This window comes from Hyla sarda, chromosome 6 (assembly GCF_029499605.1).
Source record: "Hyla sarda isolate aHylSar1 chromosome 6, aHylSar1.hap1, whole genome shotgun sequence".
Taxonomy (NCBI): domain Eukaryota; kingdom Metazoa; phylum Chordata; class Amphibia; order Anura; family Hylidae; genus Hyla; species Hyla sarda.
The window spans coordinates 113063798-113124745 of record NC_079194.1 but is presented as its reverse complement, the minus strand read 5'-3'; the positions used below and the strand labels follow the sequence as shown (position 1 = coordinate 113124745).

Below are 60948 nucleotides of genomic sequence, written 5' to 3'. Positions count from 1 at the left end.
GCTGGGAGTTGTAGTTTTGCAACAGCTGGAAACACCATGTTAGGAAAAGACTGCCTTTGGATGTCTGGGCACGCTATAAGTTGTAGTTTTGCAACAGCTGGAGACACACTGTTTGGAAAATATTACTCTACTGGGTGTGTAAGCAAGGAGGATTGTGCAACAGCAGGGTCACAGTTCAGAGAGGAACCAGGAAGTGATGAGATCCATGGACGAAAAGACACAGACATTGCTTCAGGGATGTAGGCCTGGTTTCTGTTGGTTTAGGTTAAAGCGCAACTGTCATGAAATTTTGGTGCAATAACCTGCACACAGCCTTTGAACTGTGTGCAGGTGGTGGATATAGCAATTTTTTACCTAATATTTGCAGGCTTTCATGACTGCAAAAAATGCTTTTATTCAAAGCCACTGATGGTTGGATAGGCGTGGCGCGAGGTACGTGATGCCCCACCGCCGCCACGCCCACCCCGTATGTGAGCGCTGGGACCCCTGTGTGATTGACACACAGGTCCCAGGGCATGTGCCCTTCAGCTAATCTAACCTGCGCGCCGCTGTGTGTCATCCAGCAAGCGCTCCTCCTCGTCTTCCTCCGTAGTGCGCCTGCGCAGAGCAGTGTGCAATCAGGTTAGTTCTCAATACTAGGTGCAGAGAGGAAGCACCTAGCACTGCGCAGGCTGAATGACACACAGCGACGCGCAGGTGAGATTAGTTGATGAACGCATGCGCTGGGACTGTGTGCCAATCACACAGCGGTCCCAGCACTGACATACAGGGTAGGCGTGGGGGTGGGCGTGGTGGCGGCAGGGCATCGCGTACCTTGCGCCACGCCTATCCAACCGTCAGTGGCTTTGAATAAAAGCATATTTTGCAGTCATGAAAGCCTACAAATTTCAGGTAAAAATATTGCTATACCCACCACCTGCACACAGTACAAAGGCTGTGTGCAGGTTATTGCCCCAAAATTTCATGACAGTTGCGCTTTAAGGATACCTTTAAATCCCTTCTGTATATATAATTACCATTGTAGAACTGTAGCCCCCAAGGAAATCAAACATATCCTGGATTACCTTATATAGAAACATTGTATTTAACATAATATTTTAACAATCACAAAATAAAAATGATTTAAAGGAGTAATGCAGTGAAAAATAACTTATCCCCTATCCAAAAGATAGGGGATAAGTTATAGATCGCGGGGGGTCCGACCACTGGGATCCTCCGCAATCTCCTGAAAGAGGCCCCGGCAGTCTGCCGGGAGCGGCCGTTCCAGCCCCCACAGGAAGCCGCGGCCGACACGCCCTCTCTATGTATCTCTATGGGATACATGGAGGGGGTGTGTCAACCTCCGCTTCCCTCAGTGGTCGGTACGCCCCCTTCCAGCAGACTGCCGGGGCCTCATTCAGGAGATCGCGGAGGATCCCAGTGGTCGGGCCCCACTCGATCTATAACTTATCCCCTATCTTTTGGATAGGGGATAAGTTATCTTTCACTACAGAACTCCGTTAACATGTACATAATTTGTCCATTGTATTTTTTTTTTTTTAAACCTACAAGCTTTACTTCATACATTCAACAAACAACATTTTAGGCCTTTAGGCTAAACTTCAAATGGTTGCTAAGGGAAAAATCTGACAATTTTTGTCTCAGACACTTTTAGTAAATCTGGTTATAAGTTTCCTTGTTGCCTGTGGCAGCCAATCCAAATTGAGTCATTTTTCTATGACGAAACCAGAATATTAAAGCTTGTCTACAATTGGTTGCTATCAACGAGGAGCTCTATGGGTATTGGTGAAAAGGACTAATGACATGCAAGTCTTAAAGGAGAACTCCTGTTTTTAACAGAACATGTAGTTTAAAGGAAACCTGTCATCAGTTTTTGCTGTCCAAGACCTTAGGCAGCACAATATTTTGCATCTCAGAGAAATAATAGTTTAGAAATGCCACTGGGACCTAGGTAACTAGTCAGAGGGGCGGGTCCTGACAGCTGTTCTCCACCCTGCAGGCTGTAGGTACCTCATCCATGACTAGTTATTTAGGTCCCATTTTTAAACTATGGTTTTTAAACACCTCAACATATCAGAGTAAGGCTATATTTAGACTTTCCGAAAATTTCAGCTCAGAAATTACATTGCAGCAGAGTCTCATTGTTTTCAACGGGATTCTGCTGCACCATGCACACGGCAGAATTTATGTACCAGAAACATCTGGCCGGGAAATTCAAATTCCAAGCAGATTCCACAGATAGAATTGACACGTCAATGTCAATTCTTTCTGCGGTATCCATTTGGGAATGCATTTCCATCTATGGAGATGGTGCATTTCCAAGTGGTCCTAGCAATGGCTCTGTTCTCCTTGTGCCCGCTGTCTGCGAAAGGTTTGCCTGGACATTCCGCTGTGGTAACATAGCCTAAATAATAGTGGGTTATGAATGCGCTGCCTGCACTAGTTTTATTCTGTTGCCTGCACTAGTTTTAATCTGTCAGCATAAAACCGATGACAGGTTCCCTTTGAAAACACATTATTGATTTTGTAAATAGTTCCTTTTGCTTATCTTGCACTGATTTGGCCCTATAAGTTATTTTCGACTCCATTCACAGCTAAAGTGAAACTAAAACTTCTGCTGGTTCCATTCCGGAATCTGTATGTTGTTAATTGCGCTCTACAGAACAGTCGTGCCAACTAACAGTTGATCTTTGTGTCCTGAGCTCCCATGATGCACTGTTGTCTAGTAACAGGAGACCAGCAGAAGTTTGTGTTCTGTTTAAACAGAGAATAAAATATTATAAAATTCAAAAGCCGTACAAGATAAATAAACAAATGTGGTTGCACAGACATTAAACATTTGGGGGAATTTATCAACTGGAGTGGACTAGCAAAATTGCGCACACAGTGTGCTTTTATTTTGTGCAGTTATCTAATTGTGCGCTATTATTATGCTGTCTGCGCTGGTTTAATTTATCTTGTTGTGCGATTCCACAAGGCATAGATAGCAGATGCCCTGGTGGGTGCACAGAATGTATTACACAAACTTTTGCGCATATGTACTCCAGTGACCAAATGGTGTAGGAATGTGCGTAAGCCTTTTTAACCTTTTTTGAACCATTCAGGGCTTCTTGTCATTTGAAGTGACGTGCACATATAATATATATAATAAATTGTGTGCAGCAACAGGGTAAACCACACACTTGCGCAGCAGATTTCACATTGCACAAAAAAATCTGCCCTATAATAAATTCCCCCTTAGAGTCAATGCACACGTACAGTATTCTGCGCAGATTTGATGCAGGATTTCAAGCCGTGTTCAGTCAATCAGTTTACATTGAAATCTGCAGCAGAAAATCCTGCGCATCAAATCTGCACAGAATACTGTACGTGTGAATAGACCCTTAAAGAGTATATTTCAAGTGATGAATGTTGCTGCTAATTGTAAAATCCAAGTACAAATCCAACCAGCCCAATCAGTCTTACATGGAGGGAGATTCAGGGGCACTCAGGCTACCATGTTAGCAGGAGACTTTTGGAGGATGCCATAAAAAAAAAATTTTTTTAAATAAAACAATCGGAATATAAAAAAGGTTGTTGCAAATTGACATCTTCTCAGTTTTAAAGGGCCGCTACATCAGAATAGTCAGCACCACCCTATACAAAGCTCAGTCTCAGGACAGTTCTGGTTTCGGTAAACAATCTAGTAGTGGATTTCTCCAGTTTTCCAACCTTTCCACTGGCTCAGTTAGTCCTCGACCATTATCAGCTGCCAACTTCATCAAGTTTCTTTTTACAAACCTCTATGTGGTACTGAAGACCCCGTCTTTTTTCAGAGCTTATAAGCTTTTTCATGAGGTATTTGGCACCTGCCTTTATCAAGCAAGGAGGAGATAGACAAGTAGTGTCTTGTAGATGGCTGACCAGTCTATACAGATCCTTCAACAAGCGGTACCTGGACATCTTCCTGAAGCATTTGGGGATATCCTTCTTCTCACACAGTCCTTCAAAGTACACCATTGTGTAGTGCTCCAGGTTTTCATGTTCCTGTTGCACCTGAAGGTCTTTCTCCAGGCAGGACATTGCTGCCCCAAACAGATTTGTTGAGTCTTTCCATCCAATGATGTTATTTTGATGGTTTTTCCATTGGTCGTACATTGTCTTGCTTTGTCTTGTCCATAGGATCATAACTTTGCCTTTTCTTTGACTCACTAGATCCCGCTTTTGGTAAAACCAAGGCAACATTCCAATCTGGCTGACTGTGTTAATGTCCCATAAGTCCAAGATGACCTCACATCCCAGGATGTTGTGCAGAAAGTCAGCAAAGGCACAGATGAGGGCTTTGTATTCTGCTGAATCGGGAGAGTACACAAGTAGAATGGTCCTTCTCCAAAGTGAAGCTGTGTAGTAAGAGAGAAATCAATGATAAGGTGTTAAGAGAACAGCTCGCCTCCCCTTATACAACCTAAGAAAATCCCAAATTATACGAAGGGACCATTCCCACTATGCATTTTCTTAGCGGAATTCCACTGCAGCAGCCCCCCATTGTTTTCAGTGGGATTCTGCTGCACCATACACACCACAGAATTTCCACAGTGGACATCTCTGCTGTGGACATTTCTGAACCAGAATCTGCCGAAAGAATAAACATGAACAGCAGAATCCTTTCAGAAATGAAATGGCGCATTTCTAAACAGTCCTAGCACCAGCTTGTTCTGTCTGCGCCAGCTACAGATGGAATCTCTGCCCAGAATATCTCTGAGCGGAGATTCTGTATTGTGAATGAGCCCTTAGTTTATGTGGGCCAACTGTCTTCATGAGACCTGACAATGACCTGTCTTTACCTCTTACAATTACACCCCTTACAGTGCCAACCAAAATGCCTCCAAACTACAAAATATCCAGGCTGGGCACCCTTTAAAAGCAGTGAGCCCCATTATCTAGCCTGTTCTGATGGGTACCGACAGTGATCTTTTGAGGATTTTCATTATTTCCTCTACTTGGATTTTCCAGAAGAGAATTAAAATCATTTATGGTTCCTGGCAACCAAGTCTATTAAAATATATTAAACCATCTTAGATGGGACATAACCAAAAGGTCTCTCGGTAAAACAAATGTGGGAGCTATTATTTTAATACTGTCAAAAGGTGACTGCATAATACTGCCAACCTAATACTACCTTATTGTGAAATGCAAAAATTGACATCCTTAATAATAATACTATTATACAATACCAAATAGAACCAATTGCCTACTTAATACTGTCTTCAAAATAAGTACCATACAAAAGTGCATAGAGCCAAAATAATACCACACAACTATTATTGTGTACAGTGGCCTTCAGCTTAGTGACAAATAGTCCTAGATTGATGGAAACAGTTTTCTCACCTGTAAATATCTTCCAGATCCTCTTACAAATTATGTAGACAATGGAAATCACTGTGATAATCACCAGCGTTGTGCTGAGAGCAAGAAGGCCTAGATGTCTGTGAGAAACTGAATATGAGAGAAATAGATGAATGAGTGAAGGAGAAATTACCCAGAAATATAATGCAGCCATCTAGTAATAATTATCTTGATGACCCATCACTTAAAGGAGTATTCCGGTGAAAATCTGCTTATCCCTTATCCACAGATCGTCTAGCGGCGTAACGTCTACCAGTAGATGGTACGTGCTCGATTCGTTTCTATGGGAGTGCCGAGGATGCCCGAGTGCTGTACTCAGGTCCTTTTGGCGCTCCCATAGAAATGAATGGAGCACATGCTGGCTGCAGCAGAATGCACTCCTCACTGAGCGCTGGGTCCCATTCTGGTGATCGCAGGGGGCCCCAGTGCCCAGACCCCCAGCGATCAGCTTTTTTTTAAACAACACTTTCTTTGGGTTTTCAATAAAAAGAAATAAAAAACAATAGAGCTGGGCAATCCCGACATGGCAGAAGTGAAACAGTAACATGGGCATACATTGCACTAATATTTTCGTTTTTATCGCCGGAGATATGCAGTAGAAATTGCTTAAATAGCACAATGAGATATGTTTAATATGGGAAAGACCCCTTTACATGTGAAACTAATATCAGATTACTTCATTTATTAGTGTAAAATCATCTCAGAGATTGAACTACACATTCATCTTTTTGAAGGGGTGCCAGAAAGTTAACAGATTTGAAAATTACTTCTATATAAAAATCTTAAGCCTTCTAGTACTTATCAGCTGCTGTAGAAAGTTGTGTAGTTCTTTCCAGACTAACCACATTGCTCTCTGCTGACCTCCGAGCAGTTCTGACAAGCACAGAGGTGGCAGCAGAGAGCACTGTAGTAAGTCTGGAAGGAACTACACAACTTCCTGTGAAGCATACAGCAGCTGATAAATACTGGAAGGATTAGGATTTTTACATAGAAGTAATTTAGAAATCTGTATAACTTTCTGTCACTAGTTGATTTGAAAACATTTTTTTTTCACTGGAGTACCCCTTTAAGTCCAAAAGGGTGGACATGCAGTCTTTGCATCTGCATAGTGGCCCACAGGGGGGAGCAGGCTTTCCTATTATTATAATAGATTGTACAAGGGCTCTAACCAGAACAAAAGGGGGCAGTAAAAACCTACAAGTGTACAGCGCCATTTGTATGGATGCATGCCTTAGCATTGTTAGTAGGTGAAGCTTTGTATTTGGTAACTTTACTAACAAATGTTTTAGTGAAATGTTTATGGTGTGATCATATTGTGCAGTACAGCGTGCGTAGGATATGTGTGAAATATGTGCTGTGCTAGTCTACTGTATGTAATGTATATGTCTAATGTGTATGCTGCAATTGGCTGTTGTGTGTGTTGCGCATCTCTGATCTATGTGTCCGGTTCACGAGCTGTGCAGTGCTCTACATGTCACTTAAGGGGGCACTCCGGTGGCAATTTTTTTTTATTTTTTTTTTATCAACTGGTGCCAGAAAGTTTAACAGATTTGTAAATTACTTCTATTAAAAAATCTTTATCGTTCCAGTACTTTTTAGCAGCTGTATGCTACAGAGGAAATTCTTTTATTTTTTTATTGCTTTTTTGTCTTGTCCACAATGCTCTCTGCTGACACCTGATGCCCGTATCAGGAACTGTCCAGAGCAGGAGAAGATCCCGAAAGCAAACCTATGCTACTCTGGACAGTTCCTGACACAGACAGAGGTGTCAGCAGAGAACACTGTGGACAAGACAAAAAAGAAATTCAAAAAGCAAAGAATTTGCCTGAGATCCAGGCAGGAGCAGTCAAGCGCCGATAACACTGATCACAGGCATGTTAATACACGCCTGTGATCTGTGTAAAAGATCAGTGTGTGCAGTGTTATAGGTCCCTATGGGACCTATAACACTGCAAAAAAAAAGTTAAAAAAAGTGTTAATAAAGGTCATTTAACCCCTTCCCTAATAAAAGTTTGAATCACCCCCCTTTTCCCATAAAAAAAATAAAACAGTGTAAAAAAAATAAAATAAACATATGTGGTATCGCCGCGTGCGTAAATGTCCGAACTATAAAAATATATCATTAATTAAACCTCACGGTCAATGGCGTACGTGCAAAAAAAGTCCAAAGTCAAAAAAAGCGCATTTTTGGTCACTTTTTATACCATTAAAAAATGAATAAAAAGTGATCAAAAATTCAGATCAAAACAAAAATCATACTGATAAAAACTTCAGATCCCGGCGCAAAAAATGAGTCCTTATACCTCCCTGTATGTGGAAAAATAAAAAAGTTATAGGGGTCAGAAAATGACATTTTTAAACGTATAAATTTTCCTGCATGTAGTTATGATTTTTTCCAGAAGTACGACAAAATCAAACCTATATAAGTAGGGTATCATTTTAATCGTATGGACCTACAGAATAATGATAAGGTGTCATTTTTACTGAAATATTCACTGCGTAGAAACGGAAGCCCCCAAAAGTTACAAAATGGCATTTTTTCTTCGATTTTGTCGCACAATGATTTTTTTTTTCGTTTCGCCGTGCATTTTTGGGTAAATTGACTAATGTCACTACAAAGTAGAATTGGCGACGCAAAAAATAAGCCATAATATGGATTTTTAGGTGGAAAATTGAAAGGGTTATGATTTTTAAAAGGTAAGGAGGAAAACACGAAAGTGCAAAAACTGAAAAACCCTGAGTCCTTAAGGGGTTAAGAGAGGAGGCCCAAACACAATTCTTGCACAAGGGTATTCCAATGTATTCCATCATTGTGACTCTTTATTAAAAATGTTGCTGAACCTTATTAATTCTCTGCCCTTAGGGTATGTTCACACGTGCATAAAAAAAAAAAAAAACTTCAGAAATTTTCCGATTTTTCACAATATTTTGTAACAAAACACGCTGTATCAATCAACAAAGATTTACCACTAATATAGAGTACCATACGTCACGAAAAACAATCTCAGAATCGCTTCACTCTGTGAAAGCATTTCAGAGTTATCACAACTTAAAGGGGTACTCCAAAGGATAGGGGATAAGATGTCTGATCATGGGGGTCCCGCCGCTGGGGACCCCTGCGATCTTGGCTGCGGCACCCCAGACATCCGGTGTACGGAGCAAACTTTGCTCCATGCCAGATGACTGCAGATGCGCTGGCGGAGGCTTGTGATGTCCCGGCCACGCCCCGCTCGTGACGTCAACGTCGTGCCCCCTCAATGCAAGTCTATGGGAGGGGGCGTGACAGCCGTCACAACCCCTCCCATAGACTTTAATTGAGGGGGCATGGTCATGACATCACGAGCGGGGCGTGGCCGTGATGTCACGAGCATCCAGCGCTGCACCCTACGCTCTAAACAAACGCTGGGTGCAGCAGGGAGATCGTGGGGGTCCCCAGCGGCGGGACCCCCACGATCAGACATCTTGTTCCCTATGGATAGAGGATAAGATGCCTAGGGATGGAGTACTCCTTTAAAGAGATACATGCCAGATTTTTTTTAAATTGGGCTTGGTCATTTAGGTAAAACCAGGGGGCATCCTTGAGGGGCTAAATTATATCGTTAAAAATTAGAACCTTCAATTATTGCAAAACTACAATTCTCAGCAAAGGCAAAAACTACAACAATGGAAATACTTACAGTCAAAGGAGCAGAAGAGATACTGATGGGAAAAAGGGACATCCGAACGCCACAGCTGTAAGAAGAGAGTCTGATGGTTACAACAGAAAATCAGTGCACAAAGACAATACTGTAACCATAAGTATTTTGAGTCACCTTAATGGGGTATTTCTTATGTACACAGTGGATAGGTGATGAATATTAGATCAGTGGGGGTGCAACAGCTGACACCATCACTTCTATTGACTTTGCATGGAGTTGCAGCAAGGATGCTAAACTGGCCCTCCATTAAAATCCCATTCTCCTTTCCTGACAGTTTTTGAACCAGACTCCAAATCACAGCAGACCAGGGTTTTCAGTCTGATTCAAAAACAGGATACGGTTGGGAAATAAACCAACCAGAGTCACTAGCTCATTGCAATGGATGGGGCATGTCATGGGTTCGGCAGGTATACGGAAGAAGATAGTTTTGAAATTCGGATCCGACTGCCGGAGAATGAAACTATGATGTGAATGCAGGCTTATCCAAACTAATATGTAGTGTCACCTTGGAATGGTAACTAAAAAGCAATAGGCTTAGGAAAATACGATTGAAATAATTGTATTATTTGTAACACTGGTGCCATGTGGATACATAAAGCTGAAGCCAGCCAGCACTTACTACATATGTACAGGTTCTGTCGGTGCTCATATCACTGTCTTTATAAAATCATTCATTACATTTTACAGCAACATTTAGGCAATATTTATGACCAGTATTTGTCAACCATTCATCTTAGTCTTATAATATGAGGAAGTCCCTGTTTGCATACATATTACTGTTTAGATACTCAGCATCTAGGAAGAACAAGAAAGGGTAAATGTGCCAATTAAAGGGGAACTCCACTCAAACCATTTTTGAGATTGCAAATTATGGAAATCTCTTAATATACCTGAAAAAGTTGAAAGACTATAGAGCTGTGGTCTCCAACCTTTTGCATGCTTCAGGTCTCTTAAATATATAACAGGTGTAGATGAGACGCACAGACATTTCCTTCCCACTTTTGGGGGAGAGAAAGTGCGTCTTATGGAGCGGAAAATACGGTAACTATTAAACTGAAGAAAGAAAAAATGTATACCTTGATACAATCTCCAATGCCAGGCCGAGGGAGTGATAGCTGCAGATCTCGAGATCCCAAGTGATTTTCCTGTGAAAGAAACATTTAGAAAGAAACAATATTTTCCACTGAATATGACATATATGTATATGAGCCACATATCATTAGTTTTATCAGTATTCACAGATGCACAGTACAAACACCTTTGCATCAGTATTACAGACACTTGTCCCAACCACTGGTCAGTGGACCAAAACTGAAGACCTCACAGTGATCTATGATGATTTCAGTTTGGGTTATTAGATCTGCAGTTGGACCTGGACTTGTGTCCATAATGTGAGGCCATATTACATAGTCATGGTTCCTGTGTAGTAGGCTGGTCATGGGTCCCCTTTAGTAAGCTGGTCATGGGTCCTGTGTAGTAGCTGGTTATGGGCCCGTATAGTAAGATGGTCATGGGTCCCGTGTGGTAGGTTTGTCATGGGTCCTGTGTAGTATGGTGTTCATGGGTTCTGTGCAGTATGGTAGTCATGGGTCCTGTGTAGTATGGTGGTCATGTGTCCTGTGTAGTATGGTGGTCATGGGTCCTGTGTAGTATGGTGGTCATGGGTCCTATGTAGTATGGTGGTCATGGGTCCTGAGTAGTAGGTTTGTCATGGGTCCTGTGTAGTATGGTGATCATGGGTCCTGTGTAGTAGGTTTGTCATGGGTCCTGTGTAGTATGGTGATCATGGGTCCTGTGTAGTATGGTGATCATGGTTCCTGTGTAGTAGTTGGTTAGGAGTCCCGTGTAGTATGGTGGTCATGAGCCCCGTATAGTAAACTGGTCATGGGTTTCGTGTAGTAAGCTGGTCATGGGTCCTGTGTAGAAGGTTTACCATGGGTCCTGTGTAGTATGGTGGTCATGGGTCCCTTGTAGGATGGTGGTCACGAGTCCTGTGTAGTATGGTGGTCATGGGTCCTGTGTCGTATGGTAGTCCTGGGTCCTGTGTCGTATGGTAGTCATGGGTCCTCTGTAGTAGGTTTGTCGTGGGTCCTGTGTAGTATGGTGGTCATGGGCCCTGTGAAGTAGGCTTTTCATGGGTCCTGTGTAGTATTGTAGTCATGGGTCCTGTGTAGTATGGCGATTATGGCTCCTGTGTAGTAGGCTGATGATGGGTCCTGTGTAGTATGGTGGTCATGGGTCCTGTGTAGCGTGGCGATTATGGGTTCTATGTAGTATGGTGATCAGGGGTCCTGTGTTGTTGGCTGGTCATGGGTCCTGTGTAGTATGGTTGTCTTGGGTCCTGTGTAGCATGGTAATCATCGGTCTCTTGTAGTATGGTGGTCATGGGTCCTGTCTAGAAGGTTTTTCATGGGTCCTGTTTAGTATGATGGTCAGGGGTCCTGTGTAGTATGGTGGTCATGAGTCCTGTGTAGCATGGTGGTCATGGTTCCCTTGTAGTATGGTGGTCATGGGTCCTGTATTATGCTTGTCATGGGTCCTGTGTAGTGGACCATTCATGGGTCCTGTGTAGTATAGTGGTCATGGGTCCTGTCTAGTAGGTTTGTCAAGGATCCTGTCTAGTAGATTTGTCATGGGTCCTGTCTAGTAGGTTTGTCATGGGTCCTGTGTAGTATGGCGGTCATGGGTCCCATGTAGTATGGTGGTCATGGATCCTGTGCAGTATGGTGGTCATGGGTCCTGTGTAGTAGGGTGATCATGGGTCCTGTCTACTAGATTTGTCATGGGTCCTGTGTAGTATGGTGTTAATGGGTCCAGTGTAGTATGGTGGTAATGGGTCCTGTGTAGTATGGTGGTCATGGGTCCTGTCTAGTAGATTTGTCATGGATCCTGTGTAGTATGGTGATCATGGGTCCTGTGTAGTATGGTGGTCATGAATCCTGTGTAGTATGGTGGTCATGGGTCCTGTGTAGTAGGGTTATCATGGGTCCTGTCTACTAGATTTGTCATGGGTCCTGTGTAGTATGGTGGTCATGGTTCCCTTGTAGTATTGTGATCATGGGTCCTGTCTAGTAGATTTGTCATGGGTCCTGTCTAGTAGATTTGTCATGGGTCATGTCTAGTAGATTTGTCATGGGTCCTGTGTAGTAGACCATTCTTGGGTCCTATGTAATAGGCTGGTCATGGATCCTTATGAGTAGGACGGTCAGATGATCAGCAACACACATCTAAACTATGTATCCACCATTAACTCTTAAGTTCATGTTTGCTACTTACTGTGGATACATTATAGATGATGGACTTAAGGTCACAGTCTCCAGTTTGCTGGCTTTGGTTACACACTGCTGCACTAAAAGTTGCTGGAATTTTGGAAGATATAATAAACAGCACATAAGAAAGCTGAGTCTTCATATCCAGGCCCCAGAGCTGATCTGAAACCAAGCAGAAGACAAAACAATGAAAGTTATCCTTTTAATAGCAGCATTGACGTTCAATGGCAAAAACACCACCTGGTCCATCTAGTCTGCCTCTGTTATATTCTGTTATCTCAGGATAGATGTATGTTTATCCCAGTCATGTTTATATTCACTTACTCATCTTTTAATCCTTATCAGTGCCAAACTAGTTAATATGTGTCCAATTCATGATAGAAGCCATTTTGGCAGGGCACATACCTGTACACACCCCATCTATACCCTTAGAGGAAAAATTCCCATATTGCTACATAGGTACAGTATGTCTAATATTACAACAATTATATACATTACATCTCTACAATTTGATTCCCCAGTTTACTTTACAAACACTTTTACTTACCATTTCTATCAGGGCATTTTATATAGGTGCGATTCAGTAAAGAGAACTGTGGATAGACAGGATAAAACAAGGAGGGATTAGTAAGGTGTATGTATCCCCAAAAGTACCATAACATGAAGCTCCTGGGCCCCATTACAAAATCTGAAAGAGGACCTGTCCCAATTATCAGATGCCATGTATAAGACTGGCATCTTTTGTGGTAAAGGGATCAGGTGCAACTGCTACCTCCATATCCCTATAGTTTAACCCTTGATTCCCACAGCACTTGTCAAATCCATAGGAAAATGAAAATAAATAAATAAAATTATACCAATCATTTGCCATCTAAGTGTACTGTACAGCTATCATAATAAAAACCCTCTGCTGATATCTGCTGGATAGATTATTTTGATGCACATAATGAAAATGGGCATTACAGAAAAAAGGAAGTTATTTAGTTGACGAAAGTTTTATTCCTTTCATATAGAGATACAACATAGCCATTATGTACTAATTAGAGCTTGAGTACTAACAAAAAAACTACCGTAAAAAAAAAAAAAAAAAAAAAGCAAACTTCAGAGACAAATTCAGGCTTGTCAAAGACAGCAACAATAAAATCTTCTGCACTGCCATCTGGTGGCCAAGTTATTTTAAAGCACTTAATAAATGTAAAGCATAGAAATAGAATGCTCTGTACTGCAATCTGTTGGTAACATTTATTTTCAGCATAAATATTTTTTTTCTATCCAGTCTTAGGGCACATTTGCACTGGCATTAGCTGCATGTTTTTTGACACAGAAATCTATCTGATTTCCATATCAAAAACCAAGCGGTTTCACTTAAAAAAAAATAAAAATATATAAAATTCCCATTAAAGGGGTTGTCCAGTGAAAATTATTTTTCTTGAAATGTGCACAGGTAGCCTCCTTAAAGGGGTACTCCGGCGCTAAGACATCTTATCCCCTATCCAAAGCATAGGGGATAAGATGCCTGATCGCGGGGGTCCCGCCGCTGGAGACCCCCGGGATCTTCCACGCCGCACCCCGTTAGAATCAGCCCCCGGAGCGAGCACGCTGCTAATTACTGGCGATCATGGAGACGGAGCATAGTGACATCACGGCTCCGCCCCCGTGTGACATCACGCTCCACCCCCTCAATGTAAGCCTATGGAGGGGGCGAGACAGCTGTTCTTCGGTATCACTGCTCCTGGTCTACATTGCTCTCCACTTCCTGGAGTTAAGGCCCTTTATGTAAGAGTGATGCTTAGCCAATCACTGGCTGAGGTGGGACACTGTGATTGGACGAGTGGCAATTATCTCATGTGGACCTGGTCTGCGTTGAACTTCACTTCCTAGTGCTGGGACCCAATATGTCACAATGCCAATCAGCCAATCACTGCCCACAGTAGCCTCCCGCCTAGGCCAGTGAGTGGCACTCTGACGTATTGGGCGCCAGCATCGGGAAGTGGAGCATGGCGTAGACAGGGAGCAGCAATACCAAAGGCAACAGGGACTGAGAGAGGGGAAAGGATAGGTTTTTTTATGTTTAAGTAACCAGCCTTGGCATGTTTTTAGAAAAATCCTTTTTGCCGAACAACCCCGTTATTGCCAATGGGAGCCGTGTAAAAAGGTCACATCACTCCTTTCTGGGCAGTTTCACTCTAAAGTTCTCACTGAATACAATGGAAGCATCCAGACAACCCCCCATGCTTGTCACCACTTAAATAAAATAACAGAACAGCATTATGCATGAGCTAGGTCTCTGCCGGGAGCGCTAGAACTTAAAGGGGTACTCCACTTGAAAACATTTTTTTTTTTTTTAATCAACTGGTGCCAGAAAGTTAAACAGATTTGTAAATTACTTCTATTAAAAAATCTCAGTCTTTTATCATTCTGTCTGAGAAGCTCAATGCTATGAGAGACAATGTGGTTGCTCATTTTGATTGTTTGTGGTCCCCCTGGATGTCTTCGTCCTATTGTCCTGATGTTAGGAATACCTTGACTTTGTATTAGTTCTCTACACGCTGACAATTTTGTTCTCTTGAATATATGCTGCTATATATGTAAGATGACATTGCACGCCCACTGTTTGTTACCCTGCTTTATTACTTTGTATTTTATTCTGGTTGCGTCCTGAACTGTTTCCTTTTTATGCAATCTTTTGATTTCATAATAAAATTTATACGTTTGTTACTAAAAAAATCTCAATCCTTCCAGTACTTATCAGCTGCTGTATGATCCACAGGAAGTTATTTTCTTTTTGAATTTCCTTTCTGCCTGACCACAGTGCTCTCTGCTGACACCACTATACATTTTAGGAACTGTCCAGAGCAGGAGCAAATCCCCATAGCAAACCTCTCCTGCTCTGGAGAGCACTGTGATCAGACTGAAAGGAAAAAAAAGAACTTCCTCTGTCGTATACAGCAGCTGATAAGTACTGGAAGGATTAAGATTTTTTTAATAGAAGTAATTTACAAATCTGTTTAACTTTCTGGCACCAGTGGATTAAAAAAAAAATGTTTTCCAGTGAATTACCCATTTAAACGCCCACACCATGGGGTTTAGTTTTGGGTATCATATTTATAGGTCCATAATATTCGGTGCTGCTTAACCTTTTAATATATGTTTATAGAAAATGGAGCCATACATTGCCCTAGAGCTCCATATCCCTTAGGGTATGTTCACAATGAATAGTCTGAGGCAAATTTCACACAGATTTCGACGCGGATTGCATCTTAAAATTCTGGTATCTAAGCTCCATTAATTTAAAATCAGAAATTGAATGATTTTTCTATATTAGCTTTTGCACTTAATCTGCTTTGACAAGGAATTAACAATGATTTTTGGTGAGAAACTGAAGAGAATTTTTCTTCGTCAGTTCCTTAGGAAATTTTTCTCATCTATTTGTACACCCTTACAGCGACATAGGGGAAGATTTATTAATCTTATAGTAAAATGTCTCAAATTCCCATTCAGGATTGCACCTTCAAATAATCCTAATCTGAGCCAATGTTTGTGGTTTTAAATTCACTATTTTTGATTTCTCACTAAATTCACAATTTTAATTGAGACCAATAAAAGTAAAATTTTATATTGTAGGTTTCCCGAGCTTTGGGAATTTAGTCCCAGGAAGGCACAAACCTGAATGGGAATTTAAAAAAGTGTCATATATCCCTGGGAGATACTATATGCGTAATTTGGATCTATAGTAAACATTCACAGCTCAGCTTTCATTGCTTATATTGGTATGGTAAAATAAAAGCTGGGTATATTGGTTGCTATAGGCAACAAAGGAAATCTTATTATAAGACAGCTTTATAAATTTCTCCCATAGATGATACAATTTCTTCTTCAGCCACCACTAGGGGGAGCTTACTGCATACATTGTTATTATTGTGGTAAATGTATGACTAGAATATAGTTAGCTCCTAGGCGCCATCTAGTGGTGGAACTTTATCACTAAACTCTGGGGGAGATTTATCAAAACCTATGTAAAGGAAAAGTTGATCAGTCGCCCCCAGAGCAACCAATCAGATTGCTTCTTAAATTTTTTTTAAAAGGCCTCTGGAAAATGAAAGAAGCGATTTGATTGGTTGCTAGGGGCAAATGGACAGCTTTTCCTCTGCGCGGGTTTTGATAAATCTCCCCCTCTATCTTTGTATGGGACTTGGGCATATGGGTAAGAACTTATACAGTCTGTATCAGTTCACACAAATGTAAAATAACGAGGCCCACATTAACAATAAAAATACTCCAGAATTCTAGCACAGTTTAAGGAACAAAAAACTGACTTAGATGCCAAGCACCACATTTATTACATGTTTAAGTGCTTTTCCTGACACATCTGACAAAGGGGGTGTGGGGGGATGTGATTTGATGCAGTACCATATGTCAAAAATGCACCATGATTCTGGCAGAAGATTAATATTTGGTCTAAACATAGACTAGACAGCCAAATAATGCACCGGCATATTTATCAATTTGCCACTTTTAATAAATCTGGGCCTTTAAGAAATGAATCAGCCAAGAATTGTAATGAGACACAAAACACAAACATACATACACATGTATACACTCTTTTAACCCCTTAAGGACCAGGCCATTTTATACCTTAAGGACCGGAGCGTTTTTTGCAATTCTGACCACTGTCACTTTAAACATTAATAACTCTGGAATGCTTTTAGTTATCATTCTGATTCCGAGATTGTTTTTTCGTGACATATTCTACTTTAACTTAGTGGTAAAATTTTATGGTAACTTGCATCCTTTCTTGGTGAAAAATCCCAAAATTTGATGAAAAAAATGAAAATTTTGCATTTTTCTAACTTTGAAGCTCTCTGCTTGTAAGGAAAATGGATATTCAAAATATATTTTTTTTGGGTTCACATATACAATATGTCTACTTTATGTTTGCATCATAAAATTTATGAGTTTTTACTTTTGGAAGACACCATAGGGCTTCAAAGTTCAGTAGCAATTTTGAAATTTTTCACAAAATTTTCAAACTCACTATTTTTCAGGGACCAGTTCAGTTTTGAAGTGGATTTGAAGGGTCTTCATATTAGAAATACCCCATAAAACACCCCATTATGAAAACTACACCCCCTAAAGTATTCAAAAAAACATTCAGTAAGTGTATTAACCCTTTAGGTGTTTCACAGGAATAGCAGCAAAGTGAAGGAGAAAATTCAAAATCTTCATTTTTTACACTCGCATGTTCTTGTAGACCCAATTTTTGAATTTTTGCAAGGGATAAAAAGGAAAAAATTTTTACTTGTATTTGAAACCCAATTTCTCTCGAGTAAGCACATACCTCATATGTCTATGTTAATTGTTCGGCGGGCGCAGTAGAGGGCTCAGAAGGGAAGGAGCGACAAATGGTTTTTGGGGGGCATGCCGCATTTAGGAAGCCCCTATGGTGCCAGGACAGCAAAAAAAAAACACATGGCATACCATTTTGGAAACTAGACCCCTCAGGGAACGTAACAAGGGGTAAAGTGAACCTTAATACCCTACAGGTGATTCACGACTTTTGCATATGTAAAAAAAATATATATTTTTTTTACCTAAAATGCTTGGTTTCCCAAAAATTTTACATTTTTAAAAAGGGTAATAGCAGAAAATACCCCCCAAAATTTGAAGCCCAATTTCTCCCGATACAGAAAACACCCCATATGGGGGTGAAAAGTGCTCTGCTGGCGCACTACAGGTCTCAGAAGAGAAGGAGTCACATTTGGCTTTTTGAAAGCAAATTTTGCTCTGGGGGCATGCCGCATTTAGGAAGCCCCTATGGTGCCAGAACAGCAAAAAAAAAACACATGGCATACCATTTTGGAAACTAGACCCCTCGGGGAACGTAACAAGGGGTAACGTGAACCTTAATGCCCTACAGGTGTTTCACGACTTTTGCATATGTAAAAAAAAAAAATTATTTTTTACCTAAAATGCTTGTTTTCCCAAAATGTTTACATTTTTAAAAAGGGTAATAGCGGAAAATACCCCCCAAAATTTGAAGCCCAATTTCTCCCGATTCAGAAAACACCCCATATGGGGATGAAAAGTGCTCTGCTGGCGCACTACAGGTCTCAGAAGAGAAGGAGTAACATTTGGCTTTTTGAAAGCAAATTTTGCTCTGGGGGCATGCCGCATTTAGGAAGCCCCTATGGTGCCAGAACAGCAAAAAAAAAACACATGGCATACCATTTTGGAAACTAGACCCCTCGGGGAACGTAACAAGGGGTAATGTGAACCTTAATACCCTACAGGTGTTTCACGACTTTTGCATATGTAAAAAAATATATATTTTTTTTACCTAAAATGCTTGGTTTCCCAAAATTTTTACAATTTTAAAAAGGGTAATAGCAGAAAATACCCCCCAAAATTTGAAGCCCAATTTCTCCCGATTCAGAAAACACCCCATATGGGTGTGAAAAGTGCTCTGCTGGCGCACTACAGGTCTCAGAAGAGAAGGAGTCACATTTGGCTTTTTGAAAGCGAATTTTGCTCTGGGGGCATGCCGCATTTAGGAAGCCCCTATGGTGCCAGGACAGCAAAAAAAAAACACATGGCATACCATTTTGGAAACTAGACCCCTCGGGGAACGTAACAAGGGGTAATTTGAACCTTAATACCCTACAGGTGTTTCACGACTTTTGCATATGTAAAAAAATATATATTTTTTTTACCTAAAATGCTTGTTTTCCCAAAAATTTTACATTTTTTAAAAGGGTAATAGCAGAAAATACCCCCCAAAATTTGAAGCCCAATTTCTCCCGAGTACGGCGATACCCCATATGTGGCCCTAAACTGTTGCCTTGAAATACGACAGGGCTCCAAAGTGAGAGCGCCATGCGCATTTGAGGCCTAAATTAGGGACTTGCATAGGGGTGGACATAGGGGTATTCTACGCCAGTGATTCCCAAACAGGGGGCCTCCAGCTGTTGTAAAACTCCCAGCATGCCTGGACAGTCAACGGCTATCTGGCAATACTGGGAGTAGTTGTTTTGCAACAGCTGGAGGCTCTGTTTTGGAAACAGTGGCGTACCAGACGTTTTTCATTTTTATTGGGGAGGGGGGTTGTATAGGGGTATGTGTAGTGTTTTTTACTTTTTATTTTATTTTGTGTTAGTGTAGTGTAGTGTTTTTAGGGTACAGTCGCACGGGCGGGGGTTCACAGTAGTTTCTCGCTGGCAGTTTGAGCTACGGCAGAAAATTTGACGCAGCTCAAACTTGCAGCCGGATACTTACTGTAATCCTCCGCCCATGTGAGTGTACCCTGTACGTTCACATTGGGGGGGGGGGGGGAACATCCAGCTGTTGCAAAACTACAACTCCCAGCATGTACAGTCTATCAGTGCATGCTGGGAGTTGTAGTTTTGCAACCGCTGGAGGCTCCGTTCTGGAAACAGTGGCGTACCAGACGTTTTTTATTTTTATTGGGGAGGGGGGCTGTGTAGGGGTATGTGTATATGTAGTGTTTTTTACTTTTTATTTTATTTTGTGGTAGTGTAGTGTAGTGTTTTTAGGGTACAGTCACACGGGCGGGGGGTTCACAGTAGTTTCTCGCTGGCAGTATGAGCTGCGGCAGAAATTTTGCCGCACCTCAAACTTGCAGCCGGATACTAACTGTAATCCTCCGCCCATGTGAGTGTACCCTGTACGTTCACATTGGGGGGGGGAACATCCAGCTGTTGCAAAACTACAACTCCCAGCATGTACGGTCTATCAGTGCATGCTGGGAGTTGTAGTTTTGCAACAGCTGGAGGCACACTGGTTGTGAAACACCGAGTTTGGTAACAAACTCAGTGTTTTGCAACCAGTGTGCCTTCAGCTGTTGCAAAAGCTACAACCCCCAGCATGTACGGACAGCGGAAGGGCATGCTGGGTGTTGTAGTTATGCAACAGCTGGAGGCATACTACTTTGGCTGGGGATGCTGGGGATTGTAGTTATGCAACAGCTGGAGATACACTGGTTTACTACTTAACTCAGTGTGCCTTCAGCTGTTGCAAAACTACAACTCTCAGCAGTCACCGACAGCCAACGGGCATGCTGGGAGTTGTAGTTATGCAACCACCAGATGCACCACTACAACTCCCAGCATGCACTTTAGCTGATTGTGCAAGCTGGGAGTTGTAGTTACACAACAGCTGAAGGTACACTTTTCCATAGAAAGAATGTGTCTCCAGCTGTTGCAAAACTACAAGTCCCAGCATGCCCATAAGGGCATGCTGGGAGTTGTGGTGGTCTGCCTCCTGCTGTTGCATAACTACAGCTCCCAGCATGCCCTTTTTGCATGCTGGGAGCTGTTGCTAAGCAACAGCAGGAGGCTGTCACTCACCTCCAACGATCCTCACCGCACAGGTCAGTCCCTCGTCGTCTCCGCCGCGGCCGTCGCTCCTGGGGCCCCGATCCCAACAGGGGCGCCGGGGATCGGGGTCCCCAGCACCCGGGGTGCACGTCCCGCACCCGCTCACGTCCTCCGGAAGAGGGGCGGAGCGGGTTGCGGGAGTGACACCCGCAGCAGGCGCCCTGATTGGTCGGCCGGTAATCCGGCCGACGAATCAGGGCGATCGTGAGGTGGCACCAGTGCCACCTCACCCCTGCTGGCTCTGGCTGATCGGGGCCGTCTCTGACGGCCCCGATCAGCCAGTAATTCCGGGTCATCGGGTCACTGGAGACCCGATTGACCCGGAATCCGCCGCAGATCGCTGGACTGAATTGTCCAGCGATCTGCGGCCATCGCCGACATGGGGGGTCATAATGACCCCCCTGGGCGATATGCCCCGATGCCTGCTGAACGATTTCAGCAGGCATCGGGGACCGGCTCCGCTCCAGATGGTTGCGGGGGGCCGGTAAAACACATGACGTTCTCATACGTCATGTGTCCTTAAGGACTCGGAAATGGAGACGTATGAGAACGTCATGTGTCCTTAAGGGGTTAAAGAAATGTATATAGGCCAAGGTTTACCTTAAAACACAGGTGATGATCTCTGTCAGCATTCTTAATATAATATTCCTACAAGACACAGAAAGTCACAGATTATTACTCCTTTATTACTAATGTAAGCAAAACGTCATAGTCTTGGGCTTTACAGCAACATATAATTATAATTGAGGAAATAACAATAATAATAATAATCTTAAGAATTCAGGAAAAACCTTAATGATGTCAGTTTTTGTGTAAATCACAAGGTCATAGGAAATGAATGTGGTCATAGAATTGTATGTGACTCATGCACATATTTTGTTGCACATTTTGGATGCAGGCTAATTCACGTCTTGGCTTCTCGAAGCATGACCTATCACTTATCCACATGGGAAAAAAAATGCACACAGCTCTATGAACAACAGATCGACTTTTAACACTGTTGGCATGGCCACGCTCATTGTGCAGCAAACTGGTAGCTCTCCCTATCCATTGGCCTGATTGTGCAGCGATGCATACAGTATAGTATGCACTGCTGCTCACTGCACATTTGCAGGGTCAAGTGCAAGAACACCCTGCTCGGTGAATATACAGTACATGATAAGTGGCAATGCATTCTATACTTCATTGTCGTCGTCCCCCCCCTTACATCCACCAGCCCATTGTGGGTAGCACAGCAAGCATGTGTATAATCACTCCGATGCCAGTCATTTAACTGTTCTGTTTGATGGCGCAATTAATAGTGAACTTGGCATTGAAACCATTCTGTAGCTTATAGTTGGCGGTACAGTGGCCTAATCGGCACCCTCGCAATGTACTTACTGGGTGCTGATTGGTTTTCAAGGCAGCATAAGGCCTTTACTAGACCTCTTGATCAGACATACTATCCCCTATACTTTGGATGGGGATAACATGTCTAGGGGCAGAGAACCCCTTTAAAGAGAAACTGACAGGCTGTTCACCCGCACTAAACCCAATATACTGGTTTATAGTGGGAAGGGTTATAAAGCTGCAGAACATTTCATTATACAGGTTTACAGATAACAGTTGGCTGTTCTGGGCTTTTTTGGAATTGATATTGCCCGCTGGCTGTCCGGTTACCCTGTGAGGTGTAATTTTGCAATAGATGGAGGTAGACAGGTTGGAGACCACTTCGTAGGTCACATAAGGGCATATATAAATATTACCTTTCCATGTTTTTGGACGATGGCCTTGTTTTCCGTGATGCAGATTCCATTTTGCTTTCTACAAACAGTCACCGCTGGCTCCAGCGTCGGCAGAAGACAAGGACTGGAGTATTTTACAGTCATCGTGTTTGAGTGGTGAATGATTTCTTGCACGGACACCTTTAGTAATTCTTCAATGTCTTTTGATAAGAAAATGAATCTGTTACATGCATATAGTTCAGACTATATACAAAGGATAGACACATGTATAAGCAACGTATAGAGGGTCTACCGCCAACAATGTTTATACATCTTTTATGCCCAAGGGACGTTACTGATCTCTGATACAGATTGTCTCTCAGCAGTCGTCATCAGAGCAATTTATATGCATATGCATTCATACATTTACTTCAATAGGGGCTGCATAAATCTGTATGCAGGAATCTCCCTTTCCACAGTGGCATTTCCGCAGAGGAATATGTAGATGTGAATGGACCTAGTTTTTGTGTGTCATGTGACCAGTTTTGCGAGTTGTACTTGCTTCTTATTAGGTTCTTAGCAACAGACTACAGATTGCCACTTTGACGTTTTTAAAGTAATGTCATTTGCCTTATGGCAAAATGAATATTCTAACAAGTTGAATGTTTGTTGTCTGTCGCTGAGGAGCAACCTAGATCATTTATGATTTTACACTTTAAAAAAATGGTTGTGTAATCTGTTGCTAAGGAGAAACGAAAATACATTTTATATAATACAATATGGGCCAATTTTCAATGAAAGTGTAGGTAAGTGATGACCATACAATGACTATATTAGTATAATTCTTACAGGGTTCCGGATGCTCCTGGAAAGGGCATTTCTTCCCCCGTTTGCTGTCACGATAGGTGTAAAATGCCTGTTGAAGAAGAAACATATTTTAGTGTATATATATATATATATATATATATATATATATATATATATTATATATAAAGGGGCAAGTATTCTCCTTAGGGAAGAGCACCGCTTCCGGTGTAGAATGGAGATTCAAAAAGGCCATTAGCACTCTCAGGGCTTTCTGGGTAAGGAATATGCAAAGCAGTTAATCACACCACCTCAGGTAGCATGCCCTAAGATCAGCTTTGGCTCCAATTACAAAGTCTCAGATACTGATTGGGATTTATGCCAAGCCAGAATTCTCCCCAGAAGGCAGACCCATCTGCAGATAGCTGTTTCGGGGTGCTTGCCCCTCGTCAGTACAGAGCAGGGTTTTCTGGCTTGGCTGTGGGAAGAGGCCTGTGACTAGCTAAAAGGGGCAAGTATTCTCCTTAGAGAGGAGCACCGCTTCCAGTGTAGAATGAATCTAGCAGCTGATCCAGTGAGAGGGGCAGTATCACCCCTCAACCACCAGTACCAAGACCCTCCGAATACCCCCGCCCGCCAGCCAGCCACTGGAGAAGAATGCACTGGTAATTGCGCCTCTCTCGGCCCTAATAAGTGGTGAGTGAAAAAGAAGTTAAAATAAACTTTACTATGTGGGAGCTTAATTTTGGCACAGCAGCAGAACCACAGGCTGGTTCAGGGCATGCTGGGTGTTGTAGTTTCTAACTGTAATGCCCAGCATGCCCTAAACCAGCCTATGGTTCTGCAGCTGACTACAACTCCCAGCATGTTGCACTATATAAAAGTATAGCATAGATTATGGTGCTACATGCTGGGAGTTGTAGTTTTGGGTCAGCTGCAGATATATAGGCTGGATCAAGGAATGCTTAGAGTTGCAGTTACTAACTAGTACTACAACTCCCAGCATGCCCTGATACAGCCTATGGTTCTGCAGCTGACCAAAACTACAACTCCAAGCATCTTGCACTATATAGAAGTACAATTTAGATTATGGTGCAATATGCTGGGAGTTGTAGTTTTGGGTCAGCTGCAGAGCCATAGGCTCTATCAGGGCATGCTGAGCGTTGTAGTTAGTAACTGCAACTCCCAGCATTCCTGGCCACAGCCTATGGCTCTGCAGCTGCCCCAAACCAATACTACAACTCACAGCATGTTGCTGGGAAAAAAAAAACGCGCAAACAATAACCCTGATCAATACTGTGCTGTAGCACAGCATTGTTCAGTGTTTTGCAATCCAAAGACTCCATAAATAAGTCCCTATGGAGACAAAAAAAAAGTGAAAGTTAATAAATGTGAATAAGCCCCTTTCCTAATATAAGTTCATATCACCTCCTTTTCAAATTTTTTTAAATAAAAATAACGGAAACAAAAATAAACATTAGTGGTAACGCTGCATGTGGAAATGTCTGAACTATAAAAATATTATGTTAATTAAACCATACAAGGGAAAGGAGTAAATGTAAAAAATAGTCCAGGATTGCTGATGTTTGGTCACTCCATATATGAGAAAAATAAATTCATAAAAAGCGATCAAAAGGTTCCATTTTAAAACATAAAAACTACAGATCATGGGGCAATAAATGAGCCTTCATACAGCTGTATATGGTATAAAAAGAAAGTTATTGAGGGTCAGTATTTTTTAATTTCCCCACACAAATAATATTTTTTGGGTTGTGCCATACATTTTATGGTAAAATGAAAGGTGTCATTACAAAGTACAATTGGTCGTGCAAAAAACAAGCCCTCACATGAGTCTCTAGCTGAAAAAAAATGTTAGGCCTCTTAGAACGCGAGGAGGAAAAAAAACGAAAATGCGAAAATGTCTGTGTCCTTAAAGGGGTACTCTGCTGCTCAGTGTTTGGTACAAACTGTTCTGAACACCCCCTCATGACGGCTGATGTTATGATCCCCACATAGGTCTATAAAGTAAGGCCCATAACAGTTCTTGTTCATATTGACATTACCTCTGTAATCATGTATCTGCTTTTAATTGATTTTAACATGTTGTGTCGATTCCATGTTATTTTGCATTATTAAAATATTTTGGTCCGTAAACGCATGTGTCCTCCTGCATAATTTTGATATTTTGGCTTTGTGTCTGTTCCTTTTGGGGATTTTTTCTGCGTGTGACATATGTTTCCTTAAGGGGTTAAATGTAAGTTTATTTTCATATATTTTATTGTATGTGGGCAGAGCATCTGTATGGTTGTGGCTTACACATGGGTGGGCACACGGGGGCCGTGATCATCTTTTGCCCGGGGGCCCTATGAGTTGTCAGTCCACCCCTGGCCAGGCTATAACAACAGGATATGAGGATGGGATATGAGTACGGGAAACAAGGTTGGGATTAGAGATGAGCGAGCTTACAGTAAATTCGATTCGTCACAAACTTCTCTGCTCGGCAGTTTATGACTTATCCTGCATAAATTAGTTCAGCTTTCAGGTGCTCCCGTGGGCTGGAAAAGGTGGATACAGTCCTAGGAAAGAGTCTCCTAGGACTGTATCCACCTTTTCCAGCCCATCGGAGCACCTGAAAGCTGAACTAATTTATGCAGGATAAGTCATCAACTGCCGAGCCGAGAAGTTTGTGACGAATTGAATTTACTGTAAGTCCGCTCATCTCTAGTCGGGATATGTGGACAGGATAGAAGGACGTGATATGAGGATGAGATATGAGGTCGGGATAGAAGCCAGGATATAAGAATGGGATATGAGGAAGAGATATGAGGACAGGATACAAGGTCAAGGTATGAGGATGGGATATGTGGTCGGGATATTGTTACATATTTAGTATGGTTGAAGAAAAACACAAACGCCATCAAGTTGAACCAAGGAAGTGAAGGGAAGGGGTAATGGAAATTTTAAAAATAACATTTTATAAGTGGCACTTACCTCAATACATAAACAAGGTAGTAAACTATCATAGGACAGAGAAGCATTCGGGGAATCATTCTGAGAAGCATTGATCTGCAGGGGAAATGGTAAGATAGTAAATGTACAGTTTCCCATATACTAAACTTGTGTTACATGTTCTCTTAGATTCTGTAGCATAAAGAAACTTCAACCTGTCCTGCAGCCCCTGCTGGTTCAGCGTCTGTACTCCACATAACCTGCTAGATTCCTGTTCTTTATTTAGCGCCATCACTATCCACAGCTCTGTACAGACCAGTGGCAGATCCAGAGTCTAATCTCGGGAGGGGCAGTATCAGGCTATATTTGTATGGGGGAATGTCCACACGGAAAATCAAAGCACTTGGAATAGTCGCAGGGAGGTCCCCCGGGGGGAATTGCCCCGTTGTCTACACTCCCCCCCCCCCCCCGGATCCGTCATTGGTACAGAGCTTGACATTACTCATGTAAGTCCCTGTCCCCATGGGGGGGGGGTCTCACAATCTAAACAGCAAATGAATCTGTAAGTATGTGTTAGGAGTGTGGGAGGAAACTAGAGATGAGCGAGCTTACAGTAAATTCGATTCGTCACGAACTTCTCGGCTCGGCAGTTGATGACTTTTCCTGCATAAATTAGTTCAGCTTTCAGGTGCTCCGGTGGGCTGGAAAAGGTGGATACATTCCTAGGAAAGAGTCTCCTAGGACTGTATCCACCTTTTCCAGCCCACCGGAGCACCTGAAAGCTGAACTAATTTATGCAGGAAAAGTCATCAACTGCCGAGCCGAGAAGTTTGTGACGAATTGAATTTACTGTAAGTCCGCTCATCTCTAGAGGAAACCAAAGTACATGGAGGAAACCCACACCCTGGAACCCCGGGCTTCAAAATAATTGCCCCCATTATAATCTATGTTTCTTACCATCTTCTTGCTGCCGTTGGTCTCCAGGTCCTTGCACACATAGGCCTGATTACACAGCCGCACGTCCACATCTGGGCCTTTGGGTACAAAGATCTCAAATCGTTTCTCTTCTGCTATGTGCTGATAATGGAAATCTGGTTCTTTTATGGGACAGAGAAAAACTGTGTTATTCTGCAGGGTAAAATGATATTTACAATATATGTAACTTTTCAGATACACAATGGGGGAGATTTATCAAAACCTGTGCAAAGGAAAAGTTCCCCAGTTGCCCATAGCAACCAATCAGCTCGCTTCTGTCATTTTTAACAAGGCCTCTGCAAAATGAAAGAAGTCACCTGATTGGTTGCTATGGGCAACTGGGCAACTTTTCCTTTGCACAGGTTTTGATAAATCTCCCCCAATGGGGGAGATTTATCAAAACCTGTGCAGAGAAAAGTTGCCCAGTTGCCCATAGCAACCAATCAGATCGCTTCTTTCATTTTTAACAAGGCCTCTGCAAAATGAAAGGAGCGATCTGATTGGTTGCTATGGGCAACTGGGCAACTTTTCCTCTGGACAGGTTTTGATAAATTTCCCCCAGTATGTTACTCCTGATATGTTAAATCAGCGGTCTTCAAACTGTGGCCCTCCAGATGCTGTAAAACTACAACTCCCAGCATGCCCGGACAGCCAACGGCTGTCCGGGCATGCTGGGAATTGTAGTTTTGCAACATCTGGAGGGCCACAGTTTGAAGACCACTGTGTTAAATCATTCAAAAGCGTCCCCTATATAACATGGTGGATATGTGTGATATGTGCCATATCTCTTATACGTATAGTCCACTTGTACTGTTTTTTGCATTAAGAATCTGAAAAACAAATAAATAAAAGCAAACTGAAACGTGATGCAAAATCGTGAGATTCTACCCAATTGGGAACTATATTGAATTTGAGCTAATTGGTTTAATGACTTTGCTTTAACCCTAATTGTTGTTTTTTCTTCTATGCTGTGCAATATACCCCCTCCTCCCCCAATAAAAGTAAATATACAGTGGTCCCTCAAGTTACAATATTAATTGGTTCCAGGACGACCATTGTATGTTGAAACCATCATATGTTGAGGCCATAACTCTATGGAAATCTGGTAATTGGTTATGAAGCCACCAAAATGTCATCCAAAAAATAGGAAAAAGTGAGAATTTAAGTACCGTAGATAAAATAATATTAAAATAAGAAAATAAAAATATATAAAATAAAATAAAAATAAGCAGATAACTAATATAGATAAAGCAAATCCTTACATATAAAAGTAAGAAAGATCTGCTGGAAGCTGTAAATCACTCTCTATGTCAGTGTTTCCCAAGCAGGGAGCCTCCAGCTGTTGCAAAACTACAACTCCCAGCATGCCCGGACAGCCAAAGGCTGCCCGGGCATGCTGGGAGTTGTAGTTTTGCAACAGCTGGGGGCACCCTGCTTGGGAAACACTGGTCTATGTAGTGGACAGAAGCTTCTTCAGGGTCCTGTACAGTACACGCAATGTCCTAAAAAAGTAACATGGAGTCGCCCTTACCTGGTGTCCAAAGGAGCAGGTAACCCTGGTACAGGTAAAGAGTACAGAACATGTAATACCTCCCTGTACTGTAGGGGGTGCTACCAGACATCAGTCAGTGCATACGCTTCAGTAATACAGGTGTTTTACCAGTAAAGTGCCCATTCTGATTGGTCGGTTCTTCCTGCCAATGACACGTTGCACAGATCTGGATTGTCCGTAGTATTGTATGTTGAGTCTGGTTTCAACTTACAATGGTCCAGAAAAGACAAAACTATTGTATGTTGAGTGAGGCCATTGTAGGTTGAGGGATCACTGTATACAGTAAATCTTGAAGTCATCTACTATTACTGCCTGTTATTTCTTGTATTGCTTTCCCATTTAATAAACTTGAATTGTTTTTAACCTTGGCGTCATCTTTTGTCAAGTTGTAAAATTCGGCTGTTACTTAGTTTAATTTGTCTCTGGAAAAGCTGGGTGACAAACAAATAGTCCGCTGTTACAGCTCCCACAGGGGTTGTCCCTTTAGACTTCCTTTATTTCTCAATGGAAAATCTAGCTAGGTATAAAGGATTTGGAGATTTATTACCGTATCACTAGGCAGATTTGTGAGAATCTGTATGAAATGTTTGTCATACTGATACTGCTTTTTCTGTAATAAATTTAAGGGGTACTCCGGAAGACAAAGATTGTTTTCAAATCAACTGATGCCAGAAAGCTATACAGATATATGGAGCTGCTGTATGCTTCAGAGAAAGTTGTGTAGTTCTTTCCAGTCTGACCACAGTGCTCTCTGCTGCCACCTCTGTCTGTGTCAGTAACTGTCTAGAGCAGGAGAGATTCACTATGTGGATTTGCTCCTGCTCTGGACAGTTCCTGACACAGGAATTTTATTTTTTATTGGGGGAGGGGCTTACTTTTACAAAAAAACATTTTTTACTTTTTTGTTACACTATTTGATTCCCCACATGGACTATTTATTGATACCCTTAGATTGCTTATACTTATCAGTGCTATGTAGGCATAGCACTGATCAGTGTTATCTGCAGTCTACTTCTCTGGTCTGCTAATAGGCAGACCAGAGAAGAAGACTGCTGGAGCTGGCCAGGAGCTGGTAAATGGAGCTCCAATGGCCATTTTTACTGATCTGACCACCACAATTTCACTGCGGGTGGTCTGATCAGTCATCTGTACGTGCCTTGCATACTTAAGATGCCGCGATCAGTATTGATTATGGCATCTGAAGGGTTATAGGCGGGCATCAATGTGATCGCAGCTGAGACCTGCGGTCTATGATGCAAGCACAGCTCCTGCGCTCGCTTCATAGCCGAGACGGGACTCAGGACATACAAGTCCCAAGTGACCAGGGCATACCTGTACACCCTGCGTCCTCTAGGGGTTTTAAAGAAGCATTCCAGGACTTTTTATTGTTGTTGTTTTTGTGTCGCATAGGCTGTTAATAAAGAATAATGTAGAGGTTCGTGTGTATCCTTTTGTTTACCTCTTTATGCTAATGTGGCATGCATGGAATAGGCTCCATTTTGGTTTACACATGCACAATGATGTGGGTTGTGTAGCCCGCATACATTTCCCATGAATCCTCTGGCTTTGGCTGGGACATTTGATGATTTTTAGCTGGTCTCCTCAGGCTTCTAGTGCTAGAGATCACCCAGGTGAACTCTTTAGACTGATAAGTGGGTTGGTGTCAGTTCACACTGTACTATTGATTTGTTTTATTAGTCAAAATGAGTGTTTTATGCAGATTTTACATCTTTAGGGTGTGTTCACACGCTAGTAGCTAGCAGGGAGTTTCCCACTGCAAGAAACCCGCTGCGAGTTACCCTACCATTGATTTAAATGGGTCTGCGGACAGTCTGCAAATCTGACACTATTGCAGACTGTCTGTGGACCCATTCAAGTCAATGGTACAGTAACTCACAGCGGGTTTCCCGCTGCTAGTAATAGTGTGTGAACGCACCCTTAGGGTACGTTCACATGTACAGGCTTTGCTGCATATTTTTGCTAAAAATTTTGTGCAGCTGATTTTGCTGTCCATTAACTTCAATGGAAACCAAAATCAGCTGCACAAAGTATGCAGCAAAAAATATGCAGCAGATCCTGTGTTCACACATTTTATGATTTTTTTTTCATTTCAGCTGTTTTTCCTGTGATTTTCCGAAATCTTGGTTATAATTATATGTTTTACCATATATTGCACAACTGCGGTATAATCTCCATTTTTGCCCTGATTTGGGAAAAATCACAGCAAAAACAGACATGAAGCAGCAAAAAAGAAAAGAAAAATGCAATGTGTGAACACAGCCTCAGGGGAGGTGTATAACTATATATCCTGATCCCATAGAGATAGCAGATGGTGCTGGGAGCTAAAGGGAGGGGAACCGGTAGATGATGATGTCATTTTGGAGTCAACAGGAAGTCAGAGTCTGACTTCCTGTTACCATTAGGCACTAGAAGATTTGGAGACGCAGACTTGGGATCATATGACCAAATGAGAGTAATAAAACACATGGATACAGCTGCGCTGGAATAAAACAGATGGCACTGTAGGACTAGTGGTGGTGAGTGAGCATGATATAGGCAAAATAAAAATAAAAACACACACACACAAAGAAAAACACCCGGAGATCCCCTTTATAGGGGTTATCCAGGAATAGAAAAACAGAGCTAATTTCATTAAAAAACAGCTCCACGTCTGTCTCCAGGTTGGATGTGGTATTACAAGTTGGTTCCATTCACTTCAATGGAACTGAGCTGCAGAACCAAACACAACCTGGAGACAGACAGGAAGCAGTTTTTGAAAGAAATTAGCTCTATTTTTCTATTCCTGGATAACCCCTTTAAGACTATAACTTTAAAAAAAAAATCCCCAAATTACATGGAACTTACTTGCATCATGGTTGGAAATGAAGTATCTTTTATTAACAGAAAAGCCATAGTTAGGTTCAGTGAACAGTGTAACCGATATGTATTGTCCACGATCGACAGTCAGACAGTCATATTTTACTTCCCACTAGACAGGAAAAAAAATTAGCAGACATGGATTATTGATCTTCTATGAAATATTCTTTAGGAAGAAGCAGTGGTCTAGAAACATGGTATCCAACCTGCAGTTCTCTAGCTGACGCAAAACTACAACTCCCAGCATGTCCGGACAGTCAACGGCTGTTGTGGCATGCTGGGAATTATAGTTTTGCAACAGCTGGAGGGCCACAGTATAAAGATCATGGATCATGGATCTATCTATCATGGATCATGTATACAACCTGTGGCTCCCCGACCGTTGAAAACCTACAAATTCCAGCTTTCTGGGACTTGTAGGGTTGCAACGGACAAATAGCGGCGGGTTGCATACCACTAATGTATATTATCACTTACCAGATGTCTTATTTTATATATTTTTTTCTTTAAAATCTTGAATGAATGAAATGCGTTATTGCTTAATTGAAGACCCTGAACCACAAAACCCCGCAGTTTGGGAAGTCCTAAAAAAAAAAAAAAAAGAAAAAAAAAAAAAAAAGACATAATAAGAGACCTTGAATTCAAGGAACACTCCAGACCAGACTTATACACTGAAACTTATGCTGCAAAATGCAAGGATTAAAATAGTTATGTAACTTTAACATATAAAAAGTTCTGGCTATCAGGACCATCCTATGTAATTTATGCACTGACAGGACAAGGGGACAAAGAATGTCACAGTGAGACAGAAACTATACACAACTATATGTTTTTATTGAAATTAACACTAGAGGGCAGTGGTTCTCTGCTTTAATATAACCCATAATAACACAGGAATTACACTGTCATTACTATACTAAGTATACATTACTGCCAAAAAAGTGTTGATTTATTGGGAAAGAGCCTTGCTAATACCATAATATATCATATAAAAGTGGACAATGTGGAGAAGCTCAATTTCATTCATTCATTGTTTGCACAAGGTGAACGCGCTCTGTATTCAATAAAAAAAATTAAAAAAAATTGGCATCCTTCATGTAACTGGCTATGTTGTAGGGCAATACGGCTGGAGGGTACTGGAAGTAGCCGTCCGTGTTATAGAGCAGGCTATGTTATGATGGTATCTTGTTTGGTAGTGTTGAGGGCACTATAGATAGCTGTCTGTGTTAACAAAGATCATGAGGACTGTGAGGATGTTAACAACCAATACTGCCTCAGTATAGACTGTTATCCATAACCTTGCAGTCGTGTCATCATTGTCCCCTTAGACCAGGAGAAGCTATCTCAACTTTGGACCACGAAGGTTAACGGTGCCCTTGCGTCACAAACTGATCTATACACCCTTCACACAGTTAGTAGTCTGCCACAATAGGACTGGCTGTGTTAGAGGGGTAACGTGGTTGGTAGTGTTGGGGGCACTGTACATAGCTGTCTGTGTTATATGACAGGCTGTGTTATGGGGGTATTGTGGTTGGCAATGTTGTGGGCACTGTAGATAGCTGTCTGTGTTACATGACTGGCTGTGTTATGGGGGTAATGTGGTTGGTAGTGTTGGGGCACTATAGATAGCTGTCTGTGTTACACGACTGGCTGTGTTATGGGGGTATTGTGGTTGGCAATGTTGTGGGCACTGTAGATAGCTGTCTGTGTTACATGACTGGCTGTGTTATGGGGGTAATGTGGTTGGTAGTGTTGGGGCACTATAGATAGCTGTCTGTATTATATGACTGGCTGTGTTATGGGGGTATTGTGGTTGGCAATGTTGTGGGCACTGTAGATAGCTGTCTGTGTTACATGACTGGCTGTGTTATGGGGGTAATGTGGTTGGTAGTGTTGGGGCACTATAGATAGCTGTCTGTGTTATATGACTGGCTGTGTTATGGGGGTAATGTGGTTGGTATTGTTGGGGCACTATAGATAGCTGTCTGTGTTACATGACTGGCTGTGTTATGGGGGTAATGTGGTTGGTAGTGTTGGGGCACTATAGATAGCTGTCTGTGTTACACGACTGGCTGTGTTATGGGGGTATTGTGGTTGGCAATGTTGTGGGCACTGTAGATAGCTGTCTGTGTTATATGACTGGCTGTGTTATGGGGGTAATGTGGTTTGTAGTATTGGGGCACTATAGATAGCTGTCTGTGTTACATGACTGGCTGTGTTATGGGGGTAATGTGGTTTGTAGTGTTGGGGCACTATAGATAGCTGTCTGTGTTATATGACTGGCTGTGTTATGATAGCTGGTGGTGGTATCGGGCACTATCTCTGGCCATGTTGAGGGTCTTGTCAGTGCTGTGTTTGTATCTTTAAAGGATTACTTCCGGGGAAAATAAATGTTTTCAAATCAACCGATGCCAGAAAGTTATACAGATTTGTATTTCACTTCTATTTAAAAATCTGGAACTTTACAGGGGCATAACTCTGTGGCCAATAGAAGAAAAAATGTAAGTGACCCCAGTATGGACTCCTGTTCACCCACGCTATAACCCAGTGTATTGGGTTTAGTGTGGGTGACCTGGCTGACAGTTTAATAAATGGGCTTGCAGGATGTATGACTATTCGGAAGTCCACATTGTTTATTATTTGGGCAAGTAATTTGATATCTATATAATTTACACAAACCAGTAATGCTGGTCCTAATGCTGACGTCAGGAGACCTCCTTACACCACATAGAGCCAAAGCCAGCGAGATGCCAAGTTGCATGAATAATTACATTTGGATCCAGCATGGGGAAATGCAAATTTAGGAGGATATAAACTGACTGCCCTGAGGATGTTCTCTTCCCAGAAATCAAGATCTCTGCAATGTTAAATTGTTTTTTTAAGCATTTTCTCTTTTTTGTTGAGAACTGTTACATAAAATTGCACAGGGTTCTCTTCACCTACTTTACAGATTAAGGGAAGGGTCACACGTACAACAATAGCAGCGTGTTTTGCTGCGTACTCTCTGCTGCTGATTTTCTTATTCATTTAAATCAGGAGCAGAAAATACACTGCCCTAATAAATAGTTCACATGGTTTCTCTATTGTTGTATATGGCTTAGTCTTTTCCAACCAATGTGCCTCCAGCTGTCTGGACATGATGGGAGTTGTAGTTTTACAACAGCTGGAAGCACATTGGTTGGAAAACACTGATATAGCTGCTATCAAAGCACTGGTTGCCCTTGAAAACAGACAGCAGTTTAGCTCCACCTTGCTGTCAGACACATGACCTTATAGCTTGTCTCTCTCTATGAAGGTGCCCCATACACCTTTAAAGGGGTACTCCGGTGGCAAACTTTTCTGGTGCTATAAAGTTAAACAGATTTGTAAATTACTTCTATTAAAAAATCTTAATCCTTCCAGTACTTATTAGCTGCTGAATACTACAGAGGAAATTCTTTACTTTTTGGAACACAGAGCTCTCTGCTGACATCATGACCACAGTGCTCTCTGCTGACATCTCTGTCCATCTTTGGAACTGTCCAGAGCAGCATATGTTTTCTATGGGGATTTTATCCTACTCTGGACAGTTCTTAAAATGGACAGAGGTGTCAGCAGAGAGCACTGTGGTCATGATGTCAGCAGAGAGCTCTATGTTCCAAAAAGTAAAGAATTTCCTCTGCAGTATGCAGCAGCTAATAAGTACTGGAAAGATTAAGATTTTTTAATAGAAGTAATTTACAAATCTGTTTAATTTTCTGGCACCAGTTGATTAAAAAAAAAAAAAGGTTTTCCACCGGAGTACCCCTTTAACAACTGTTCATAAAATAATCGTGTTCAGCCGACAGCTATTTCACCCATAAACATGCACGCTTGGCCTAAATAGACAATTAATTGTCCTCCAGTCCCAATGAAATTGGCCAGACTTAACTGATATCTCAGCAAACACAATGCACCAATGCCTTGAACTATTGGGTTCTGGTACTGGGACCAGTATTAAACTGGGTTCCGACCACCTATAGTTTGTTATTTCCATAGGCTGATTAACTTCAGTGAAGGAAAAGATGGCCCTCCCCTCCATGAATACGCCATTGTTGATCAGAATATCATATTACTAGGGCCTCCTCATTCAGGACAATTAATTAATAAATAATAAAGCTAAAGGCAACCTGGATATAGCTGTCATATATATCTGTCATATAGCTACTTCCTGTTACAATAGGTAAAGGTGAAAAAAGAATCTAAAGTCTCCATCAGAAAACAAGTCGACCAAACCAACCAATTTGGGCAGGACTGGCTGACCATCTGTGTATAGGAGCCTCCCGACTTTCCCCTGACAGATGATTTTGGCGAACAGAAGGATCGGATATGTTGGATTTTGACTACCTGTTCATTTTCTTTTTGGAGAGATAAGTCGGCAACAAAGAAGTCTGGCAGCAGATAACTCTACAGCATTCAGAGTCCATGAATGGTCAGTCACGGTATGGTGGGACTGGGAGAGAAAACCGTCAGCCGAATAAATGTTCAGCCAATGCTTACACGTGTGTATTTTGCTGATTTTTTTCTGCTGCATATTGTATCCTTAACTATGGGTGCATTCACACTACGGAATTTCTAAGCGGAGAAATGCCGCTCGGTAATTCCAGTTTTCAATGACATTCTATTGCACCATGCACACTGCAGAATTTCCTCGGCAGAAAATCCCACTGTGGAAATTTAAATTCCTGCCCTGCGGAAACAATGAACATGTTCTTTCTTTGGTGGAACCAGCTTGGATATACATTGCCATTAAAGGGGTACTCCGCTGCTCAGCGTTTGAAACTGTTTCGGGTGCCGGCGCCGGGAGCTTGTGACGTCATAGCCCCGCCCCTAATGACGTCACGCCCCCCCCCCTCAATGCAAGTCTATGGGAGGGGCCGTGATGACTGTCACGCCCCCTCCCATAGACTTGCATTGAGGGGGGGCGGGATGTCATGAGGGGCGGGGCTATGACGTCACAAGCTCCCGGCACCCGAAACTGTTTCAAACGCTGAGCAGCGGAGTACCCCTTTAATGGTGATGGTGCACGTTGTATAGGTCCTAGTGCCAACTGAATCTGGAGATTCTTGCCGTGCACGAAATGTTCACCCAGAATTTCTCTGGGCAGTCATTATGAAGTGTGAATATGCCTTAACTATTAGAAAATCTGCAGCAGAAAATCCACAGTATAAAATCTGCTGTGGAAAACTGTGTGAACATAACCTAAAGTACAAGTAGCAGAGCTTGTAAGTTTGCTCATAAGTTTGGTAAAGGAAATAAAACAGTTTTCATCAAAATCCTCCCACACCAGTGCTGCAGGGGCCCTGCCGGTCTAGGTTTATTTTCCTGTAGTGATGCCATAAGACCACTGAGGCCAGTGACTGACTGCAGTGACCACATGGATTAGTCACAAGACTAGTGGGAACCACCAGAGCATTGATTCAGGAGCATCATTCTTACCTAGAGGTCCACTTTAAAGGGGTTATCCAGGAAAAACCTTATATATATATCAACTGGCTCCAGAAAGTTAAACAGATTTGTAAATTACTTCTATTAAAAAAATCTTAATCCTTTCAGTACTTATGAGCTGATGAAGTTGAGTTGTTCTTTTCTGATTGTGCTGAGTTGTGCTGAGTTGAGTTGTGCTCCCTGATGACACGTGTCTCGGGAACTGCCCAATTTAGAAGCAAATCCCCATAGCAAACCTCTACTACTCTGTGCAGTTCCCGAGACAAGCAGAGATGTCAGCAGAGAGCACTGTTGCCAGACAGAAAACAACAGCTCAACTTCAGCAGCTGATAATTATTGAAAGGATTAAGATTTTTTAATAGAAGTAATATACAAATCTGTTTAACTTTCTGGAGCCAGTTGATATAAAAACAAAAAAAGAAAAGTTTTTTTTTCCTGGAATACCCCTTTAAAATAAAGTCAATAAGGAGACATTTATTAGACTATGCATGCCCAGCTTTACGTATAACACTATGATATCACAGGCCATATGCAACATTGAGCTGAAGCTGTCAAAAAGGAATATGCACTTTCTGTGCCAATAAGTGGTTAAGCTGCGGCCACCCATAAAAATTACTCAGTAACAAAGGTTGTTAAAATTGACTGTTTCAGGTCTGTTCTGTCATAGTGCAAACATGCTCATACTGAATGCCAACCGCTACAAACATTACACAATAATGTGCAGCCATGATTTACTGATTGTGATACCATGTGGAGGAATTACACAACATGACATCCCTCTATAACATGCACATTAAAGGGGTTGTATGAGATTAGAAAAAATATATAACAGGGAAACAGCACCACTCTTATCCACAGGCTGTGTCTGGTATTACAGCTCAGCCCCATTCAAGTAAAGGTAGCATGTTGCCCTAATCCTTGGATGTCCTCTACAATGCAATAAAGAACAGTGTCACCTACCTGTGGCATTCACTGAAATGTTAATTCGTATGCACGGTTTACATGACGGTCCTTCATGCAGTGATACAGTGGATAGGGTGAGAGATTCTGGGGAAAGGGTCCAGTCTGTGGTCAGATTACTTAAAGTGGATATAAATATCGGTGTAGGTGATTCTGATAAGGAAAAAGAATGTTTATTAGTTGATTCATTATCTGGGCAATGCTTTTTATACGTCTTCATATACTGTAGGTTTTTGGCTCTATTATGGATTATAGTACAGATAATAGGTGCCCTACCGTTAGTACTACTCAGTCATCATTAATACTTTGTTATATAGTTCATGATTCATATAGCACAGATAATAGTTATCCTATCACATTGGACAAGTAATGGTTATACTTTCATGGAGCACATGTATTGTGTGTCCTTCTACCTGGTACAGATAATGGGTATCCTTCCATATAGTGCAGATAGTATATACCCTGTAGTACAGATAATGGGTATCCTTCCATATAGTGCAGATAGTAAGCACCCTTCTATATAGTACAGATAATGGGAATCCTTCCATATAGTGCAGATAGTAGGCACCCTTCTATATAGTACAGATAATGGGAATCCTTCCATATAGTGTAGATAGTAGGCACCCTTCTATATAGTACAGATAATGGGAATCCTTCCATATAGTGTAGATAATAGGCACCCTTCTATATAGTACAGATAATGGGTGTTCTTCCATATAGTGAAGATAGTATATACCCTGTAGTACAGATAATGGGTATCCTTCCATATAGTGCAGATAGTATATACCCTGTAGTACAGATAATGGGTATCCTTCCATATAGTGCAGATAGTATATACTCTGTAGTACAGATAATGGGAATCCTTCCATATAGTGCAGATAGTAGGTACCCTTCTATATAGTACAGATAATGAGAATCCTTCCATATAGTGTAGATAGTAGGCACCCTTCTATATAGTACAGATAATGGGTGTTCTTCCATATAGTGAAGATGGTATATACCCTGTAGTACAGATAATGGGTATCCTTCCATATAGTGCAGATAGAATATACCCTGTAGTACAGATAATGGGTATCCTTCCATATAGTGCAGATAGTATATACCCTGTAGTACAGATAATGGGTATCCTTCCATATAGTGCAGATGGTAGACACCCTTCTATATAGTACAGATGATGGGTATCTTTCCCTGTAGTACAGATGATGGGTATCTTTCCCTGTAGTACAGATGATGGGTATCTTTCCCTGTAGTACAGATGATGGGTATCTTTCCCTGTAGTACAGATGATGGGTATCTTTCCCTGTAGTACAGATGATGGGTATCTTTCGCTGTAGTACAGATGATGGGTATCTTTCCCTGTAGTACAGATGATGGGTATCTTTCCCTGTAATACAGAAGATGGGTATCTTTTCCTGTATTACAGACAATGGGTATCTTTCCCTGTAGTACAGATGATGGGTATCTTTTCCTGTAGTACAGATGATGGGTATCTTTCCCTGTAGAACAGAAGATGGGTATCTTTTCCTGTAGTACAGATAATGGGTATCTTTCCCTGTAGTACAGATGATGGGTATCTTTCCCTGTAGTACAGATGATGGGTATCTTTCCCTGTAGTACAGATGATGGGTATCTCTCCCTGTAGTACAGATGATGGGTATCTTTCCCTGTAGTACAGATGATGGGTATCTTTCCCTGTAGTACAGAAGATGGGTATCTTTTCCTGTAGTACAGACAATGGGTATCTTTCCCTGTAGTACAGATGATGGGTATCTTTCCCTGTAGTACAGATGATGGGTATCTTTCCCTGTAGTACAGAAGATGGGTATCTTTCCCTGTAGTACAGAAGATGGGCATCTTTTCCTGTAGTACAGATGATGGGTATATTTCCCTGTAGTACAGATGATGGGTATCTTTCCCTGTAGTACAGATGATGGGTATCCTTCCATATAGTGCAGATAGTATATACCCTGTAGTACAGATAATGGGTATCCTTCCACATAGTGCAGATAGTATATACCCTGTAGTACAGATAATGGGTATCCTTCCATATAGTGCAGATAGTACACACCCTTCTATATAGTACAGATGATGGGTATCTTTCCCTGTTGTACAGATGATGGGTATCTTTCCCTGTAGTACAGATGATGGGTATCTTTCCCTGTAGTACAGATGATGGGTATCTTTCCCTGTAGTACAGATGATGGGTATCTCTCCCTGTAGTACAGATGATGGGTATCTTTCCCTGTAGTACAGATAATGGGTCTCTCTCCCTGTAGTACAGATGATGGGTATCTTTTCCTGTAGTACAGATGATGGGCCTCTCTCCCTGTAGTACAGACAATGGGTATCTTTCCCTGTAGTACAGACAATGGGTATCTTTCCCTGTAGTACAGATGATGGGTATTTTTCCCTGTAGTACAGATGATGGGTATCTTTCCCTGTAGTACAGATGATGGGTATCTCTCCCTGTAGTACAGATGATGGGTCTCTCTCCCTGTAGAACAGATGATGGGTATCTTTCCCTGTAGTACAGATGATGGGTATCTCTCCCTGTAGTACAGATGATGGGTATCTTTCGCTTTAGTACAGATTATGGGTATATTTCCCTGTAGTACAGATGATGGGTATCTCTCCTTGTAGTACAGATGATGGGTATCTTTCCCTGTAGTACAGATGATGGGTATCTTTCCCTGTAGTACAGATGATGGGTATCTTTCCCTGTAGTACAGATGATGGGTCTCTCTCCCTGTAGTACAGATGATGGGTCTCTCTCCCTGTAGTACAGATGATGGGTCTCTCTCCCTGTAGTACAGATGATGGGTCTCTCTCCCTGTAGTACAGATGATGGGTCTCTCTCCCTGTAGTACAGATGATGGGTATCTCTCCCTGTAGTACAGATGATGGGTCTCTCTCCCTGTAGAACAGATGATGGGTATCTTTCCCTGTAGTACAGATGATGGGTATCTCTCCCTGTAGTACAGATGATGGGTATCTTTCCCTGTAGTACAGATGATGGGTATCTCTCCCTGTAGTACAGATGATGGGTCTCTCTCCCTGTAGTACAGATGATGGGTATCTTTCCCTGTAGTACAGATGATGGGTATCTCTCCCTGTAGTACAGATAATGGGTCTCTCTCCCTGTAGTACAGATGATGGGTCTCTCTCCCTGTAGTACAGATGATGGGTCTCTCTCCCTGTAGTACAGATAATGGGTCTCTCTCCCTGTAGTACAGATGATGGGTCTCTCTCCCTGTAGTACAGATGATGGGTCTCTCTCCCTGTAGAACAGATGATGGGTATCTTTCCCTGTAGTACAGATGATAGGTATCTCTCCCTGTAGTACAGATGATGGGTCTCTCTCCCTGTAGTACAGATGATGGGTATCTCTCCCTGTAGTACAGATAATGGGTCTCTCTCCCTGTAGTACAGATGATGGGTCTCTCTCCCTGTAGTACAGATGATGGGTCTCTCTCCCTGTAGTACAGATGATGGGTATCTTTCCCTGTAGTACAGATGATGGGTCTCTCTCCCTGTAGTACAGATGATGGGTCTCTCTCCCTGTAGTACAGATGATCGGTATCTTTCCCTGTAGTACAGATGATGGGTCTCTCTCCCTGTAGTACAGATGATGGGTATCTTTCCCTGTAGTACAGACAATGGGTATCTTTCCCTGTAGTACAGATGATTGGTATTTTTCCCTGTAGTACAGATGATGGGTATCTTTCCCTGTAGTACAGATGATGGGTATCTTTCGCTTTAGTACAGATTATGGGTATCTTTCCCTGTAGTACAGATGATGGGTATCTCTCCTTGTAGTACAGATGATGGGTATCTTTCCCTGTAGTACAGATGATGGGTATCTTTCCCTGTAGTACAGATGATGGGTATCTTTCCCTGTAGTACAGATGATGGGTATCTTTCCCTGTAGTACAGATGACGGGTCTCTCTCCCTGTAGTACAGATGATGGGTCTCTCTCCCTGTAGTACAGATGATGGGTCTCTCTCCCTGTAGTACAGATGATGGGTCTCTCTCCCTGTAGTACAGATGATGGGTCTCTCTCCCTGTAGTACAGATGATGGGTATCTCTCCCTGTAGTACAGATGATGGGTCTCTCTCCCTGTAGAACAGATGATGGGTATCTTTCCCTGTAGTACAGATGATGGGTGTCTCTCCCTGTAGTACAGATGATGGGTATCTTTCCCTGTAGTACAGATGATGGGTATCTCTCCCTGTAGTACAGATGATGGGTCTCTCTCCCTGTAGTACAGATGATGGGTATCTTTCCCTGTAGTACAGATGATGGGTATCTCTCCCTGTAGTACAGATAATGGGTCTCTCTCCCTGTAGTACAGATGATGGGTCTCTCTCCCTGTAGTACAGATGATGGGTCTCTCTCCCTGTAGTACAGATAATGGGTCTCTCTCCCTGTAGTACAGATGATGGGTCTCTCTCCCTGTAGTACAGATGATGGGTATCTTTCCCTGTAGTACAGATGATGGGTATCTTTCCCTGTAGTACAGATGATGGGTCTCTCTCCCTGTAGTACAGATGATGGGTCTCTCTCCCTGTAGTACAGATGATGGGTATCTTTCCCTGTAGTACAGATGATGGGTATCTTTCCCTGTAGTACAGATGATGGGTATCTCTCCCTGTAGTACAGATGATGGGTATCTTTCCCTGTAGTACAGATGATGGGTATCTCTCCCTGTAGTACAGATGATGGGTATCTTTCCCTGTAGTACAGATAATGGGTCTCTCTCCCTGTAGTACAGATGATGGGTATCTTTCCCTGTAGTACAGATGATGGGTCTCTCTCCCTGTAGTACAGATGATGGGTATCTTTCCCTGTAGTACAGATGATGGGTATCTTTCCCTGTAGTACAGATGATGGGTATCTTTTCCTGTAGTACAGATGATGGGTATTTTTCCCTGTAGTACAGATGATGGGTATCTTTCCCTGTAGTACAGATGATGGGTATCTTTCCCTGTAGTACAGATGATGGGTATCTTTCCCTGTAGTACAGATGATGGGTATCTTTCCCTGTAGTACAGATGACGGGTCTCTCTCCCTGTAGTACAGATGATGGGTCTCTCTCCCTGTAGTACAGATGATGGGTCTCTCTCCCTGTAGTACAGATGATGGGTCTCTCTCCCTGTAGTACAGATGATGGGTCTCTCTCCCTGTAGTACAGATGATGGGTATCTCTCCCTGTAGTACAGATGATGGGTCTCTCTCCCTGTAGAACAGATGATGGGTATCTTTCCCTGTAGTACAGATGATGGGTGTCTCTCCCTGTAGTACAGATGATGGGTATCTTTCCCTGTAGTACAGATGATGGGTATCTCTCCCTGTAGTACAGATGATGGGTCTCTCTCCCTGTAGTACAGATGATGGGTATCTTTCCCTGTAGTACAGATGATGGGTATCTCTCCCTGTAGTACAGATAATGGGTCTCTCTCCCTGTAGTACAGATGATGGGTCTCTCTCCCTGTAGTACAGATGATGGGTCTCTCTCCCTGTAGTACAGATAATGGGTCTCTCTCCCTGTAGTACAGATGATGGGTCTCTCTCCCTGTAGTACAGATGATGGGTATCTTTCCCTGTAGTACAGATGATGGGTATCTTTCCCTGTAGTACAGATGATGGGTCTCTCTCCCTGTAGTACAGATGATGGGTCTCTCTCCCTGTAGTACAGATGATGGGTATCTTTCCCTGTAGTACAGATGATGGGTATCTTTCCCTGTAGTACAGATGATGGGTATCTCTCCCTGTAGTACAGATGATGGGTATCTTTCCCTGTAGTACAGATGATGGGTATCTCTCCCTGTAGTACAGATGATGGGTATCTTTCCCTGTAGTACAGATAATGGGTCTCTCTCCCTGTAGTACAGATGATGGGTATCTTTCCCTGTAGTACAGATGATGGGTCTCTCTCCCTGTAGTACAGATGATGGGTATCTTTCCCTGTAGTACAGATGATGGGTATCTTTCCCTGTAGTACAGATGATGGGTATCTTTTCCTGTAGTACAGATGATGGGTATTTTTCCCTGTAGTACAGATGATGGGTATCTTTCCCTGTAGTACAGATGATGGGTCTCTCTCCTTGTAGTACAAATGATGGGTATCTTTCCCTGTAGTACAGATAATGAATATCTTTCATACAGTTCAGTCGCTATACATTCACTTTGTGCAGATAATTGATATCCTTTCCTATCACACAAGTAATGGATTCCCTTTCCTATATTACTTGTTTTCTTTCGTATTGTAAAGGGAAACTATATTCTTTTATGTTCCACAGTGACGTTGTCATATGTAGTACTATGCTTTCTTATACAGTAGATAATGGCTATGCTTTCTTATGCTGTAGATAAAGGCTATGCTTTCTTATGCTGTAGATAAAGGCTATGCTTTCTTATACTGTAGATAAAGGCTATGCTTTCCTATACTATGGATAAAGGCTTGGCTTTACTATACTGTAAAGACTATGCTTTCCTATACTATATACTGCCTATCTATTTGTATACTGTAGATAATAGCTATGCTTTCCTATACTATACTGTAGATAATAGATATGCTTTCCTATACTATACTGTAGATAATAGCTATGCTTTCCTATACTATACTGTAGATAATAGCTATGCTTTCCTATACTATACTGTAGATAATAGCTATGCTTCCCTATACTGTAGATAATAGCTATGCTTTCCTATACTATACTGTAGATAATAGCTATGCTTTCCTATACTATACTGTAGATAATAGCTATGCTTTCCTATACTATACTGTAGATAATAGCTATGCTTCCCTATACTGTAGATAATAGCTATGCTTTCCTATACTATACTGTAGATAATAGCTATGCTTCCCTATACTGTAGATAATAGCTATGCTTTCCTATACTATACGGTAGATAATAGCTATACTTTCCTATACTATACTGTAGATAAAAGGATACTAGCTATGCTTCCCTATACTATACTGTAGATAATAGCTATGCTTCCCTATACTATACTGTAGATAATAGCTATGCTTTCCTATACTATACTGTAGATAATAGCTCTGCTTTCCTGTACTATACTGTAGATATTAGCTATGCTTTCCTATACTATACTGTAGATAATATCTATGCTTTCCTATACTATACTGTAGATAATAGCTATGCTTCCCTATACTATACTATAGATAATAGCTATGCTTTCCTATACTATACTGTAGATAATAGCTATGCTTCCCTATACTATACTGTAGATAATAGCTATGCTTCCCTATACTATACTGTAGATAATAGCTATGCTTTCCTATACTATACTGTAGATAATAGCTATGCTTTCCTATACTATACTGTAGATAATAGCTATGCTTCCCTATACTATACTGTAGATAATAGCTATGCTTCCCTATACAATACTGTAGATAATAGCTATGCTTTCCTATACTATACTGTAGATAATAGCTATGCTTTCCTATACTATACTGTAGATAATAGCTATGCTTTCCTATACTATACTGTAGATAATAGCTATGCTTTCCTATACTATACTGTAGATAATAGCTATGCTTTCCTATACTATACTGTAGATAATAGCTATGCTTCCCTATACTATACTATAGATAATAGCTATGCTTCCCTATACTATACTGTAGATAATAGCTATGCTTCCCTATACTATACTGTAGATAATAGCTATGCTTTCCTATACTATACTGTAGATAATAGCTATGCTTACCTATACTATACTGTAGATAATAGCTATGCTTCCCTATACTATACTGTAGATAATAGCTATGCTTTCCTATACTGTAGATAATAGCTATGCTTCCCTATACTATACTGTAGATAATAGCTATGCTTCCCTATACTATACTGTAGATAATAGATATGCTTCCCTATACTATACTGTAGATAATAGCTATGCTTCCCTATACTATACTGTAGATAATAGCTATGCTTCCCTATACTATACTGTAGATAATAGCTATGCCTCCCTATACTATACTGTAGATAATAGCTATGCTTCCCTATACTATACTGTAGATAATAGCTATGCCTCCCTATACTATACTGTAGATAATAGCTATGCTTTCCTATACTATACTGTAGATAATAGCTATGCCTCCCTATACTATACTGTAGATAATAGCTATGCTTCTCTATACTATACTGTAGATAATAGCTATGCTTCCCTATACTATACTGTAGATAATAGCTATGCTTCCCTATACTATACTGTAGATAATAGCTATGCTTCCCTATACTATACTGTAGATAATAGCTATGCTTTCCTATACTATACTGTAGATAATAGCTATGCTTTCCTATACTATACTGTAGATAATAGCTATGCTTTCCTATACTATACTGTAGATAATAGCTATGCTTCCCTATACTGTAGATAATAGCTATGCTTTCCTATACTATACTGTAGATAATAGCTATGCTTCCCTATACTATACTGTAGATAATAGCTATGCTTCCCTATACTATACTGTAGATAATAGCTATGCTTTCCTATACTATACTGTAGATAATAGCTATGCTTTCCTATACTATACTGTAGATAATAGCTATGCTCCCCTATACTATACTGTAGATAATAGCTATGCTTTCCTATACTATACTGTAGATAATAGCTATGCTCCCCTATACTATACTGTAGATAATAGCTATGCTTTCCTATACTATACTGTAGATAATAGCTATGCTTTCCTATACTATACTGTAGATAATAGCTATGCTTTCCTATACTATACTGTAGATAATAGCTATGCTTTCCTATACTATACTGTAGATAATGGCTATGCTTCCCTATACTATACTGTAGATAATAGCTATGCTTCCCTATACTATACTGTAGATAATAGCTATGCTTCCCTATACTATACTGTAGATAATAGCTATGCTTCCCTATACTATTCTGTAGATAATAGCTATGCTTTCCTATACTATACTGTAGATAATAGCTATGCTTTCCTATACTATACTGTAGATAATAGCTATGCTTCCCTATACTATACTGTAGATAATAGCTATGCTTCCCTATACTATACTGTAGATAATAGCTATGCTTTCCTATACTATACTGTAGATAATAGCTATGCTTCCCTATACTATACTGTAGATAATAGCTATGCTTTCCTATACTATACTGTAGATAATAGCTATGCTTTCCTATACTATACTGTAGATAATAGCTATGCTTTCCTATACTATACTGTAGATAATAGCTATGCTTTCCTATACTATACTGTAGATAATAGCTATGATTTCCTATACTATACTGTAGATAATAGCTATGCTTTCCTATACTATACTGTAGATAATAGCTATGCTTTCCTATACTATACTGTAGATAATAGCTATGCTTCCCTATACTATACTGTGGTTAATAGCTATGCTTTCCTATACTATACTGTAGATAATAGCTATGCTTTCCTATACTATACTGTAGATAATAGCTATGCTTCCCTATACTATACTATAGATAATAGCTATGCTTCCCTATACTATACTGTAGATAATAGCTATGCTTCCCTATACTATACTGTAGATAATAGCTATGCTTTCCTATACTATACTGTAGATAATAGCTATGCTTACCTATACTATACTGTAGATAATAGCTATGCTTTCCTATACTATACTGTAGATAATAGCTATGCTTCCCTATACTATACTGTAGATAATAGCTATGCTTTCCTATACTATACTGTAGATAATAGCTATGCTTTCCTATACTATACTGTAGATAATAGCTATGCTTCCCTATACTGTAGATAATAGCTATGCTTTCCTATACTATACTGTAGATAATAGCTATGCTTCCCTATACTATACTGTAGATAATAGCTATGCTTCCCTATACTATACTGTAGATAATAGCTATGCTTTCCTATACTATACTGTAGATAATAGCTATGCTTTCCTATACTATACTGTAGATAATAGGTATGCTCCCCTATACTATACTGTAGATAATAGCTATGCTTTCCTATACTATACTGTAGATAATAGCTATGCTCCCCTATACTATACTGTAGATAATAGCTATGCTTTCCTATACTATACTGTAGATAATAGCTATGCTTTCCTATACTATACTGTAGATAATAGCTATGCTTTCCTATACTATACTGTAGATAATAGCTATGCTTTCCTATACTATACTGTAGATAATGGCTATGCTTCCCTATACTATACTGTAGATAATAGCTATGCTTCCCTATACTATACTGTAGATAATAGCTATGCTTCCCTATACTATACTGTAGATAATAGCTATGCTTCCCTATACTATTCTGTAGATAATAGCTATGCTTTCCTATACTATACTGTAGATAATAGCTATGCTTTCCTATACTATACTGTAGATAATAGCTATGCTTCCCTATACTATACTGTAGATAATAGCTATGCTTCCCTATACTATACTGTAGATAATAGCTATGCTTTCCTATACTATACTGTAGATAATAGCTATGCTTCCCTATACTATACTGTAGATAATAGCTATGCTTTCCTATACTATACTGTAGATAATAGCTATGCTTTCCTATACTATACTGTAGATAATAGCTATGCTTTCCTATACTATACTGTAGATAATAGCTATGCTTTCCTATACTATACTGTAGATAATAGCTATGATTTCCTATACTATACTGTAGATAATAGCTATGCTTTCCTATACTATACTGTAGATAATAGCTATGCTTTCCTATACTATACTGTAGATAATAGCTATGCTCCCCTATACTATACTGTAGATAATAGCTATGCTTTCCTATACTATACTGTAGATAATAGCTATGCTTCCCTATACTATACTGTGGTTAATAGCTATGCTTTCCTATACTATACTGTAGATAATAGCTATGCTTTCCTATACTATACTGTAGATAATAGCTATGCTTCCCTATACTATACTATAGATAATAGCTATGCTTCCCTATACTATACTGTAGATAATAGCTATGCTTCCCTATACTATACTGTAGATAATCGCTATGCTTTCCTATACTATACTGTAGATAATAGCTATGCTTCCCTATACTATACTATAGATAATAGCTATGCTTCCCTATACTATACTGTAGATAATAGCTATGCTTTCCTATACTATACTGTAGATAATAGCTATGCTTTCCTATACTATACTGTAGATAATAGCTATGCTTTCCTATACTATACTGTAGATAATAGCTATGCTTCCCTATACTATACTTTAGATAATAGCTATGCTTTCCTATACTATACTGTAGATAATAGCTATGCTTTCCTATACTATACTGTAGATAATAGCTATGCTTCCCTATACTATACTGTAGATAATAGCTATGCTTCCCTATACTATACTGTAGATAATAGCTATGCTTTCCTATACTATACTGTAGATAATAGCTATGCTTTCCTATACTATACTGTAGATAATAGCTATGCTTTCCTATACTATACTGTAGATAATAGCTATGCTTCCCTATACTATACTGTAGATAATAGCTATGCTTCCCTATACTATACTGTAGATAATAGCTATGCTTTCCTATACTATACTGTAGATAATAGCTCTGCTTTCCTGTACTATACTGTAGATAAGGGCTATGCTTTCATATTCATAGACATTGGTAGTGCTTTTTTATACTATAAATAATGGCTATGCTTGCCTAAATGATAAATAATGGCTATTCTTTCCAATTCTATAGATACTGGCTATGCTCTCATGAACTATAGCTAATGAATATGGGGGGGGAGATTTATCAATACCTGTGCAGTTGCCCATAGCAACTAGTCAGATTGCTTTTCTTTGTAAAGGCCTCTGAAAAATCAAAGGAGCAATCTGGTTGCTATGGGCAACTGGTTGACCTTTCTTCTGCAAATGTTCTAATAAATCTCCTTCTATACCAGTGGTCTTCAACCTGCGGACCTCCAGATGTTGCAAAACTACAACTCCCAGCATGCCCGGACAGCCAACGGCTGTCCGGGCATGCTGGGAGTTGTAGTTTTGCAACATCTGGAGGTCCGCAGGTTGAAGACCACCTTTGCATGAGTGAAATCAAATATATCCATTTCTATTCTATAGCGGATGATCATGTTTCTATACACTCTACAATATATATTGTACAAACAGTAAGGAATGTAAATAAGCACATACCTTGTAGGTCATATTTCTGAAATGTGAAGAAATAAAACAACATTAAAAATCAAAAAACATATTTTGCAAAATAAAACAAAATCAGCAAACACAAACTCATCGCATCAAAACTACATAAAACAACCATATCATCATTATAACAAAACAGTATACTAAAATATAATTAATAATAATAAAACAATAATACTATAAAAATATCGTGAAATTCCAAAGGCACTCCATATGCTGACACTGTATATTCCCCTAGAAGTGCTGCTGTCTACTATAGTTTCTGTGTCTCCATTCAATCTCTGCTTGCTGTAATTGATTGGAAAATTATTTTCGCTGCCAGCTATATGCTGAAAATCAACTTGTCGGCAGCACAATCAGGGCAGCTAATCAGTTGCTGGATTTAAAAGAAAATATTTCCGTTCAATGACAGCAAGCAAGCTTATATTTTTGTGGCACATATATTTTTCTCAGCGAAAACCAAAACTGAGAAAATGCATTGGGGTTGGAGGATACAATATTCAACATGCAAATGTGCAACCGTACCTATAATTACAGTGTTAAAGTATAATTAAATTGGTTTACAGGTAGCAATACCCTGGCATCTAATGGTATCATTAAGCCGATAGTTTCAAAACAAAGCATGATTCATGCAAAACTCAGAATAAAACAACAGTAAAGAGCATTGTATTTGATTTTGTGATGCGTTTTTTACCATCTTTGCTATTGTTCTGCAGCAATGCCTCTGCAGAGTGGAGCTCCATTTTGCAGTGAAGGAGGCTCAGCACAGGGTAGGAGGCGTTACAATGAAAATGATGGCCGGACGTCACCGTGCACCAGGTCCTCCTCTTGTGCACCAAGCTCCACATTTGCCATCAGAGTCACCGCACTATAAACCTTTACCAACAGGTTAGTGCCTGTGTTACTGATGACAGATTCCCTTTGATGGTCTATTCACACGTACAGTATTCTGTGCAGATTTGATGCGCAGGATTTTCTGCTGCAGATTTCAGTGTAAACTAAATGGCTATAAAATCATGCGCATCACATCTGTGCAGAATACTGTACGTTTGAATAAACCCTAAAAGTATATAATGGATGTCCCTGTTTAATGTTCACCTGTCTCATTAGATTTCCATATGCCCTGTACAGCCATAAATATATTAGAGAATAAGAGTTTCTTTTTTTCTTTTTTTTTTACCCAATATTGGCCAAAAATAACTAATTAAAGGGTACCTCCTATCAATAAAACTTTTGATATATTATAGATTAATGTATGCAGAATAACTTTACCTCCTATCAATAAAACTTTTGATATATTATAGATTAATGTATGCAGAATAACTTTACAATTGCATGTTATTAAAAAAATATGCTTCTTTCTATTTAATTTTCCACTTTGAAGAAATGACCACTAGGGGTCTCCCTACCAGTCCTGGCAGCAAGCATTTCAGACTCATGCTGAAGTCCTAAACACTACGAGCTGCCAGTCTGCTTTGTTCACAAAGGAGAACACTCAGAGCTGCCAGCCTGCTTTGTCCACAGCCTGTTTGGCTGTGAACAAAGCAGGCTGGCAGCTCTGAGTGTTTAGAACTCCAGCATGAGTCAGAAATGCTTGCTGACAGGACTGATCTGGAAAAATACAATAGAAAGAAGCATATTTTTCATTAACATGCTATTGGAAAGTTATTCAACATTCATTAATCTAAAATATATCATAAGTTTATTTGATGAGAGGTATCCTTTAATGCTAATTCATTCAAGTGCTGTTGAAATGATGGCCATTATTTTACTGATGTATGCAACCGCTGTTAGACTATTAACTTCAATAGAACTAAGTTAGTAAAAAGGGACATCCGATTTTACCTATTTTTTGGAGCAGTAAATCCTCAGTTTTCTAGCCCCACAACATTGCCTCTATAGATTACCAATGAAAAGCACAGATATGAATAAATGAAGGGAAACAGCTTGAATCTGACAAAAGTCACATTATACAATGTCTCATACAACACTCCTGGCACGAATATTAAAAATGTGTCCTGCTGAGTAATTTTTATATAGAATTATGCTTAGGCAGATGGTAAAAAGTAAAAACTATACTTACCTTTCTGGCTCCCCTGTTGCTGCCCTTATCACAGAGCTCTGCTCCCACTGGGCACCACTTTAGGGTTGGCATGAGGAAGTGCATACACTGCTGCGGCCAGTGATTGGCTGAGTGGGCCATTCCTCAAACCAACCCTGCAAGTGCTGTGCGGCAGGACCAATGGCTCTATGAGAACAGTGGTGGCTGGGGAGACTGGAAGGTAAGTATAGCTTGTTTTTGTTTTTACATAAAAATGACGCACTCAAGTACCCCTATTATTCAACTAATAAGGTGTGTAACTTTATTTAGCATTAGGAACAACACAATGTGGAATAAGGTGGCACACATTTTGTGTTTGTTTTCCATACCCAGATTAATGGCACAGGATCCAGGGCATAGGAAGGAACTGTTTATTTTAGAATTACATGCCAAATTGTGAATCAATTAGTTTTTGTTAGCTTTTGCACACAATGTTTCGCTTAAGCAAGAAGTAAGCTGGCCGACCTTTCCCGCTGTTCAGTAATAAGTGGTGGAGATATCTATTTATCTATTTGCACTTACATAATAACTAGTAAGTTAAGGGGGTTATCTCTTTCTCACAACCCTTTTTATCAAAAAAAAAGTGATAACAGGGTAATATGATATGAGACTTAAAGAGTAGCTCCCACCATCCTTTTTTTTTTTGGTCCCTGCCTATTGCCCATCGATCCCTAACCCTCTCACTGCCTTCTTTTTTTTTTTACTATATTAAAAATGCCTTTTTGTCTGCCTGGTAGTGTGCTCACTTACCAGGCAGACTTCCTCAGCAGGCACGACGTCACTGATGCCTGCTGGGGGGCCGACTTCCGCCCTAAGTTCACCTATATAGTGTGCCTCCAGCTGTTTCACCACTACAACTCCCAGCTTGCCCTGACATCTATTGGCTGTCAGAGCATGCTGGGAGTTGTATTGGGGAAACAACTGGAGGCACACTGTAAAGGTGAAAACAGTATCTGAACCCCGCCACGCAAACCACCTCCCCCATCCCCCCCGCCCGGAAAAAAATAAAGTGCAGGGCAGTCCTACCTCACACTGGGAGCCGTGGCCGGCATGCGAGGCCAGGGAACCTGCGCGCATCCTCTTTGTTCAAAGCGCTCGCTCCCACCTGTCTGATTGACAGGCAGGGAGCGAGCGCAGGCTGAATGAATTAGGACCGATTGCCCGGCCGGCATCGGTCCGAATCCAAGAGTGACGTCACGCCAGGCTGCAGCTGGTCACTAGGAGGGAGACCCCTAGTGGCTGGTTTTCAAATGTAAATGTAATGTAAACTTGTTTATGTCATCATGTGACACTAACTTATTGTCCACTTTTAAGGGGAGTGTGGTATCACATAGTGCCCATTCAAATGAATAGGCAACCATCGCTGTGCTGAGTCCTACAGGCCAGGAGCTGCAGAGGACCTCTCCTGTGGTAGCCCAGTACGGGAGTTGTTACCCTGTACCCTTGCTGCCCTGTCAGGCAGCCTCCCTGCAGTGTCCCCTGGGCCCCCTTTACACCTGTCCCTTCATGTACATATATTTTGCCATTTATTGTTCTGTAAATTGTGTAAAGAAGTGTTATATCTATAAGAAATGTTACCATGTGATCTTCAGTTGTTATGTGAGTTATCAAGTGATTGTTACCCAGGAGGTATCAGTGACAAGGTGACCAATGGGGTCCCACCAAAGTCTCCACCATAAAAGCCCTGGGTAGAGCCTCTGCTCTCTTTGTTGTTGCTGAGGTCCAGTGCAGTCGAGTTTAGGAGTGTGTCTGGAGTCATAGGAGCCTCAAGTCAAGTCTGCAGCCCCAAGTCTACAAATCTGTAAGTAAGCTAAAGTCACAGCTTAGTCTACCTCAAGTCAAGTCAAGTCTGTCACTGTCATCTATAGTCAAGTCAACGTGGCCTGCACTAAATTGTCCAAAACCACTGCATGTCCCAGCAAGCCCTTAAGGTCTCTGAAGTCACTGGTCCCCTCCGTGGGCCCGGCTACACTGTATACACTGTTCCATCTGTCACTCAGTAAAGTTACCGTTGTCCGTAACTTGGCATCAGAGTCATTATTGCCCCCCCTTGCCTAGCCCAGGATCCAGAGGTATACCTTCGGTGGTATTGAAGGTAAACCATGCCCTGGCGTCACGAATACAAGGGGTTAATGCCATCTACCCGTAGGGTAATTACATCTGCCCTGCATCACACCCCATACCACAAGGCCATCAGAGAATCTACTGTAGTACAAACTGCCTATGAAGTTACCTAGAAAGGTGTCAAGGCTTCTTCAAAACAGAAGGTCTTGAGCAATGATATGGGCATCACTTACCCAGAGAAGAATAGACAGTAATATAAACTATGGGAAGTAGTCAAGCCGGTGGAGGTAGTGTTACATACCATTAACCTAAACATTGTTGCAGAACACCTACACCTCTTTATAGCAGCAGTATTCAATAATGGCAGTAGCTTCCTTCAGCACGATAATGTCCACTGCCAAAATGACTCAATAAAAGGTTTAAGGAACATGACAAAGCATTCAAGGTGCTGACCAAATTCCTGATCTCAATCAGATTGAACATCACTGGGATGTACTATAAAAACAAGTCCAATCTATGGTGGATAAAAACCATATTGTCTTATGACGTTGACGTTCATGACTTTATGGGTTAAAGCTCTTTTAGTGCAAGAGAGAGACCTACACAATAGGTTTTAATGTTATGGATGATATATGGAATATGCTGCACTGTAACCTTTGTAACTACTTCATTATAGCCCAGCAGAGGGCATCATATAGAGCAGGGGTATTCAACTGGCAGAACACGGTCCAGATCTGGACCGCAGCCGCCAGTCACCCGGACCTCCGGCCGGATCTTCCCTCATTCATTTGTATAGGTGTCTTTAAGAGACTGCCAGAGCACTGGAGCAGTGCGGGACCTGGGACGGGGAGCTAAATCTCTCAGGTACAAATTTGTGTTCCCCCTCCTGTGACTCTCCAGTTGTTGTAGAACTATAGCTTCTATCATGACCTTCTGTCTGTGCATGGTGGGAGTTGTAGTTTGCAACAACTGGAGAGTCACAGTGGCAAAGTTCATGTAGGGGCACAGTGGCATAATTAATTCTGGGGGCACAGTGGCATAAATAACTGGAGCACAGTGGCATAATTAATTTTGGGGGCACAGTGGCATCCTTAATTCTGGGGGGCACAGCGGCATCATTAATTCTGGGGGTACAGCGGCATCATTAATTTTGTGCAGCACAGTGGCATCACTAATTCTGGGAGCACAGTGGCATCATTCATTCTGGGGGCACAGTGGCATAATTATTCTGGGGGGGCAGTGGCATCACTAATTCTGGGGGCACAGTGGCATCACTAATTCTGGGGGCACAGTGGCATAATTAATTTTGGGGAGACAGTGGCATCATTAATTTTGGGGACACTGTCATCATTAATTCTGGGGGCACAGTGGCATCATTAATTCTGGGAGCACAGTGGCATCATTAATTCTAGGGGCACAGTGGTATCATTAATTTTGTGCAGCACAGTGGCATCACTAATTCTGAGGGTACAGTGGCATCATTAACTCTGGGGGCACAATGGCATCATTAATTCTGGGGGCACAGTGGCATCATTAATCCTTGGGACACAATGGCATCATTAATTCTGGGGCACAGTGGTATAAATAACTCTGGGGCACAGTGGCATAATTTATTCTGGGGGCACAGTGGCATAAATAACTGGGGCACGGTGGAATCATTAACTCTGGGGGCGCAGTGGCATCAATTATTTGGGGCACAGAGGTACAATTAGTCGGTACAGGGCACAGTGTTTGTAAAAAATTTATTTGGGGGCATAGCGTGTGGCAGTAATATTGCAGGGGAATAGTGTGTGGCAGTAGTATTGCAGGGGGATAGCATGTGGCATTAATATTGCAGGGAAATAGTGTGTGGCAGTAATATACCAGGGGCATAGTATGTGGCAGTAATATACCAGGAGCATAGTATGTGGAAGTAATATACCAGGGGCCCAGTGGCAGTATTATATTCAGGGGGTATAGTGTGTGGCAGAATTATTTTAAGGGGGTACAGTGTATGGCAGTAATATACCAGGGGTACAGTGTGTGGCAGTTTTATATTCAGGGGCACAGTGTGTGGTAGTATTATATTCAGGGGCATAGTGTGTGGCAGTTTTATATTCAGGGGCACAGTGTGTGGCAGTTTTATATTCAGGGGCACAGTGTGTGACAGTTTTATATTCAGGTGCACAGTGTGTGGTAGTATTATATTCAGGGGTACAGCATGTCGCAGTAATATACCAGGTGCCCAGTGTGTGTCAGTAATATACCAGGGGCTCAGTGTGTGGCATTATTATATTCAGAGGGTAAAGTGTGTGGCAGTATTATATTCAGGGGTACAGTGTGTGTTAACATTATATTCAGAGGGTACAGTGTGTGGTAGTATTATATTCAGAGAGTACAGTGTGTGGCGGTATAATATTCAGAGGGTACAGTGTGTGGCAGTATTATATTCAGAGGATACAGTGTGTGGCAGTATTATATTCAGGGGTACAGTGTGTGGTAGTATATTCAGAGGGTACAGTGCGGTAGTATTATATTCAGAGGGTACAGTGTGTGGTGGTATTATATTCAGAGGGTACACTGTGTGTTGGTATTATATTCAGAGGATACAGTGTGTGGCAGTATTATATTCAGGGGTACAGTGTGTGGTAGTATTATATTCAGAGGGTACAGTGTGTGGTGGTATTATATTCAGAGGGTACAGTGTGTGGCAGTATTATATTCAGGGGTACAGTGTGTGGCAGAATTCATGTCATATATCCTCCACACGTCATTCGCTGGTTTGCTATTTTCTTCATGGCACTGAGGCCGCTAGGTGTCAACCAGGCCTCAGCGTTCAGCTCGGACCTTCACTGGATGGCAGACCTGGATAAGCGGACCCTCACTAAAAATAGTTGAGTACCCCTGATATAGAGTAACAAAGTCATAAAGCAGTACCTGCAAGTATTTCCTGAACTGCTGCACACAACTCAGTTATAAATGATAAAATAGCGCAGAAGTAAAGTCTCCTCCCGAACCATCAAAGCTTTGCAAACACATTCATAATTTTTTAAGGTGTCAGCCCTTAAAGGTTGAGGACTGGAGTAGTTTTGCAGCTGTAGACTGTATGTAATAGCTTTCCTGTGTCCTGTGCCCCACCACCCAAAAGCCTGGGGTAACATGTGCTCTGGGGAACACCCCATGGCTTTTAAGCCTCATTTGCATAAAAACAAAATGGTTTATATCTCAGTACTGGAAAGAACAATTGAGATGAAAAATGTATACCCTAAATCCTGATGACTAGCCCACTGCCTGTGTACAGCACTGTTTTTCTGCTGATAGGGCCCCTTAAAGGAGTAGTCCGGCGTGCACTTTTTTCCTTTTATCCCGTCCGGGCTGCAAAATAAAAGAAAACAAACTTTCTCTTACCTGTCAACGAGCCTGCGGAGCTCCGGTACACTCCGGTACAGGTGTTCGGTCCCCGGGCTGTATTTTTCTTACTTCCCGTTAGCCCGGCACGTCACACGGAGCTTCAGCCTATCACCGGCCGAGGCGGGACATCGCTGCGGCCGGTGATAGGCTGAAGCTCCGTGTGACGTGCCGGGCTAACAGGAGGTAAGAAGAATACAGCCCGGGGACCGAACACCTGTACCGGAGTGTACCGGAGCTCCGGGGGCTCGTTGGCAGGTAAGAGAAAGTGTGTTTTCTTTTATTTTGCAGCCCAGACAGGATAAAATGAAAAAAGTGCGCGCCGCACTACTCCTTTAAATTATCAAGTACTTTTTCCACTGGCAAAGTATGATAGATCCATGAAGATAAACACAACAGATAACTTCCAGAGTACTCTCACTCCAAATATAACTCAACTTTGACAGATTTTCCTTGTCTTCATTATCTACAGGTTCATCAACAAAGTCATGGAAGTATATATAAGTGCACCATACATGGAGTCCAACTGTACATTATGTAGGACACCAATGGCACTATGCAAATGGCGATAAAATGTACTCAGATAGCTTAAAGGGGAACTCTGGTGGAAAACAATTTATTTTAAATCAACTGGTGCCAGAAAGTTAAATTCCGCCACCAAAGTATATTCCGCCACCAAAAGAATGGTCTTGTCCACTCTTTAGGTGGCATCCGCCGCAGACATTGCAGTCTATGAGGACGGCAATATCCACCCTGTCCTAGCTAATGAACTGATAAACTTTTTTGTTCAGAGTTTCCTAAGTGTGAACCTAGCCTAACAAGTATTATATAGATCCCATCCATATGAAGGGTTTTTCCTCTCAGTAAAATAGCAAGGAAACCGTCCTGGAATGATCTCTCCCCATACAGTATTTAGTCTGTAGATAAAACAGGTTTTTAATTGACCTTAACAACCATGAACTTCAATTTCCTGGTACAAATTCCATTGCATTCAAACAAGTTTACTACAGAGATATCACATGATTATTTTGACAACCAGCGACAGGTTTCCGTGAATTCTCCTGGTTTGCAGTATCCTGGTAAAGGTTGTCTGTCCAGATACCATTGTGTGAAGTTTCCTTAGGCAAAACATGTGTTCACTCCTTAAAGGGGTACTCCACTGGCCAGCGTTCAGAACATTTACTTCCAAACGCTGTGTGTATGCTGCGGGGGTCAGCCACGCCCCTCGTGACATCACCTTGTGACATCATAGACTTGCATTGAGGGGGCGTGGTGTCACAAGGGGGTGTGGAAGACCCCCGCAGCGCACACAGCATTCGGAACTAAATGTTCCGAACACTGGCCAGTGGAGTACACCTTGTCACGATTCGGCAGGCTGGAGGTGGATCCTCTGTGCCAGAGAGGGATTGGCGTGGACCGTGTCAGTGGACCGGTTCTAAGTTGCTACTGGTATTCACCAGAGCCCGCCGCAAAGCGGGATGGTCTTGCAGCGGCGGTAGCAACCAGTTCGTATCCACTGGCAACGGCTCAACCTCTCTGACTGCTGAGATAAGCGCGGTACAAGGGAGTAGGCGAGAGCAAGGTCAGACGTAGCAGAAGGTCGGGACAGGCGGCAAGGTTCGCAGTCAAAGGTGGAATAGCAGGAGGTCTGGAACACAGTATGGGTAACACAGTAAAGCTTTCTCAAGGCACAAGGCAACAAGATCCGGCAAGGGAGTGCAGGGGAAGTGAGGTCATATAGCCAGGGAGCAGGTGGAAACTAATTAGGGTGATTGGGCCAGGCACCATCATTGGTGCACTGGCCCTTTAAATCTCAGAGCGCTGGCGCGCGCGCGCCCTAGAGAGCGGAGCCGCGCGCGCCAGAGCATGACAGCCGGGGACCGGGACAGGTAAGTGACCTGGGATGCGATTCGCGGGCGGGCGCGTCCCGCTATGCGAATCGCATCCCCGCCGGCCATGTCAGTGCAGCGCTCCCGGTCAGCGGGTCTGACCGGGGCGCTGCAGGGAGAGAAACGCCGCGAGCGCTTCGGGGAGGAGCAGGGACCCGGAGCGCTCGGCGTAACAGTACCCCCCCCCCCCTTAGGTCTCCCCCTCTTTTTGTCGGGATGTCGCTCCACAGAGGACGAGGACATCGGGAGCGATTGTAGAGTCTCCTTCTGGGGGACAGTGAAGTCCTGGGTATAAACATGAATGGCAGACCGGTCAGAAGGAGTGGGAATGGGGAGGGGGGGCAGAGGGTGAGGCTTGGCACGGGGCAGAGTGTCACCAGGACGGGGACTATGAGGGGGCACGGCACAGTCCTGACAGGCCTTGGGGAGACCAGGCACAGGAGGAGACACTGAGGACCGACAGACGGGGCTGGGAGCAGACGTGAGGCACTCCTTGTGGCAAGCAGGACCCCAATTCTTGATCTCCCCGGTGGTCCAGTCAAGGGTGGGAGAATGGTGCTGGAGCCATGGCAGACCGAGGAGGATTTCAGAGGTACAGCCGGGCAAAACCAAAAATTCAATTTCCTCGAGATGCGGTCCAATGTTCATAAGCAGGGGCACTGTGCGATAACGCACAGTGCAGTGCAGCTTGACCCCATTGACCGAAGAAATATAGAGTGGCTTGATGAGACGGGTCACCGGGATGCAGTACGTATCAAGCAAAGAGGCCAGAATAAAATTTCCAGAAGAACCAGAGTCCAAGACGGCCACAGCAGAGAAGGAGGAGTTGGCAGAAGGAGAAATCCGTACGGGCACAGAGAGAGATGGAGAAGCAGACTCCGTACCCAGAGACGCCAGGCCCACATGAGCAGGTTGCGTGCGTGCATTTCCAGACGTGGAGGATGAATAGGGCAATTCACCAAGAAATGTTCGGTACTAGTGCAGTACAGACATAGATTTTTATCCCTACGGCGAGACCTCTCTTCAATAGTCAGGCGAGACCGATCTACTTGCATAGGCTCCTCGGCGGGAGGCACAGGGGTAGATTGCAAGGGATACCGAGAGAGAGGTGCCCAGGGATTAAGGTCTTTTTCCTGGCGGAGTTCCTGGTGTCTTTCTGAAAAACGCATGTCAATGCGGGTGGCCAAATGGATAAGTTCATGCAGGTTGGCAGGAATCTCTCGTGCGGCCAGCACATCTTTGATGTTACTGGATAGGCCTTTTTTAAAGGTCGCGCAGAGAGCCTCGTTGTTCCAAGATAATTCGGAAGCGAGAG

General features: G+C 41.9%; 1 protein-coding gene and 1 long non-coding RNA gene across 2 annotated transcripts; one reads left to right on the top strand and one right to left on the bottom strand.

Annotated features, from left to right (window-relative positions):
• Nucleotides 1-1462: 1462 nt before the first annotated feature.
• Nucleotides 1463-39210, bottom strand: IL17RE (interleukin 17 receptor E). The gene is made up of 15 exons (XM_056524726.1): nt 39135-39210; nt 38032-38184; nt 32083-32189; nt 31594-31717; nt 27159-27298; nt 26244-26318; nt 23298-23364; nt 22491-22669; nt 21346-21393; nt 12900-12945; nt 12360-12514; nt 10160-10228; nt 9063-9117; nt 5368-5475; nt 1463-4379 (listed from the first exon to the last, which is right to left on the bottom strand). The coding sequence occupies exons 1-15, from the start codon at nt 39163-39165 to the stop codon at nt 3745-3747; spliced, it is 1992 nt and encodes a 663-aa protein (XP_056380701.1). The 5' UTR covers nt 39166-39210; the 3' UTR covers nt 1463-3744.
• On the top strand, nt 27199-36105 carry LOC130275974 (uncharacterized). Its single transcript, XR_008844971.1, has 3 exons — nt 27199-27336; nt 31152-31265; nt 35807-36105. It is a non-coding gene; the product is annotated as an uncharacterized LOC130275974 (long non-coding RNA).
• Nucleotides 39211-60948: the final 21738 nt, after the last annotated feature.

What these genes read in the sequence shown, in the direction of transcription:
- IL17RE (XM_056524726.1), bottom strand. Translation starts at nt 39,165, where the DNA reads ATGGAAGGATACCCATTATCTGTACTACAGG. An exon ending in CCCATTATCTGTACTACAGG is followed by an intron (nt 38,185 to 39,134) that starts GTATATACTATC and finishes TTTCCTTATCAG; the next exon opens with AATCACCTACACCGATATTT. An exon ending in ATCATCACCTGTGTTTTAAG is followed by an intron (nt 12,946 to 21,345) that starts GTAAACCTTGGC and finishes GTCTATCCACAG; the next exon opens with TTCTCTTTACTGAATCGCAC.